Genomic DNA, 72,089 nt, shown 5'->3' on the forward strand with positions numbered 1-72,089 from the left:
AATATTTGAAATAAGTTGAAGAGAACAAGTTCAAAAAAAGAAGCACAATTTTGAATTAGTTATCCGATTAACATTTTTTTTGACAAGAGTTATCCAATGGGCGTGTTCGGCGCTAGCTTTTGAGTAGCTTTTAGAGGTTTGACTTGGTCAAACTACTACTCAACAAAAAATGTGAGTGTTTGACAAAGTAATGGTTCAAGTAGCTTTTAGTGGTGGAGGTACCTTTTATTAAAAGCTAGTATTATTAGCTTTTGAAGTTAGAGGTAGCTTTTGAAGTACCTTTTGAAAATTTAATGTATAGTTTTAAAAATAAAATATTGATTCTTAAATGTAACAGCTAGTCAACCACTACTTTACCGAACAATTATACCTAAATTATCTTTTTTCACAGCTAACAGCTTGTTGACAGCTAACAACTATCTTCACAACTACATTTTGCCGAACATAACCTAACATTAACCCCAATCAATCATACAACTTTATCAAATTTCTCCTGTATTAAACTTTCCGTAATTTCGCTTAAGGCAATAAGCATCATCCACTTCCACTTTCCAGCATAACCGCACCCCACCCCACTCTGGCCCCACCTTTCCTCTTCCCAAAATGCAAGCCTACATCATCCTCTACGCTTCCCCATATTCTTTCTTTCCCACCTTTTTTTTTCCCTTTCTCAAAATCTCCATTTTCCTCACTTCTTTACTCAAAAAAAAAAAAAAAAAAAAACCAAAAATGGAAACCCATCATGAAAATAAACCCAGAGCAAAAAAAGAGCCGCCACCAACCGAACCGGGTCGTCGAATCCGACCCATAAACACCACCACAACCCGACCATCAACCCGAGCCAGACCACCACCACAACCACCACTAGCCCGAGTCCCACTCACGAAACTCCTCAAAGTAACATCCGTAGCAGGCGGAATCCAATTCGGGTGGGCCTTACAACTCTCACTCCTAACACCTTACGTTCAAGAGCTCGGAATTCCCCACGCTTTCGCAAGCATCATTTGGTTGTGCGGTCCTATTTCGGGGTTTTTTGTTCAGCCGTTGGTTGGTCATCTTAGCGACCGCTCCACCAACCGGTTCGGACGTCGTCGCCCTTTTATATTTATCGGGGCGGTGTTGATCATTGTTGCCGTAACAATTGTGGGATTTTCCGCTGATATTGGGTATTTGATGGGTGACATAGTCGATGCTAAACAACGGAAACGGCCGATGGCGATTGTAGCGTTTGTTATCGGGTTTTGGTTGCTTGATGTTGCTAATAATACTACTCAAGGTCCTTGTAGAGCTCTTCTTGCCGATCTTACTGGTAATTATTTTTTTTTTCTAAATTTCATTGAATTTTTCAAAAATCATTTTAAGTTAATTATATTTTTATCTTTTACTGTTGAATTTCTAGGGTTCTTTGTTTGATTTTTAATTTAAATGAATAAGAAGAAAAAACTGGAAAGTATGAGTGAGACGAATGTTGGTTTATGCTGTTTTGAGTGGCAGCATTTCATAGGGGAGAGAGGTGGCGGGGAACGTTGCCTTTTTCCGCCTTTTGCCTAATTATTTTTAAAAAAATATTCTTTTTATTTTGTGAAAAAAATATTTGTAGAAAAAATCTTTATTATCGAATATGTTTTTATTTTATTTTTATTTTAATATTCGAAAATCAGAAAGTATTGTTTTTTTGTTTGAATATTGGAGTTTTATAATAAATTTGGGCCATGCTTAATAATGCAATTATGCTATGGCTTAAAGCTTAATATTTTGTTAATTATCTTTTAATTTTAAGTAAGAGATACTACTAGAGTATTAAGATCACTATCAAAAGGATTTGATTCAGTGGCGGAGCCAGGATTTATAATTCGGGGGGACAAATTTTGGAGGTTAAAGTTTCGGCAAAAATCTCAAGAAAAAAATTGATAACCTAAATTGTTTAATATTTATTTGAAATCACATATGCCAATTATTTCTATATGGAAAAAGAGGGGTAAAAAAGTTTTATTGTATATTAAGAAAATTATCCAACAAAAATGAATAAATTTATATTTGTAAATCATGTTATGTAATCACATAATTGATAAATACGAATTAATTACCTTATCATAAAGTCAAATAATTATCGTTAAAACAAATTGATGGTAGATATGAAGGGCCAGGGTTTGAGTTACATTCGAAAAAATAAACTCAACTTTTTCAAATCAATCATATTATTAATATGTATTTCGTTAAAACACAGTTACAAACAATTAATTAATAGTAATCTATTTATTAGAAATGTAAAAAAAAATTGAGTTTAAGCACACTTAGTTAAAGCGATAATTAAAAACAAGAAGTAGGAAATAAGAAATAACATTAAAAATCCTAAAACAAGAAATAGGAAATAAAAAATCAAATTAAAAAGGTTGTTGAAAATTAGAGTATGTAATAAAAAAAACAAGAAGTAGGGGAAAAAAAACAAAAAAGCTGAAAAACAGTAGAGTAGGGAATCGAACCTAGGACCAAAACACAGCCTTACTAAGGACTCAACCACCAAACCATATTCAATATTGTGATATCTACTGTAAGTATATGTTATTTATAGCCTTTTACTGTATTTTCTTGATTTTTTTTTTTTTAAAAAAAAACTTTTTTTCCGAAAATGGGGGGACAACTGTCCCCCCTTGTTCTAATGTGGCTCCGCCACTGATTTGATTATCTCTAATAGTTGGAAAGACGGTTTTGCCCCTTCAATTTGGATTTGTTAGTCAAATTGATGGTGACATGTGAATTATGTTTAATTTAATACTACGTTAGAATGAAGATAATTCTAAATTGGGATTATCTAGGCTTATGTAGTTTATGTTGTGTTTTAGATTGATAGACTGATAATGACAATTAATGTGACCCTTTACTAATTAGTTAATTAATGTGAGGGTGTCTCACGGGGAAAATATTTATTTGATAGTGTGTTTTAGGAGAGGAAACGCAAGACTTGTTATTAGATTTTTATTTCAACATGATTAGGTAGAACCGTGGGCGCGAAAGTCGATATATGGAATCAGCTTTAGTCATTTTAGCTTATAGAAAAGAATCAGATCGTGTAGAAATTAAGTTAATACAGGTATTATATTTAAGATTTTTAATAGGTGACTAAAAAATATACAGTAGGAGTACTCCGTATATATATATAAATTTCCTTTTGTTTTTCGAGATGTTTTTGTTTTTGATATGTTGATACAAAAAAGGTCTATGTTTTCATGTATAGAAATTGGCACAAGATGGTTTTAATAGATGTCATATTACTTTATATTATGCGAAGCTTACATGCGCCAAGGTAATAGGGAGAAGTAGGGTCAACTTTCGTGTCATCCACCATTGTTGATTAGAAAAAAAAATAAAAAACAGAGAAAAACAGAGAAGATTATAGAAGAAATTAGAACAGATTATTGAAAAATTAGAGAAGATTCGGTGATGAAATTTAGAATTTTAGAATGTAGAAATTAGAATTTTAGGGTTTTTGTGTTGTTTCGGCTCCGATACCATGTCAATAATATTGAGTATAGAGAGAATAGAGTAGTGTAGTTTGTATTAGCATATGCACAAGTATATATACAACCTAGAAAGAGATTAGGGCTCGTAACCTATCATCGGCCCAATAGCATATTATATGGCCTAATATTACAAATTTGTTAGTTGTCTAACAAGCTTGAATTAGTAAAACTGTTTATTTCCATTTGAGTATGTGTAATTGGTTTCGATAGCATTCAACTTTCAAAATTTGTTTTTTCTTGTTAAATAATAAGTTTATTTTTTTTTTTTTTTGGGGGGGGGGGGGAGATGGAGGTTCGATGTGGAAAATGTGGCATTACTTAATCCAATGAAATCGTTCTCTTTCACAAACCAAACAATAGATAATGCTGGAAATGAACTTTTCCCTCAGCCAAACACATCTTTAGTATAATAATATTGCTTATTCATAAGTGATTGGTTGAACTGTTTGATGCTTAATTATGTTTTAGAAAGCTGGGATGTTCTCTTGGAAGAATTTGGTATAATGTTTTCGCTAACTTGCCACCTGCATTCTTGTTTCATGCAAAAGCATTGACAAGCTTGAATGGAATGCCCTATCTTTTGATTTAATATATTGTCCATTCTATCAATTATGGGGCTATCAGTAATACATTAGGTGAACCAGGCTTTGTGGCAGGATCAATCCCTCCTTTGCCACTGCAACTGCCACTCTATGAACCACCGAACTCTATAACCCAGTTAATGTACTCATTATCTAGAACCTCTCCGAACTGATTTGTTGTCTTCAACATCCCTAACAACTTCACATTCCTCTCATAAACCAAACCCATGGCGTTGAAATGATAAGCCAGGTTGTTTTATAACAAGTTGGTTAAAGGAAACTTACATAAATGTATTATGGCAGTCGACTAAATGGCCCAAAAATTACTCCATGCCGGCAAACCTGCAAGGTGATAAAGCCTGCCAACCTTAAAGATTCAAGACGTGTTGGAACAACATTTAATCCAAAAACCCATTCATATTTTGTTTGAATCACAAGTGAAGTTAACAAGATATACAGATGACCTTACTCTGTAATTCCTGGAGAGATGATGTATCACTCACTTAACACAGCTACTATTTACATTCATACCCTTCCTTGAGTTGACCTTGATTTGAAGTGCCTCGTTGATTATTTTCCAAATGAAGTACTTCTTTTTTTGGCAGGATCTCAAAGTCCCTTATCTTTTGAAATCTGCCGCAATCTGGCATTAGGAAAGAGTTTACTTTGTTCAAAGATAACCAGCCATATTATGGCTTTAAATGGATAAGATCCTGTTGTAGAATAAAACCATTTGTAGTCTTCTTCTTTTAGGCTATTAGAATCACAAGTCCTATTAGTAATATTAGTACTGAGGATCTAGTCTCTCACATTTCCTGGAAAGTGGAAACATACACCTATGAGCAGAACTGGGTACTCGGTTGGGTTTGCTGGAACTTATCCCAGGAGGCCAGAATCGATTAGAGCTGATTTCTAAAAGCCAGAACCAGAACTGATCATAACCGGGTTCAGAATACACGGAACCTGTCCCAAAACCGTTGGAAACCGGTTCCAATAAATTAAGAAATTGATCAATCTTAAATAACAAAAACAAAAGCTTCAAACCCCAAAATGTAGGAGAATTTCATACAGTCTACAGAATATGAACCAAGCGAGGCCTCACATAAAAATATAAAAAAATCGAAAAGAAATTAATATGAAGATTGTTAGTGAAGAGTCCAAGAATCCAACTTTGTAGACGGCAGCGGAATATGCGTGAAAATCAGATTTGAGATATTAAGAAACATATTCAATTTGAAGTGTATTGAGGGAAGAAAATCTATTATAGTGGTTGGGAAGCATAGCAAATGGTAATTGCGAACTAGCCTTTTGTGGTGGCTATGTTTGCTAGCTGGTATCTAAGAGAGGGAAAGTGGGTGAGAGATCGTAACCATTTTAGGGTTGATTAATTGCAAACTTACGACTATACATGTACTAGCATGTGAGGAATGGGCTTGGAGTCTTGGACTTCATTTGTTAATGTAAGGAATTGGCTATTGGTTCCTTTTTGCTCAAGTCTAATTACTTTTTATGTACTGTATAAAAGTGGGCTTGACAAGTCTAGTTCACTTGCAAATAGTTCAACCGTACCCGGTGGGTAGAGGTGTCAAACCCAAACCGACCTGAAAAAAACTATCCGTTTCAAACTGTAATCGATCCGATTTAATTAGAGAAATTCAAGACCCAAACCCGATCTGTAACTGAACTGAACTCAACCCAAATACGAACTTGACCCGATCTGAACTTAACCCGACACCGATTTGATCTGAACTCAACCCGAATCCGATTCGACCCGACCTGAACTCAAACCGAACCGATTGGACCCGACCCGAGCTCAACCTGATCCGAAATTGACCCGAAAAATAACCGATCTAATCTGATCTATTTTGACCCGAACTGGTACTAACCCGACCCGATTTTAAGTCGATTTGATTTTTATCCGATCCGAATTTAACCAGACCATAATGAATTATTGACCTTTTTATTCTAGTTCTTATACTATATATTTACTAATTATTAATAAGTTAACTTTTTTACTACAAAGAAATAATCCGGAGTCTTAAGTTTACTTCATGTACCATCAATTATATAAATTTACTTTCTAAGCTTTAATAAATGCCACAAGATCTAATGTCCCTTAAACATTAAGCGGGAATTTATTTGATTTGCTGGTAAAGCTCTAGTTAAATGCCGCCTAAAGCCTATTGTCATTTTTAATCAATTTTCTCCCATTCTGCTATAGTTTATGAACTAATAATTCTTTTCTCAACACCTATAACCAATTATATCAATATAAATCACATTACTACTAGTCTGATGCAACCTATAAGAAACAATTATGAAAGCAAAATAAATAAACTTTTAATGGATAAATCAAGCACTTACATTTTCATTATAATAATTAAATATATTACATATACATAATCCAATGATTCAAACTTAGATATTTTTTTCAGCATTTTCATATACAAAATACGCTGCATATAATATCATTGCAACGTTCCAACTCCAATAATATGTTATGGGGTACGACTTTCTCAAAAATAATAACAAAACCCTTGCACTTCCAAAAAAAATTCTTGACTTCACAAAATATACAAGGTATGAGATTTTAAACAGCTCCATGCTCATTTAGATGCAAAATCATCACTCGAATCCAAATGACATGTAAAAGAAAATGAACAAAGTCTTTCAATTTTCTGGTTCATGCAATCCTAAGTAAAGATTGCAGAGAATGAATTAGATATATAATTGCTTCAATAGTGTGCCTATCGTTTAGTATGTATCAAATTTAAGTTCCCAACACATTTAGGGCCTGTTCACATTTACTGAACTAAGCTGAACCGAACTGATTAGAGTTGAACTGAACTGAACCAGAACTGAATTGAGCTGAAATGAATATTTTATGAGAGAGGAAAATTAAGAGCTGAACTGAACTGAACTGATTGGAGCTGAACTATTAGAGTTGAACTGAACTGAACTGAAATTAAGTAAATATGAACAGGCCCTTAGTTGCATATAAAAAAAAAAAACAGATTGGCTTAACAAAAATAGTGAAATAAAAGGAGTGTTTACTACCTCTCTGTACATGGTAATAATGCCATATTTGTCGAATTTATCAGCACTAAAATAGAAGGCTAAAAGAGAACAAAGAAATCAAATGGAAACACCAAACAACCTTTAGTTAAATGACATTAATCCAATACAGCAATGAAGACATACCAACCCCGAAGAGTAATTGCATAATCACTTCAAATTCCAAAGTTTAATTTGGGTATCCCAAATAAGATCAACCGAAGGAAATATATAACATTTACTTAACTCCTGCTTCTCCTCTACAATTTTTGTTATAACAAGTTTGCTATGATAATTCTAAGATGATTCAAGAGTTGCAATTCAGCTTGAATGAGGAAAGGAGGAAAGACTAAAAAGAGGGTGGATAGTTCAATTTTATAGAGCCACAAAACAGAGCCACAAAAATGACAAGACCAAGATGTTAAATGCTAATTTATAAACACAATGTTAAATGCTAAATTATAAACACAATGCCAAAAAAACCTATCAACTATTAATTAGTAGCATATCTCAAATGACAGCAAATTATAGAATGGCTCAATATTGAAATGATAAAGGGTGTGAATATACCTTGAGAATCTTGCTGCAAGTAACACTCTTAATCTACCAATTGAATACCTTCTTCCGAAACTTAAGTAGTTTTCTCCACCTAACCACAAATTTATTTACAAAAAAAGGTCAAACATACCCACAAAACATGCACAAATGCATCAGGGGTTTTGTGAAATTTAAATAACAGAATAAAGTGATTTAAACTATGCTTAACATTACTACTAAAGTGATTTGAACCATTGAAATTTGATGTTAAGAGGCATACCAAAAAAATTCATTGACACAAGATCCCTTCTTGAAGCAGAGCACCATGAACACCATATGGTAGAAGACGACAATGTTAGCTAATTAGCACTAATAATGTAAAAGAGCATAAATATATAGAATAAACACTTCAAAAAAAAAAGCTTACAATTTCCAAAACAAAACATATATGCTCCTCTTTCCAAAACAAAACATATTTGTAACAACAAGAAACAGAACTCAGTTTCTACCAATGCATCAAACAAAAGAAAAACTAAAGTTTAGAATTTGATGTTGAGATATCAAAGGGGCTTACCAAAAAGAGGGTCATTAATGCAAAAAGCGCTTCTTACTTTCTTAGTCTTCTTCATCAATGGCACAACCTCCCTAACAACATCCAAATTGGAATCATCTATGGGTTCATCATAACTCTTTATCCAACTTTGAGTTGTTATCAAAACCTCGACATTTTTACTCAACATTCTTGACCTAAACTTAGACAAAATTCTGCCTCCCATACTAATCGCAGGCCATACGAGCAAGAATGGGATACACAGAGGATTGACCTTTCCAATAATCAAGAACATCAAATTTTGTCCATCTATGACTGGCACAAGAGGGGAATTGAGATATGAATCAATATCAAATTTGACCCCCCTGCTTGCGCCCATGCTTGCAACATATCCTGTTTTAAAATATTAAAAATACAACAAAACGAACACACACACACAAAGTCACAAACACAAAACAAATGAAGAACCTCCGGAATAATAAACTTTCAAATAACATAAATAGAATCACCTTTCTAGTCTTATAGGGCCGAGAAAGAACACTTGAAGCACTTATAGTAGAAGATAAATTACTTAAATCAGAAAACGTAGAAGTGGTACTAACACCAGAATACGAGGTATAAAGCTCAGTAAAAGCATAATATGCCTCATCCACCTTTTTAGCACTCTCATCATGATGATACAATGTGACATACATATCCTTCCCAATTTGAGCTTTATAACGCGGATCAAGCATAACAGCGATAACAAGTATGGAAGTATAGTTTTCCCAATACTTAGAAAATTTATCCAACATAGGAGCAGCCATTTTTTTTAATGCAATCATCAAGTCAGCATGAGCAGAAACCAACAAGCTTTCAATATAAGCAATGTTTTCAAAATACAAATTAGATGTAAGGTACTCAGATTCAAAAAACAGAATTGTAACATCATAAAATACTTCAAGAAAATCACGCACATTTTATATGGTTTGCCATTCAGCAGCAGTTAGACAATATGGCAAACCAGATTCTAAAACACAAAACCTATCAATACCAACTTTAGCTTCCAAACACTTTCTGAGCATCAAATACGTCGAGTTCCACCGAGTTTTCACATCAAGTTTCAGCCTACCAAGAAACCAGCCTTTGATGACTTACATGCTTCTTCAAATCGAGTAAGTCTTGCATCAGACCAATCAATGTACTTTGTAATCGAGCGCAATTTAACAACACTTTCATCAACTATGTCAACACCATCCCTTACAATTAAATTCAAAATATGAACTGCACATCTAACATGAAGAAACTTGCCATCACATGGCAGAGAATGAGATTTAAAGCAAATCTTTCCTAAGCTCATCAACCATAACATCATTTGCAGATGCATTATCAATAGTAATAGAAAAGACTTTCCCTTTAAGATTCCACTCATCAATCAATTTAACAGTAAGATTATAAATATCCTTGCCATTATGTGGAGGAGGGAAATATCTAAAAGACAAGACTTTGGATCTAAGTGTCCAATTGTCATCAATAAAATGAGAATGGGTGGGCAGTGAGGACAATATATCCACGAGATGTGCAAGCAGACCAAACATCACAAGTAAAGCATATTCGGCCAGGCAAATTAGATAATATAGCTTTGTGCGTGTCATACTCACGAATGCAATACTTAAGAATGGTGTTCCTTTATATATGCTTAACAAGAGGATTTAAATATATATGGAGCTCCCTAAGTTCAGCATGCTCAACAATTTGAAGAGGATACGCATGACAAATTATGGCTTTAGCAAACTTAGCACAATAAACTTTTTGATCAAATTTACTGATAGAGTGAAGTTTTCTAAATTCTTTATATTTTTGGCAAGAATTACGGAGATGTTTTGAATGATTAGAAGTACCCTTTACACTTTCTGATAGAAAAACTGTTTTCAAGCAATGTAAAGGTTGAAATGTTGAAATGTTGCCACACCCATGATTTTCGCTTTGCATATAAATTAGTGATAGAGTCTTTTCCGGTCAAATCTTCCACAACGGGCTCGGACTCGAGCTCAGAATGTCAACGGAAAAAAAAAAAAATCAATGTACAATCAGAGTAAATGAATAACTAAAAAGAATAATATTGGTGAATCATACCTGACTCAAGATAATTACCATTTGGACCCATTGCTGAAAAGAACAATGAATATCATTAAAAATACATACAAAACAAAGGTAAGACAAAATAAGCTAATAGATGGGCCATTGATGCATCTAGTTCATCTTTCATCATTATTTGATTTTAAAAAAAATAAAAAATCATATAGCAACGTCCCAACATAATTATAGTGCAGACCTTATTTATTGATTTTTTTTTTTATTCGAATGAGGAAAATAAATTCCAAAAAACAGAGGAAAAAGCAAAGAACAAACAAAAACAAAGCAACACCTAGAAACAAAAGCAAATAAAATACAAACTAAGCTAAGCTATTCCTGCTACCAAACTTAGGGGGAACCAGATGAGGTAGATCTACCCCTCTAGCATCCTCTTGTAAATCATAAATCAAAAACTTGCAATTAGTGCAGATTTTATTAAATAATAAATCATAAATTAAAAACTTGCAATTAGTATTATATCCTTGTAATTTAGTATAGATGTTGACCTTTTACAAAATTATTTTTATCTAATGAGCATACAATCCCCATATAAATTATAAGTATTTTTCACCATATACCACTGAGTTTAAGCTTAATTCACCATATACCATCGAAAACTTTCTAATACACCATATACCATTCAGTTTAACAATAATGTCACAACATGCCCTTTCCGTTAACTCAGTTAGTCCTTAACATTAATTGTGCCACATGGCTGCTTGTAATTGGTTCTTATTAATATTATTTAGTTAATTAATTAATTTTGGAAAAATTATTAAATTTTTTTTTAAAAAAAAAAACAAAACACGGCCAACTCAGCCACGAATTTTGAGCCAAACCACCTCTCCTTCTCGAATTCCCAGCTACCACCTTAGGTGAATTCCCCTCTCCCTCCCGATTGCAACCACCACCCCACCACTTTATCCTAATTCCCCAGCCACCACCGTAGCAGAATTCTCCAGCCACCACCTTCGCCGGCAGCACAAACCCTCTCTCACATGTCGCCGCCGCCCAACTTGCCCTAAAACCACCACCTCCAAAACCCTTAAACACCAAAATCGAAACCCTAGATTTTGGTTTTGGGGTTTCGGCGTACGTGGTGGTTTAGTGAGGTGAAGATGGCATCGGGAGAGGCAAATTCAGTTAGCCGACACGAGGGAGAAGGGTTTGGGTGTCGGCCGGTGGTTAGGGGAGTGTTTTTGAGAGAGATAGGGGTTTTGGTCGAGGGAGGTAGTGAGACATGGTGGTTCAAGGGAAGAGGAGCAGCACCGTCGAGGGTTCCGGTCGGATTCTGGGCCGGCGTGGGGGGTTTTGGTCAGAGGACGTGGGTTCCTGGGTGTTGGTTTTAAATTTTTTAATAATTAATTAAATAATTATTCTAAAGTTAAATATTTTAAAAGGGGAACCAATTATACGTTGCCACGTGGCATTATTAGCATTAATGACTAACGGTGTTAACGTCCGTTAGTCATTAATGGCATGTTGTGACATTATTGTTAAACTGAATGGTATATGGTGTATTAGAAAGTTTTCGATGGTATATGGTGAATTAAGCTTAAACTCAGTAGTATATGGTGAAAAATCCGTAAATTATAATACTCGTATTAGTCGTATATAATAACAATTTATCCGAATAAAATAATTTGGGTAGCCTAAAAAATCAGATCTATATGTATACTTTACTAATTTAAAAAAACAAAAAACAAAATCTAGCAATAACAAGATGTATTAGTTTTATATAATGGTGGGACTATTAGAAATTAAGATAGGGAGGTAAATTACATACCTAAAAATGGATCTGATTTAGGAAATTCCCATAAGCATATGCATAGTGTAGAAGTTGTATACTTCGTGGGAAGAAGTTGTATAGAAATTCGCTGCTTGCCTTCCAAAAAAAAAAAAAAAATGAAGAGGAGGAAAGAGCGGCTACAGAGAAACTAAGGTTAGGGTGGAGTTTATAATGAGATTTTTATACTACCACTTCCTTTTTTTTTTTTCGTTTTTTTTTTCTTTTTTTTAACTTTTTACCTTTTATTTTTTTAACATAATTCTTTTTATTACTTCATTTTTTAATAGATTTTTTTTTTCACAAGATTATTATTATTATCTTTCAAAAATATTATTATTATTATTATTATAAGTATTATTATTACCAATTAAAAAATCCGTAATTACACTCCCTGTCATCATTGATCCTGTTTGGCAAAAGCAGCGGTAGCGAATAGCTTTCAGCGGTCGAGTAGCCGGTAGCTGTTAAGGTAGCAACTAGCGAGTAGCAGTCAATTAGTAGTGGTAGAGGCTAGTTGTCAAATTAGCAGTTGATAGTATAAGTTTGGTAAAAGTAGCGGTTGCAATACTAAAATATATCAAAATTCATATAAATATTGTTTAAAAAGTAATAAAAGTTTGCTAAACGCTACCCGCTACTTCTAAACGCTACTATTTTTAACGTTTGACAAAAGGTACCTAAATGCTACCTTTAGCTACCTCGCCAAACACTCTCACATTTTTTCTAGGTGTGATAAGTTCAAATAAGTCCAGTTCATGTTTAATAAGTTCTAATAAGGGTTACCCAAGTACAAATTAAGACTAAAATAAGTTTTGATATGATAAGGTCTAGTAAGTTCATATAAGTCAGATGAATAGAACACACCCTTATAGACTTAATTATTGTATATTATAGATTATTTAATGTTTAGTTTGATAAATCATATGATTCATAATATACTAATTAATACTACCTTCGTTTTTTATTAGTCGACACGTTTTGACTTTAGCACTATTCACACACCTCCTTTTGACCATGTTTTGTGATTTATATGTAAGGAAAAATATAGTCAAGTGAGATCTTGTTAGATTTGTCACAATGTATATTTTCATAATATCAACTTTTTATAATGTTTGCATATCAATAATTAAAGATATTAATGATTTAATTTGTGCATTGGCAAACGTGACTAAAGAAACGCGTCAACTAAAAAGAAATGGAGGAAGTATTACTTTATGCTTGTTGGAAATATGTTATATTGATAAAATTGAAGTTATTGGTTAAAAGTGCGGAGTACAACTGTGCATTATCCTAGAATTATAGGCGTTGTACATCGTACGGTTATATACTCACTACATACATGTACAATAATTTATGCTTAAATAAAAAGAATGTACATAGTAACAATTCAATATGTATAATGTCAAGTTTTTAATATACAAATTGAATTAGTAATAAAGTAATTCTAACAACTCTAACAAATATCTTATACAAATCTATACATCTATATATTAATATTAAAACTCATCTATATATTATTATTAAAACTCATGGGATTAACATGCTAACGCCTTGTGTACCCTTATTATTATTTGGTGCCACATGTGCGCCATGTGTCATTCTATGTGTAACACCCATCTCTCACCGCATTGAAATGCAATAACGTGTAATTAATTTAAAAAATCTTCATTAGTATAACTTTAATTCTCTATATTAATGATTTATTTACTTCAAAAACTATTCATATGTATAACCTTCATATTTATATTTGACATTTTTAATATAAATATTAATGAAAAATAATAGTTTAAATTATTATATTTTCACTTACTCAATTATAATTGTTCAACATGAATCTTTTTTATTAATTTTGATAAAATTTATAAATTTACGTTATATCGGGGCATCGCCCGAGCCAATAACTAGTTGAATTAATAATAAACTAAACTAATAGTACAGAACTCATAGCCTCGTAAGATTGTACAATTGATTAAGAGTTGTAAACTTGTAATAACCTTAAAAAAAATGACATTCTTTTTTGTATATATCACCATATGTAACTATTACTCGTCAACATATCACTAGCTCGGTCTCACGTATACAGGTATGATAAGTCTTCGATAATTATTCAATCTCAATTTCCTCAAAGATAAAAATTACACATAACTTGATCAAATGAGAAAACTAAAACTTCGTGTTTCATAATTAATAATCATATTGACCTAATAATATGGTAAAAACTCAATAATATCTCTAGTTTAAAAATAACCTTATTTGGATATGAAACTCGACCAAAATCCAGCCAAACACAAAAATGAATTGAATCGAAATTGACCATTTAATGAATTAACGGATAAACCTTATCTTAATCAAACCGAACTTGACCGAACCGAAATCATCCGAATCGAAATCATTCGACCCGAAGTTATCCGCTTAAACCCGTTTTAAACCCGATCTAAATTTATCCGAACCGAAAGTGAACCGATCTTGAGTTGACCCGACCCATATCCGACCCGGACTTGATAGACCATGACCCGAATTTGACCCGTCCGACTCGATCCGAGTTAAAAGGATAATTTGATCCGAACATATCCGACCCGACCCAAACTCCATCCGGTTGAACAGACCCGACCCAAACTTCATCCGGCTATCCGAATTGACACCTGTACTGATGGGTACTGAATTCTAAAAACCGGAATTGGAACTAGTGATGATCGGGTTCCAGTTTTGAGATTTGAAATTTGTACTACCAGGGCTTGTTCCGATTCTATATCCGGTGGGTCCTCACCGGTTCCTGATATGGAATTGTGTACCCATTATTAATGCGAAAATTGGTAGAGTATAAAATTTAGAGAACTGTTTATTTAAGTTTAATGTTTTTGGTTTTTCTTCTGTTCACTAAATTTATATTGTGGCTGCCTTCTATATAGGATAATTAAGTGGCTGTAGGATTTGTAATTTGTTTATCGAAAGTTTTGATTGTTTACTTTTCTACTGATCTACTAGCTGTAGATGTCATCATAACTATGTATAGACGCTAATATATATCTTGTATTATTGTTTCTTGTATTAGGAAAGGATCATAGAAGAAACAGAGTGGCAAATGCATACTACTCTTTGTTTATGGCTATTGGCAATGTCCTTGGGTTTGCTACAGGCTCATACACTAGTTGGTTCACTATTTTTCCATTCACACTAACTTATGCTTGCAGTGAAAGTTGTGCCAATCTCAAGTCAGCTTTCCTCATTGATATTATTTTTATTGTAATAACGACATATATAAGTATCACAGCTGCCCATGAAGTTCCATTGATAGTCAGGAGTGAAGGTACCAACGTGGCTGAAGGATCTCAGCCGTCTAGCCATGAACAAGAGGCCTTCTTTTGGGAGCTATTTGGAACTTTCAGATATCTTCCTGGATCAGTTTGGTTGATCCTTTCAGTTACCGCGCTGACTTGGGTTGGGTGGTTTCCCTTCCTTCTCTTTGACACTGACTGGATGGGTCGTGAGGTTTATGGTGGTGATCCAGATGAAGGTAAACTTTATCATCAAGGAGTTAGTACAGGTGCTCTTGGCCTAATGTTGCAGTCAGTCATTCTGGGTATAACTTCAGTATTGATGGAAAAGCTCTGCAGGAAGTTGGGTTCTGGAATTTTATGGGGTGTATCAAACATTGTTATGTCCTTGTGCTTTGTTGCGATGCTTGTTATAGCATTTGTAGTGAGCAAAGTAGATTCCATTGGTTCTTCAGGTCCCCCAAATGGTGCTGTTATTGCTGCAGTGATTGTTTTCACGATTCTGGGTATGCCATTGGCGGTAAGTTACTTTACAAGTGTATATTTGAGTTAGTGTGTGCACATTATGTTCAGAAAAAAATCATTATGACAATTTGTCAGCTGAGTAAGCTGGTTTATTCCTAACTATTGTATGAAAAAAATTAGGGTTTAATAGGAAGATTTTGGGAACCAGGAGAAATCAAGGGGTCCTGTTTGGGGGAAAATTATGGGCAGCTTTGCAGATAATTAATTAATTTGTCCTACACAGTTTAAGAACTTGGATTTTCTTGTTGGTGAACATATGCTTCTGTGGCATCAAATTGTAACAATTAGGGGGTGTTTGGTTTGGGGTCTTCAAGAAATGTTTAGGAAACACAGCCTCTGCTTTCCTTTTTTTGTTGTTAGTTAAGCTATTATACTTTTCCCCCTTATATAATGTTCACCCCTCTTCCCATAAACCATGTTTGACCGCTGCTTTGATCGCCTGCATCATACCTTTCTATTGCTTGAACCCACCTTCCCAAAGTACCACCCTATTGCTTACAACCCATCTCTAACCACCCTCTTAAGGCTAAAACCATCATATCCATTGCAAAAATACATCCACCCTAATACAACCCCAACCATCTTGAATACCTCCAATAGCCTTGAAATATATGCTAATCATCCTTGAAAATCATCCCATCCCACCCACTGCAATTACCACTCAACCAATTTAGATACAAATCCAACCACCTCGATTACCAATATTCCTCAAAATCTATCCAAACTAACTTATACACCATCTCACCCACCACAAAACTACAACCCCAACCACTGTAGACATCTACCTAGCCACCGGATCTAAGGCAAGAAAAGAGAGAAATTTTTCTTCGAACAAAGTATTTAAGGAGTTCTGGTGGAAAAGAGAGAAGGGTGACGCTAAGGAAGTGGTAGTGTAGATTGGAATGGTGGTGGTTGTTTATGGAAGGGTAGTAGTGGAAGACTTGGTGATTTGTTACAGTTTCCCTTATTTTATAAGAAACATGTGAAGCTTAGAGATTTTCCACTCCATTGTCCTTTTATTGGCAATTTTTATTATACAACTTGATATACCTTTGCTCATGTGCAAAATTTTCACTCATTTCGCTTAATTCTAAACTTGCTTTATGAGAAAGTTTGTAAGTAATGGGGAATGAAAGCAAAACCGGATTATTCATCTGTGGAAATGAGAAACATTGATTTGCTTATGAGGGCAAATGGGCAAAATCGGTTTGCTCATGTCGGCAAATGAGCAAAAACGATTTGCTTGGTTGGGCAAATTAGCAAAATTGGATTTGCTCATGTGGGTCATCTGGGCAAATGAGCAAATCATCTTGTGCAGAACTGGTGAAGATGATGTATCTCTTTCCTCGTCAAAAACGAAACACCCCCCTTAGGATGTTATACAAAGATTGCAAAAGAACATATAAGACGGAAAGGATCAAAGAATAAGATAAAGTAGGAAGGAAGAAAAGGTAGGTAAAAGGAGAATTGTTGGGGCTGGGCACTTTACCGTTGATATATATTTAGGCAAATTTTTATTTGCAACGACCTGACCGTGACAATGCTGTTGAACTAGTTTAGATTGATCTAAGCCAGTAACTCGATGTTATGTTTTCCTTTAGATTGCAGATCACTTATAGTATGATTGATTTGGCCCCAGAAGGATGTGCATTGATTGATGCAATTTTTACTTTTTGATTGCAGGTGACTTATAGTGTTCCATATGCTCTAATTTCCTCCAGGATTGAGTCTCTGGGGCTTGGCCAGGGTAAATATTGTAGGATATATTTTCTTCTATGAGTGTACATTGTACAATGACTTCATAGACTAATATTTCCCTTTTGCAGGATTATCAATGGGTGTACTAAATCTTGCAATAGTGATCCCTCAGGTCAGTTTCTATGCTTTATTCTTTTAGTAGTTGTATTTATTTGACTTCAGAGGCTATAGAAATCTCATTGTCAATTGTTATAAAAAAAAAAAAAAAAAAGTATATACGACATGATAATTTGAGCATACCATTTACTCTTAAATGTTTCACTTGACTTCCTTTGTGAGCCTCTCTATTGAGCTGGATGGCTTTTAAGTTTGAACTGTAGACATTATTAGTTTGTACTAGGTCCAGCTAGCAAGGGTCGAGGCTTACTCCTAACTTTGATTTAGTAATCTATAACCATCGTTGGACCTAGTGTTTGAATGGATAGTGCAACTGATCCAAGTCTTGGCAGGCTATTGCAATGGGCTTGACTAGATTCGACCTAGCTCAGTTGGCTTTTTATAATGTTTACCTAGCATTCTTTGGAAGAGTGTGGTATTAATAAAACATACGTAACTGTCATAAATTATTGGCAAAATTGATAATTTAAGTTGATCTCTATACCCACCACCATTTTTAGATCACACATTTTAATTTTATGTCCATAACACTCTTTTACTTTTGCATGGAATTCCTTGAAAAAAAGTATGAAGAAGTTATATGGCCTAATGTTTTGTTTAGATCCTTCATTTAAACTCCCTAGTCAACTTGTTGTCAATATATAATGGAAGAGTAATGACGTAACTGTCAATAACTAACTCTAATGTATCCAAGTCTTATGATGAAGGAATCTGATAGGCGGTAGCACACCAATCAAAAATAGAAAAACCTAAACTCATCCTCCTAACTATGTAGTAGGGGGAAAGTAAGGTCGAATGGTCGATCCTACGGAGAAGGTGAGCTGCTATGAATTATGTATTGTGATTAGCTAGTTAATAAAAATAGGATTGAAATTATAAAGTAAGAAAATCAAATAATAAAACCATCTATAATTATCACCACTTGCATAATTAATACAAGACAAGTTTTTATCCCAATAATAAAGTACATGTCTCTTTTTGCCATTGTAGTTGCAATTATTATGAAATGAATATAAAAGGAAAGTGTTGCGATTATTGTTAGAATATGCTTGTAGTAATCTAGAAAAATCTAGAATTATGTTGTATGAAAATATTTTATAGAGAAATATCTTGAAACATAAGAAAATCTAGAAAAATCTAGGTAGAAAGTACTTAAGAAATATTTAGAGACATTATCCTAAAATAATATAGATTAGTGTTACACTAGTTAGATGTAGAGAGTTTTAAGTTAGGCTATAAATAGATGGCAATGTGTGATGTTAGAGCATGTAAGAAAAAGCATTACCAAATCAATAAAAAGTCTACATTTTGTATACTTTGCACTCCTCTTTGCAAACTACTACTCCAAATCACCATAAGCCCACCAACATTTCCATAATTTCTAACATTTGGTATCCGACCCACAAAATCCCAAAGCCTCCAAATATAAATTACAATGGTTAGTAATGACCAAACATTTCCAATTCCAATTTTGAAGGGAGAAAACTATGATTTTTGGAAAATTAAAATGAAGACAATGCTAAGATCTCATGGATTGTGGAGTTTTGTCGATAATGGATATACGGAGTACGAAGATGAAAGTAGCCTATCTCAAGCACAAAGAAAACAACTTGAGGAGGAAAGGAAGTAGGATGCCAAGGCATTATATTTCATACATAATGCGGTGAATGACACAATTTTTCCAAGGATATTGAGGGCTGACACGGCAAAGGAGGCATGGGAGATCTTATAGCAAGAGTTCCAAGGAGATAGCAGGGTGAGAAGTATCAAACTTCAATCTTTAAGAAGAGATTTTAAAAATTTAAGAATGAAAGAAGATGAATTAATTAAGGCCAAATTGGCTGCGACACCCCAAAATATGGCTTAGGTGCACTGAGCACCTAGATATGCGTAGTAACCAAAACACCATCAAATATGGTGATAGGTGCGACGCGTGCCTTAAATGAATAAATCCGGGCACTTATTTCATTGGAGGAGGTGAATCTATGCGTGCAAAGTGGATGGAAGATTACATAACTGTTCTATAGAGTAAAGATTCATCTCTTCCCGCTGAAATAAGTTGCTGAAAATTTTCATTTATGTCATGTGCTGCTCCCAACACCCTAGTTGGTGGTGTTTTGGCTACTACGCAAAGTTGAAGCTATACTTCATAGTGTTACGGCCAATTTTTCCATAAATTAAAGATTATCTTTACAAAATTATAGAAATTGTTAATCAAATGAAATCATATGGAGAAGATATTTCAGGTGAATTTTTTTTTGCCAATAATACATTTTGCTTTTGTTTTTCATGTGCATTAGGACTTCTCCATATTTTCTTTTTGTTGCCACTAACCTTGTGCTCACCATCAAGGTTTTGATGGATTGGATTTTTTTAATTGCTGAGTAGAACTTAACCCTCTTCATTATCCCCGCTTGTTTGTTTATTTAAAGCTTTTTGGCTAGGAAAAATTGTGCCTTATTCCATCCATTAATAGTTGTTATGAGAGGACAAAACTTTGGTCGTACCCTATGTGTAATATTCCTCAAGTCCATGTATTGGTTTTAGGAATATATTTTTCTAAGTTTGTTATTTGTGTTTAGAAGATAGCTCATTGGGGAAAAATTAGGTTATTTGGCTAAATTAGCTTATTGACAACTAAATAAGCTAATTTGGAATGTTTGGTGGAAAGCTGATATAAAGAGCTTATTCCACTGAATAAGCTCTTTTTCATAAAGCTCCTTTTAGAACCTTTTTTATTAGCTTATTCAATATCTGAAGTTGAAATTACACTTACACCTCTATTTAATCTAAAACCCTATCTCAACAGGCCGACAAACACATCAGGTTCGTGTTCGGGTCATTCGGTTCCTAACTTGAACCGAACCTGATTTTTCGGGTTTAGATCAACCCGAATTTAACCAGTATTGACCTTTTTTTTTTTTTTTTCTATTGCAGATTTTGCATTGTTAATTCGTATTAGAATATTTAATATGGTAAATATATAGATGTACATGTGAGAAATTCAAGGAAAGAATATGATGAGAGCAATATAAGGAGGATAATAGGGATGTTTACCTTTGTTTAGTTATTGTTAATTACAGGAAATAATATTCGCGATTGTTAGAGAAACAATGTGAACCACTGTTTAATTAGCTTTGTATTCATTATAAATGTAGAATCATAATGCAGAAATATAATTCAATCATTTTATTTCACGTTAAAAGTTTATTAGCATTAAGAAAGTTTATTTTCTTATATTTATTATTTCCTTGATAGTGGTTATTTTTCTATCCCAAAATATTATTTATCTTTGTGAGGTATCAATTTCATATTATCTAGTAGAAGCAACATTTTCGCTGCTAGAGCTCTAACAATTGTCAATATCTTAAGTGGTAAAATTTTTTATTTTGGAATTAATTGTAATGGCATCTACTAGTGGAACGGTTAAAGTTGGGAAATATGAAACCGAAAAATTCAATGGTAAAAACGATATTTTCCTATTGGAGGATGCAAATGAAAAATTTGCTTGTATCAGAAAAGTTGCATAAGGCATTGGCGGGAAAAGAACACAAACTCGGGGACATGAAGGATGAGGATTGAAAAGAGTTTGATCTTGATGCACGAGCGGTTATAATCTTATACCGTGGGACGTTGCATTCTTCGAAAATGAAGAAGCAATAGCCGCTGGCGTGTGGACAAAGTTAAAGACTAATTTCATGACAAAATCTCTAACAAATAGGATCTACTTAAAATCCAAATTATATACATGCAAGATGGAAGAAGACACCTCAATCCGGGAGTATATCAATAAGTTTGATAGGATAATATCCGAAGGATATTGATGTGAAGGTGGATGAGGAAGACCAAGCACTTATGTTATTGCTTTCATTAGTGAAATCCTATGAAAATCTGGTTTTAACATTGATGCTGGTGGGTGATACTCTAACCAAGGATGAGTCTAGAACATCGCTTTTAGCGGATGACCTTTGAAAGGTTGCTACAAGCGGAATGACGTCTAGTAATGTAAGAGAACACAACGAACAAGCTCAGGGATTGTTTGCAAATAGAGTAAGGACTAATGAAAGAGCGCGAGACAAGGGAGGAAAGTTTAGATATAAAACTAGACTTCTTTCGGAAAGGCCGTGTTTCAAATGCGGTGAGTGATAATTTTAAAGCTAATTGCCCATATAAGAAGGTAATATTCAAGAAGAACAACAACGACAACTCAAGAGGAAAAAAACATGAAATAATCCTATGTGCATGTGTCTTTGGAGTGTAAGATTCTAAATTTGTAATTAGATAGTAGCTTTATCAAAAGCTATGATGCCTAATGATGGTGATGTTGGAATGACTACAAATATTCTAGGTGGTGGAGATAGTGTGAAAATATGTGGACATAATTAGTTCCTAAAATAATTATGTTTAATTTAAGAAGGATTAATTTAAGAGGAGAGAAAATGATGGCATGCAGAATGGTAGGATGAAAGTAAATGTTTAAGCAAATGTTTCGTTGTTTTCTTTAGTAATAAATCTATTTTAAGTATGTAAGACCTTATAAATTGTTTAGGTTGTAATGCAATTAAAAATTCAATCATTTTTATTCACATAAAAGATTATTAGAATTCAGAAAATTTATTTTCTTTTTTCTTATATTTATTATTTCGTTCATAGTGGTTATTTATTTATCCCAAAATATTATTTATCTTTGTGAGGTATCGGTTTCATATTATCTAGTAGAAGCCACATTTCCGCATATTATAATGGCATCTACTAGTGGAACAATTATCACAAAATCTTAAGTGGTAATTTTTTTTTTTTTGAAATTAATTATAATGGCATCTACTAGTGGAACGGTTAAAGTTGGGAAATATGAAATCGTAAAATTCAATGGTAAAAACAATTTTTCATACAATTTTTCCTATTAGAGGATGCAAATTAAACATTTGCTTGTATCACAAAAGCTGCATAAGGCATTGGTGGGAAAAGAACAAAAACTCCAAGACATAAAGGATGAGGATTGGGAAGAGTTAGATCTTGAAGCACGAACGACTATAATCTTATTCCTTGAGAGGGACGTTGCATTCTTGGTAAATGAAGAAGCAACGGCCGATGGCGTGTGGACAAAGTTAGAGGCTAATTTCATGACAAAAACTCTAACAAATAGGATCTATTTAAAATCCAAATTGTATACTTGCAAGATTATATTAATAAGTTTGAAAGGATTATATTAGACTTCAAGGATATTGATGTGAAAGTGGATGAGGAAGACCAAGCACTCATGTTATTGCTTTTTTTTACTGAAATCCTATGAAATCTGGTTCAAACATTGATGCTTGTGGGTGATACTCTAACCATGGATGAGACTAGAACATCGCTTTTAGTGGATGACCTTCGAAAGGTTGCTACAAGGGAAATGATGTCTAGTAATGGAAGAGGACACAACAAACAAGCTCAGGGAGTTTCAGGAAGGACTAATTTAAGAAGGCGAGACTAGGGAGGAAAGTTTAGATCAAAATCTAGACCTCTTGCGAAAAGACCATATTTCAAATGTGGCGAGTTTGGTCATTTTAAAGCTAATTGCCCAAAGAGGGTAATATTCAAGAAGAACAACATTGACGACGAAAACAACATGAAAAATAATAAGCTAGTTTTGTCTCAATGATGAAGAGATTATTGTTACTCAGTTTCAGAACAATGTAATGAGATGTCCGATAAATGGATGCTTGATTCAGGTTCATCACACCATATATGCCCAAACAGGAAGTGGTTTACAACTTACAAGAGTTTGGATGGTGGTACTGTTTTTATGGGAAACGATCATGCTTGTAAGAGTGTCGTACTATCCGAGTCAAAATGTATGGTGGAACAATAGTATCCTTGAAAGATGTGAGGCATATACCAGATTTGTAGAGGAACATTATTTCTCTCGGGTTATTAAAGAAAAAAGGTTAAAAAATAGTCTTGGAGAATGGAATTTTAAAAGTTGTTCGTGGTTCCTTGGTAGTGATGAAAGGAATTCGTCACGACAATCTTTATCCTCTTTTAGGGAATATTAGCAGGTTGAATTGGTGGAAGTAAAGACCAAACATAATGCACGAGGATATGGCACATGCGCCTTGGGCATATGTCGGAAAATGGTCTATCGTTGCTTAGTGGACAAGGTTTGTTGAAGAACATGAAGAAGCCACAAATGGAATTTTGTGAGCATTGTGTGTATGAAAAAGCACACAGGGTGGTTCAAGGTATTTTGTTACATTTGTTGATGATCATTCTATATATGGTTGGATTTATTTTCTTAACCATAAGAATGAGGTATTTAACATTTTTAAGCGGTGGAGAGCAATGGTAAAGAACAGAATAGGTCGAAAGCTAAAAACTATACGGTCTGATAATGGTACCGAATACACAGAAAGAGCTTTCAAAGAGTTTTGTGATCACGAAGGCATTGTGAGACACTGGGTTGCTACAACTTGTTATATAGTAAATCGATCCCCACATTCTTATTTAGATGGTGACATGCCTTATAGGGAACATGCAGATTACATGAGACTTAGAGTCTTTGGGTACACGACTTATTATCATGTTAAGGATAATAAACTTGATGAAAGAGCAAAGAAAGCAATCTTTTTGGGGTATCCAAAAGAGGTTCAAGGCTATCGTCTTTGGAGTGTTGAAGATTCTAAATTTGTAATTAGCCGGGATGTGACCTTTGATGAAAGATCTATAGTTACGGTGCCTGATGATGGTGACGTTGGAGTGACCACAAATACTCAAGTGTTGGAGATAGAAACTAGAAACCAACAAGATTCTAAGGGGGAGAATGATTTGGATCATGAGGAGATTTAGGAGGAAAATGCACATGTACTATAACAACACCAGCAGGATTCTTTGGTATCCATCAAGCCAAAGAGGAATTATAAATTAGTTTAGAAGTTTGGATCACACAAACCTATGAGGCATTACGGGTACAGTCACGCAGGTAAACTTGGTAGAATATAAACTCTCGATGAGCCACTCACAAGCTGTGAAAGACAAGGATAGTGAGACTGTGAGAGTTAGTTGGTTGTTATGGAAGAAGAGATGCAATCTCTTCATAATAACAAGACATGAGAGGTAGTCCTATTGCACGTAGGAAAGACTGTTATAGGTTGTAAGTGGGTGTATAAAGAAAAGAGGATCCTTCCAAGCCGTAGCAATGATTTTGGGGGCTCTGTTCTAAATCGAAAAAGGGGCCCTTAATAATGTGAAAATAATACAATTTTTTTAATCTATAATTTAGGCAATGCACAATTTTCCTATATATACAATGCAAAAAGAAAATGCTTTCATATAACACTGATATGTTCAATTGGGCGGATTGCTCGATATCGTTGATTCTCAATCTTTGTTCAGAAGTATACGGCCAATTTCGACCTTTAAAAAGAAAAAAAAAAATTAGATACAAAGTGTTAAAATCAAATTGTGTTAAAATAAAAAATTAAAAATTACTTCAATTGACATTATCAAAAAAAGAAAAATTAATAAAAAAAAAATGAAAAATTGATTATAACATTATCAAACCAGAAACAATTATATTCTATCAAACAATCATCAACCAACATTCTCCCTCCTATTATTTAAATGATGTGCAAATAATACATTAATACCGATTACCGAACAAGTGATAAGATCAAATAAAAATGAAGATATTACACATTTTAATGTATAGGAAGATTGAATGATTTGATGAGCCAACGTCATATTTTCATACTTAAATAATTAATTGCTTAAAAACCAGAAAAAATAATAATAAAAAAAAAAAATTACCTTAAATCGATTCGATGAACAACCGAACAAAGAACTGAAATTAATTGCTTCAATTATTATTGCTTCAAGCCTTCAATTGCTTTAATTCATTCCCCTCAAAAAGAAAAAAATTTTGATTCAAGCTTTCAATTCGTTTTTCATTTTGTATAATTGTATCAATTGAGAATAGATGAAGATGATTGAATGGAAGATAACCCATATATATATACGGGAAATTGATAACAATAATCATGGAAGATTGAAATTGATTTCTCATTGCCATTTTATGGAACAAAAAAAGTTTGAATTTGACTGATTTTTTATTTTTTATTATTTTTTTTTTCTGTTGAAAATCTTTAAATGGAAAAATATGCAATACAATTTTCCATAGAATTGATTGATGTAATTATGGAGGAGTTTGTAAAATTGGAGAAATATAGAGGAAAAAATTAGCGTGATATATTCGTGATTATATTACTACTGCTTGCTTTCCTGCTTTGGCTTTAAGAACAAGAGAATTTATTTTTATTTTTTTGAAAAAAATTGGGGCCCTAGAAGCACATGCTGTTCTACGGGCCTGCTTCCAAGTTAAATAAAATAAAGTATAAGGCTAGGTTAGTGGCCAAGGGATTTGCACATAAAAAAGGTGTTAATTACAGTGAGATTTACTCTTCGGTGGTAAACATATTTTTATTCGGGTGCTGTTGAGTCTTGAAACTCAAGGAGATCTTGAGCTAGATCAAAACCTTCTTACACAGTAACTTGGATGAGGAAATTTATATGTATCAACCCGAAGGATTAAAGGTTAAGAGAATCAGGTACATCACTTGAGGAAATCACTTCATGGATTAAAGCAACCTCCTCGACAGTGATACAAGTGATTTGATTCTTTTATGGTAAAACAAGGATTTTTCGGAAATAGTTACGATTGTTGTGTTTATATTCGCAAACTTTGTGGAGGTGATTATATTTATCACCTATTGTATGTAGACGACATGCTTATTGCTTCAGAATGAAAGGTTGAAATAGATAGGTGAAAAACTCAACTCGGCGAAAAGTTCGAGACTAAAGACTAGGGTGCTGCAAATAAAATACTAGGTATGGAGATTAGAAGAGAGAGATCAAGTCGAAAATTGTTTGTAAGTCAAAAAGACTATATTGAGCGGGTTATTGAAAGGTTTGGAATGAAAGGTGCTAAGTCAATGGTAACTCTATTGGCTCCATATTTTAGGCTTTGTGGTAAACAATCTCCCACTACAATGGAAGATAAGGTATACATGGATAATGTACCTTATGCTAGTGCAATTGGCAGCATGGTGTGTACACGTCTAGTCATTCAAGTCGTAAGTGTTGTTAGTAGGTTCATGGGGAACCCGGTAATACACACTAGGAAGCAGTGAAATGGATTTTACGGTATCTAAAAGGTATCATTGACACAAGTTTATGCTTTATTGGAGATACATGTCAAATAAGTGGCTTTGTTTACTAGGATTATGCTGGAGATTTAGATAGAAGATGATCTACTACTGGTTATGTGTTTAAAATACATGGTGCTCCAGTTAGGTAGTTAGTTGGCGATCAATGTTACAAGCTACAATGGCTCTATCTACGACAGAAGCCGAGTATATGGCGTAAGGAAGCATTGTGGTTGGGGTTAAAGCGTGGTAGTGTGAATCTAAACTGTGACAGTCAAAGTGCTATCCACTTGGCTAAGAATCAGGTTCATCATGCTCGTACCAAACATATAGATGTAAGGTATCATTTTGTACGGGATGTCATAAAGAAAGGAAGTATTTCTATTGTGAAAGTGCTTACAAATGAGAACCCTGTAGACATGTTAACGAAAGTTGTGTCAAGAAGCAAGTTCCAATATTGTTTGGAATTGCTTAACATTGTCCCATGGTAGGTTACATGGAGAAATAAATGGAACTACGATTGGTTTGATCCCCATCAGTCATTGTGAAAATGGTGCAACCGGATACATATTATGCAATTAGTTCGCCCAAAAATTTGAATGTTTTTCAAATTATGAATGAGGTGGAGAATTGTGGGAATATATGTGGACTTAATTAGTTCCTAAATTAATTATGTCTAATTTAAGCGGGATAAATTTAAGAGGAGAGAAAATGATGGCATGCATAATGGTAGGATGAAAATAAATGTTTAAGCAAATGTTTCGTTGTTTTCTTTAGTAATAGAATCTATTTAGAGCATGTCTTATAAATTGTATAGGTTGTAATGCAGTTAAAATCTCAATCATTTTTATTCACATCAAAGTTTATTAGAATTAAGAAACTTTATTTTTTTGTATTTATTATTTCTTCATAGTGGTTATTTGTTTATCCCAAAATATTATTTATCTTTGTGAGGTATCGGTTTCATATTATCTAGTAGAAGCCATATTTCCGCTGCGAGAGCTTTAAGAAATAGAATCTAGAAATCAACAAGATTCATCTAGATCAACAGGAAAATGCACATGTATTACAACAACAACACTAGGGATTCTTTGGCATCCACTAAGCCAAAGAGGAATTATAAACTATTTGAGAAGTTTGTAAACTTGGTAGAATATGCACTCTCGGTGGAAGATGATGAGATCACCTTCAAACAAACTATCAAAGACAAGGATAGCGAGAGTTGGTTGATTGCTATGGAAGAAGTGATGCAATCTCTTCATAAAAGACTACTATAGGTTGTAAGTGAGTTTATAAAAGAAAAGAGGATCCTTCGAAGTTAGATAAAATAAGGTTTAAGGCTAGTACAAACGTGACTCGGGTCGCTTGTGGTTGCGAACCAGATCGTGAAATTGACGTCCCGATTGCTTTTGTGTTTTTAGGGTTAAAGGTTGTTGACGGCTCAAAGCTCGATGTTGAAGCTTCAAAAATGGTGGAGTAGAGAGAGTAGAGAGAAATCAAAACATTGGATAATACTTTTTTTTTATTAATAAATTAGGTAAAAATTAGGAGAGAAAAGACAGAAAATTAAATGGCTTAAATTAAATATAGGCAATTGGGCCCCACACTCTATTAGTTTTCTTTTTATTTTTATGATACCCACCTAGGGGTGAAAGTTCGGTTTTCGGTTTGGTTTATTGCCCAAACCGAACCACAATATTTCGGTTTTTAGATTTTGCAAACCACACCGCACCACTTTAACTTTGAAACCGAACCAAACCAAACCACCTAAATTTCGGTTTTCTTAGAAAAACCAAACTGCACCGAATTTCCCTAGCAAGCATCATAAACATAAAATATAACCACACCAAACATAAACCGAACCAAACAAAACCATACTGAACCAAAACCCACAACGAACCAACCCACCTTATTTCACCACCCTTTATCCCTTTTACCCAAACCCTAACCCTAGATCAACCCAAAACTCAATCAAAATAAGTAGTGTCCGTGTTTAAGAAATTAAGAGGCGAGACTCGTAAGAGTACTAAACGAGTCTGACATGTGAATTTAGAATTGGAACCAACGAGTCTTGAGTCGTAATGAAGTAACAATAGCAACAATAAAGAACATTCTGTATCATAAAGTAAATCCGCAATAATCTATTTGTTCAATCACACTTACCACCACCGCAATTCCACCAAAAATCTCGAATTTGGGTTTCATAAGTCAAATTCGACCATGAAAACTCTAGATCTAGTGTTTTCATGGTCGAATTTGACATGAAAAATCTTTAGTTGATGCCCTTGATGGAGTTCGAAAAACCTCGAAATCTTCGCCGATGGTGATGCAAGCTGGTGGGGAAAAGAGGAGATGAGAGTGAAAGTGGAGAAGATATCACATGGGAAAGAGAAAGGACCTAAATTACTCTGGTTGGTTTCTTCATTTGAGAAGACAGAAGACTGTTAGACAGGAGAGGTGATAGGCGCAAATAGGTTTTTTTTTCTTTATATACTTAGGTTAAAATCTGTTAGGCTAGGGTATTTTTTGGGTTTGGGCCTAAATTTCGGTTTGGTTCAGTTTTTCACTTTCTCAAACCGAAACCGAACACCGAAATATTTATTTTTTTTTAAAATCGAAACCGAACCACTTTCGAAAAAAAACCAAACCATATTAGTTATTCGGTTTGGTTTTCCATACGGTTTTAAACCGAGTTTCATTCACCCCTATACCCACCCTTTTTACTTACCCTTTATGGTTTTTAAAAGATATCAGATACAATTGACCCAAAGGCAAGGTAGTATTTTTTTATTTTTTTTTTATATATATATATATATATATATATATATATATCACCAAAGGGAAGCATTGCGTGTATTATTTTTCGTACCATGTTTCGAATCGTACCTTGTACCTTGTAACATTGATTTTGGGTTCAAAGATTTCACACACACAACATGCTCCCTTAGGCTTTTTGGTTTTTGTTGTTATGAGCGAAATTTCCTTTGGACTTGTTGTTTCCCTTAGAATTTATTCCTTTTTTTAGACACATTCAAAGAAAATTTAATAAGATTAGCTTTAGACGAATTAAGAGACAAATTTTCAAACTTATCCTTATGGTGTTTACCCTCTCCATTCTCATATGGCTAATGAGCTTTTGAGTTGTCATATCCTTCTTGTGCTTCAAAGGGTTGCGGTAGTCAGTCAAAGATGGAGGAAATTTCTCAAGAGAACATTAGCTTGAAAGGTCTCACACATATTCATGCCTTCACCAAGAATTTCGGTCACCAAGTTTTCATAGTCATGAACTTGACCCATGATTGGCTTATCATCATCCATCTTGAAATTGATTCATTTACCCATCACGTACTTCTTACCCGCATCATCCGAACCATGTTTCTTCTCTAAAGAATCCCAAATGGCCTTGACTTGAAGTTGACAAACAAGTTAAACAAGGTGGTGTTCATATGGTTTGAGAAGATGACCACGAACTAGCTTGTTGTCCTTTTCATTCTTCTTCAAAGCTTTTGTCACGATTGCCGCAATGGCGACCATAGCGGTAGCGGTTTCTTCTTTTGCTTTCTTGAGTAACTTAATGATGTCTTCATATAGCACATAATTTATTTTAATTTGCTTCAAGAAAATTAGTAACTTTTGTGACCACCTCTTATAGTTGTTACCACCAGGAGGCTTCGCGAATATAATTGTGCACACCTGTTCACACCGCACCAAAATTGTTATAATCTAACTTTTACATGAAATATTTAACGGAGGAGGGATGATCAAGAGTTGTGAAATCCAAAAGACAAAGCCTTGATCAGAGATTAAGGTGAGCTAAGAACCTCTTAAAACGTCTCATTACTCGGGAGTTAAGGGGAGGTTACAAAAAAGAAGAGGAAGAGAAAGAGACGGAGCTCCAACTGGACGACGGAACATCGTGAGAAACATTTACACTTGCGTCCGGTTATCAACATATAAGCAATATAAGAGATATTTGAGCCCTGGCTGTAAAAAAAAAAAAAAAAAAAGAGTAACTTAGAGTAACACTTATACGAGGCACTAGAAGCCTATTTTAGGCCGTAAAGAGATTTCTTCAGTACACACACATGATCCGCAGAAACGCAAGGTTTGATGCGTATAAATTCTAACATTAGGATAGCCATGTAAGAAAGCATTCTTGACATCAATAGATAGATTAAGATTTAGAAAGAGCAATGCTAAAAACAGTGCGAATAGTAGCCGGAAATGTCTTGTCACAATCGATACCTCGCTGTTGAGTTTTTCCATCACCTACAAGACGGGCTTAATGCCTTCAAACGAACCATCAAAGTTTCGTTTATGATGAAAAATCCACGCAGACCAATGACGTCAACATGCGGAGGCCTTGGTACCAAATCTCATGTATTATTATCAATGAGAGCATTAAATTCATCTAACATAGCACTTTTCCAATCTAGGTTACGAATAGTACTAATAGGATCCTTGGGTATAGAAGATATGTTAGGGAAAGTCATAGTGTTTAAGCTGTGAAAGTATTTTTAGTTAGGCTTGTATATGCTATTTTAAGCTCGAGTAATCATATGGTGGGATTGGAGTGTGGTATCCATTGCGATTGTAGTGGTCGGGAGTTTATAGATCTTATGGTGGAAGGGGGATAGGGTGGGCAATACTCCTAGTTCGCAAGATAGGGGAAGGGCTACGTGGATCTCGACGGTGTGACAACATCGGTGTTATGGGATTGAGAGGGAGATAGTGGGCCAAAATGATTGGGAGGCCCACCAGACGATCCGAAAGGGGAGATAGGATCAGTGGGATGTTGAAGAAATTGGGTTTGAGTGCTTTTGAATTATTTAAAATGACTAATATTGGATTTTCATCCAAATATTAGTCATTGATTTGAGGTCTGTGAAGTTTAGAAAAAGGAACTTATTTGCAATAAATTTCACATGGCGGCAAATAATAATTTTACCACTTGACATATCGTAGTTCTTAGAACCACGATTGTTAGGGTTTGTGAGTGCATAGTGGAAGCAAATTAATGATGTGGAGATTGATAAATATATATATATAAAAAAAAAGTCACGAACGACGAGCATCCAAAATAATCCACATATGAAAATAGGAGAGTACAATAACCCTTGAATGGATAAGTAGTATAAGAAACGCTCTAGAAGCTCTTAAAGGAGTATTACAAAATAAGAATAGTGGGTTAGGGAGATTGTGTGTAGGTAGAAACTCCGATCATGATATATATCTTAGAGAGAGTCAATTGTCGGTAAATTCTCTCTAAGCATAGAGGGACACTCATAAAGTGTAGTATCGGAGTATTGGAGGATATGTAGGTGGATACATTGCTCCCAAATGATGTCCAACACCTCATATTTATAGGTGATGTATGGAGGTGGAAGAAGTGGGTGGAATTTTCTACACACAAGCTCTTTAAATTCTCCACAGAAGTCTTGAGCCTTCATGAGCATTCATTACTTCTAGATTATTCCACCATTCTCCATCAATTTCTCAATATTTTTTGAGTTTTTTTAGAAACCTTGAGATATAATAAATTGGGTTATGGAATTTAGGCCACACCAATCCAACAACGATGGTTAGAAGCAGGACCAAGATAGACACATGGAGTAGACCTTTCTTGCAATTTGTGGATAGAAGTGGAGGTAAAGTGAGGAAAACATAGACAATCAAAGATGGGTAAATATGAGAATATAGGGTCACGCTTATATAAGAATTTGAGTGGGAGATTTGAATCCTAGTACTTTGGTTAAGATAATATTTAGAAGATATGTGGCCACTAGAGCGTGATGCCAAAATGAGAGTGGCATGGAGGCGTGATATTTCCTGATTATGGTAACGACTGAAGGAAAAGATATGTTTTCTTCAAAATTTAATTTTCTGAAATTGTTTTTCCTTTTCTATACTTATGTTCTTGAAAATGTTTTCATATCATATCAAATAAGTAGTATGATCATAGAACTTGTAGCCCTTACACCTTTCAAGGCGAGGGAGCCCCAATTAATCTCCGAGATTAACACTCCAAGTTAATCTCCTCTCACAATTTTATGCATTTATTTTCGTGCCAACTTACTATTTCACTTTTATTATTTTAAAAATAAAAGTAAAACAATATATTGTGAGAGGAGATTAACTTTTCATGTCAATCTCAGAGATTAACTTGAATTCTCTCATCCATAAAGAAATTGTTGTTTGTTTTTTTTATCCAAGGAAGTAGTAGTAGCGGAGATTTAACAATTATTAAAAAAAATAGTGAAGGTGTAAGGAAGAGAGGGTTAGGAAGAGTGAAAAAAGTTGGTGCGGGTCCCACCTTTCTTTCTTCAGACATGCGTTCACATGCAAACGGGACAGAAAAAGAGTGGGGATCACTACCATTGAGAGTGTATATTGTTCATTTGTACCATTGAATCTCAAAGTGGAATTTTTGCAAGTACTCCCTCCGTTTTTAAATACTTGTTCCATTTTCCTTTTCCGGCCGTTTTTAAATACTTGCTCCATTTCCTTATTTGGAAAGCTTTTACAATATTTAATCAATTTCTTTCACCAAGTGGACCCAACAATATTAATTCCATATTCTCTCTCCTTCAATTCTCTCCACTACTTTTGGGTTTTTACAATTTTTTATTCTTCCACCAACCTCACTACCTTTATATTTTATTACTTTATCCAATTTCTCCTAAAACTCCGCGCATGAAAAAATGGAGCAAGTATTTAAAAACGGAGGGAGTACCATTGAGCGTGTATTTTGTATCACTGAAACTCTAGTGGTATTATTTGACAGCTCAATGAGACATCTCTAAAATTGTAGTGAAATGACCTTTAAATTCTATGAGTCGTACCAAAAGCAGCTCACGACGAGCCGTTTGAAATGCCTCCTTTTTTTAGTCCTTGGGCTTTGCTTGAGTTGAACAACTTCAAATGTGTAATGCCCTTACAGTGTGTGCTCCATATTCATACAGGATTTTAGAACTATCCTTGTTTACTCTATTGTCAATAGAGGTTGTAGTTTTGATTGCCTTGTTGGTTGATGCAGTAAAAAAAAATACAAAACATACTTTGTATATGAAATGCTGTGTTGATGCATGTGTATAATTTTTTGGACCATTTTTTTATTTTAGTTTATTTTTTTTATCTTTTTTTTTAACTCTTAGAGATTCTTATTGCTGCTGCTGACATTTTAGATTTTGTTTACTCCATTGGCTAATTACAACAGGAGATATTGCTCTATTACAAAATAGAAATCATGTAGCTCTTGTAAAAAAATCATGAGAATTTTGTTATTTATTTATTTATTTATTTATTTCCTTGAGAATCCATGATAAACAAAGAATGCACAAACTGTCTTAATAAACGCTCTGGTGAATATGCAGGTGATTGTATCCTTGGGAAGTGGGCCATGGGATCAACTATTCGGTGGTGGAAACTCACCATCCATAGCTGTAGCAGGAGTTGCTGCCTTTGCAAGTGGACTCATGGCAATTTTGATTCTGCCTCGATCTAGAACCGAGAAAACCAGAGTTCGAGTGATGCATGTATGAGGTATTTCTGTGGTTTGATTTTGTATAGCTATTCATGCATAAAGCATAGATGGCAACCTGTGAATCATGAGATTTGTACATAGTGATACCTCCATTTATTTAATAAAATGAGTTTGTTCCACTCAAAACTGGTTCATCTCTTACCAGTTACCACTACAATTTCTGGTTGGGTTTACATTATTTAATGTGTTTTGTGTCTATAAAGAATCAAAAACAATTCTTTCTTATATGCAAGTATGATTAAATAGAGATATACAGAAATTTTGTTTTTCATACAGAAATTTACTGAAAGATTGCATATTATACTTTCACCTTGAGCACACACAAGTTCAAATTGGAATTATTAAAGTGTTTTAGCTAATAACTCAAAGAATTCATCATAAAATTCTGAAAACTATATAACTCATGTTAACAATACAGTTGTTGGTTGGATGAATATGATACACGAACTGATCTTATGCATGGAGCATCATACAAAAAAGTTTGGTGATGTTCTATTGCTTTTGTTTTAGGTAGTGTTAGGCTGTTAGCTACATGTATGAACTAGAAATTAGGATTCAGTACTCTGGATGTCATTGTTCAGAGCAAATCGATAGTCTTTTATGGCTTTCCTATGTTACAGTCAGTCGCAAAACAACTTTTGCAAGTAATGCGAAGGTGTTTTGCTGATTGTTGTATCTGACCATGATAAGCTAAAATCCTATACAATGTGGTGGTGATGCCGAGATTTAACCCCATGTTTCCAAATTAAATCAGTAATTTATAAGGTTTTGTTTGATTTTGTGGACACTTTCTTTTCCCCTTTTACTATTTTGAAAATATATACATTAAGATATATCTAACAATATATTAATGATTCTACTCGGAAGTTTTTTTGTGTGTTGGACTGGTTGGAAATTAGGAATTTAGGATTACTAAGATGTGGCTAAAAATCAGAGTCTCCTCTGTTATTTTGGTCAATGTTCTCCCCATTTGAGGGTATGGGAAAATTCTACTGGATAAGATTTTTGGAGATAGTTAATATCATCCAATCAAACACGTCCTAGATATTAATGAGTAAATTGCAGGAGTTGAAGGAAAGCCCTCATTTCGAATCATTAAAATAATTCTAAAACAAGCCGAAAAATGTACTTATTGGAAAGTAGAATCAGTTCTTCCCATGGTTCAAGAATGTTGTTTTGGTTGTGAATTTGTGATCAGAGAAATGGTTATGGTGTTATAGGAACGGATGTAATATGTTGATTACTTGATTAAGACCGAGTCACGATTGTCGCTATGCAAGTTTAATTTCAAAGTTATTTTAGGATTCTATAAAAGTTGTACGATATTAGAATAGTTGGAGTAGAATAGTAGAAGATTATAGCCATTAGTAGGGAGGCATGGAAGAAATCTTTCAATGTAATAATAAGAAGTAACTTTTGAGTAAAACACGAGAAGTTATGCTCAATGCAGGGTGATTTGGGACAGGAATAATTTGTTCGAATGAGATCACGGATATTTAATACACCCCTTGTTGATACAGACGATATTGGTTTGGTCATTGAAAATCCTTGTCAATACGTACAAAACCAAAATGACGAGGCCTTGTTTTTACACCATGATTCCGCCTCATGCGCTGATGCGAGCTGTGCTGGTAGGAGCCATTTATATATGTAAGACATTAATACACGATCTTTCTTTCTGTTTCGGTATGTGTAAGGATAAATGCATGAGCCAGAGAGTTTTTGGTGAGGGCATACTACAGTAGTATGCAGTGACGGAAAAAAGAAAAGACTAGGCCATCCACTGAAGTTGTGTGCCCATAAGCCCTACAAAACTTTATCAGTAGTCAGTAGTTTATGGATAAAAGATGCTACAATCGTCAGCCACTCTTTACTTGGAGCCATAGTGCTCAGAATAAAGACAGCATTGGATATAGAAAACATGCTTAAGACCAAGAATTGTGTTGCGGAATACTAGAACAGTTGAAATTTTGAAAAAATAAGCTGTAATGGAACGATTTGAATACTTGTGATATACAAACCGTAAGTTTAAACGATGGACTACATGGAATTGATAAAACAGGAGGTAATAGTGGCACGATATAACGTAGCACTATTAGAGGCGAGACAAGGAGTAGGTTCTAACACAGAATCGAAGGTTCTCACTGATACAGTCCAGACAAACAATTCATCTTCACTAGGTATGATGGCAGTTGCTAGTGAGCATTACTCATGTCAAGTTATCCAGCATCTATTGTCTTTTAGATGTGTCTCTTGATGACTTATCGCCGCAAGAAAAGCAGCAGCAGCAGCTGCATATGCTGTTAAACACGGGAAAGGATTGCTCCCCATTTCGATAACTTTGCCAACGAAGATGTGCTGTTGGTAGTTTAGGATTTATTCCTCTATGAAAAATGTCACATTATTTTATGTCCTTTTCATGATTTCCTCTTGGTGCTGGAATCTTAAGCAGTGTTATGTTATGTGCTCAAAACTGATACATGCATGTAAGTTGAAATATATATATGCTCAAGTGGTGGGGAATCCTTCAATCTTTTAATTCTACATATTTTGAAACTTTGATAGAGACACGTCTTTATGCTCTATGATTTCGCCGTTGAAAAGCCTATTTGATATTTTATTAAGGAATGTTCTCTACTATCATTTTTTTTTTTCTACCTGTTTCTGAAATATGGAATCTATTCCTCAGTTATATCCGGTTATCTGTATACTCTTAATTCTGTTTTGTGATGGCTTCAGTGTCACTTCCTGCAGAATCATGTCATGTGACTTTTTGTTAACATGTGATTAGACTAAACATTAATCAATGATCTTTTCACCAACTAGACTAGTATTCGAAGAAGGAAACAAGCAAACAAGAATAGGTGTAGAACAAGGGACGAACATTGTGCTGTAACACATGACGGAATCATCCGTTTAAACCGTCAATTTGCTTCAGAGGTTCCCTTAGGATCAGGGTGTCAGTAGGTTTAGCAGCGCAAGAGGTCACGTGTTGATCATCTTACAGAGGAGATCATTTGTCTTAAGTATAATTATATACACTAATTATGTACGCGTTGTAATATTATATTTCGACACACTCAACTAGCAGCATATAATATCAAACTCAATCTTTGCTAATCTTCCCAATTAGGAAATGAAAATTATACTGCATAGACTTTTGTTCCCAAAATTTTCTTCCCTGCATCAGAAAAATAATTTCTCTTCTGCCTGCTGCACTACATGTGAGTTGAAATCACCCCAACTTGATCCCAGAGCTTGTCAGTTTCTATCACTTGTATATTATTGTAATATCTATCCCCACTTTCTTAGCTAAAAAAATTCAGAAAATTATTTCAGAGTTAATCTCCACCTCACAAATATTTTTTTGATGTTTATGCTCAGCAGAATCCCTGTCTACTGTAGCATACATATATTGCAACTTAATGGAGAGAGCTAATGATTAAAAAAAAAACCAATAATAGTAAATAAATAAATTATTAAAAAAAAAAAAATTACTGTATCCGTCCACAAATAATCTTCTTGTATTCCTTTTTAGAATGTCCACAAATGTCACAATTAATCCGTGTGATGTGGACTCCTACACTTTCATTCTCTAACATGTTCACTTAACCATACTAAATTTTTTTACTATGTGCTCATTAATGTGGAGTTCTCTATTAACTTTGTTTCTGTCACCTTTTCAACTTATTCGACCCAAATTTCTTAGTATGTGTATTTAAATAAAGTAGAAAAATTATATATGGAGGAAGAGAGTAAATTAGATGGGTGGGGGACTGTTATCTAGGGAAATTATTGTCAATGACAGAAGAATACAAAAGGGGGGGGGGGGGGGTAAAAAATTGCAGACTGCCAAAAACAAGAGAAAGAAAAGAAAAAAAAAAGAAATGGAAGGATGTGCACAGATAACTGGTAGTAAGAAAGAGGTGGCAGGCATAAGCAGAGGAGGGCAGAAAGGGGGGTTGGAATTTGGGAGGGGGGGTCCTTTATAATTAAGGGGTGGTGCCTCAAAAACAGAGGGCATTTGCACTTGGTGCACCCATTCTTGAGACACTCCAACCCTTTGCTCTATTACGAGGGATACAATTTCTATGGTTATTATTGGAACACGTTTTTTGTTGCCTTTTTCTTTCAATGTTTCTCTGTTTTTGTTCCATCTGCCTTCTTCTTTATATGCCCAATCTTCTGTCATTTTTTTTATTTACCACCACCCTCTCCACCACCACCCCCCTTTTTTTTTTTTATTATTTTTATTACATTAAGGGCCCTCCACTGCACCATGCAAATTTAAATTTAATCTTTGATTGTTGTAATTACTCTGTTTTTAAGTCAATGACTCCTACCAACCCACAAACTTCTACCATCACGTACACGTTTCTCCTCGATTATAGTACTCCATCCGTGTGTCATGATATTACGATATTACTGAATATTTACAACAGTTTAACTATAGTCGTCTATGAACAAGTTATTAAAAATACAACTATTTATTAGTGAAATTTTAATGTCAATATTTGTAAAATGTACCTTATTTTTCTTCATTGAAAAACTGTAAAAAGTATTTTGATACCGGTCCAAAATATATATTACACAATAAAGTATGTTTTTGTAAAAAAATTGTACTACCTCCGTTAATTGTTATCTGCAACTTTGGGGTATTATTTGAGAGATATAAAATATTTCAAAGTAGCAGATAACAATTAACAGAGGTAGTAAATAAGATGGGTGCATTTGATTGGAGATTTACATTGTAACTTTCAACTAGAATCTTCACAACTGTAGCCTGTAGGTACTTATGAGAGAGAATCCCCTAAAAATATACGGTGTACCTCGTATATAATAACTTTTTTTTTTAAGGCAAGTATATAATAACTTATACTATATCGATTTCTATTTATTTCAACATTTATAATAATTAGATACTTCAAATTATATGCAACATATATTTTTTTTTTCTTTACTTACTTTTGATTTCTTTCTACGTCTCTCCTCGTCACATGTAACTCTATTTTTTTCTCTCTCCATTTACCTACCACTCATAATCAAATTAAATTTTACCAATGTCACATCGTTGCACATAAACTGAAACAAAGGTAGTATAAATAAAAATAATGTGAATAGTGTAAATTCAAACATCTATAAGTAATTTGAAATAAAAAGATTGGAATAGTTACATCATCCCAACATTTATAGTTAAGCAAGTTATGGAGTATAAAAATTATATTTGATATCAATATTTTCTTTTATTTTGAGATTTGCTACCTCTAGACGGCTCAATCCCAATAAGGTGGGATCATGAAGGAATAAACCCATAAATAACTATGGCAAGAAACTTTACAAGATAAGAAAACAACCGCCACAATACCTACCATGAATTTGGAGGTAATGTGAATCAAACTTGACATTTATTTTTTACTCTCTTCATCTTGCAATTTAAAAAAAGAGCTAAAATTTTCTATACCTTTATTCTTTTTTATTTATCATGAAATACTCTTAACATACACTTAAAACAACATCATTTGTCAAAGTTAAGTTTTATACTTCTTCCCATTCAATCTTTAAAGTTATGAACCTTATGATAAACAAAGTATATACTATCTCCGTTACACATTATTTGCAACGATTTGACATAAGTAAAGAAGAAAAAGTTTAATCGTTGTAAATAATATGTAACAGAGGTAATATATTCTAAGTCATCTATTATTTGATAAGTATCAATTTAAATTTGGGTTGAATGATATTGTAGTTTTAAAAATATAACACTTCATCGCACATTCTAAGCTAGTTAGTAAGTTATGTAAAGGTCTCATTAAACTTGGAATGGGACTTAAAAACAATTTATCAATATTTTTTTTTTAATTATTTTTTGGCAGTACAGAAACAACTAAAAACGTAACAACCCTAATTAATTTTATCATTAATAGTCTAATAGATTGGTTGTCAACTAGGCCACGTTGACTCTCTTGGTTAAAGGACTCAACCAAACACGTTTACGTACACTTATCTGATATATGAAAGAGGCAAAACGTGAGAGTTTAGGCATAGGAGTATAATTATCCTTGTTTTTCTACTTTTAATTTTGCATGAAATACTTTAATATCGTCAAGTTTACATCGAATATTAAAAGGTCTACTTAGTCTACAGTAGTTTAACTATTTTAAGTTGTTACTTCATGATCATTGGGAAACCTCTTTTGACTAATAGTACTTGAGTTGTTACTTCAAAAACAGCTAATAAAAATGAAATATACCTAATTTCTTGTTTTTATCTTTTTAGAGTGATGCTGTATAATCTTGTAATTATGCTAAATTATATAATGTATACAAATATAAAAGGTTAAACTACATTATTCAGGAGGTGTGTTTACTGGTGTTAAATTTGGTTTCATTCTAAATTTAAGTATGACAATGTCTTGTGGAGTATATTTGTGCAAGTGCAACATCTTAGTTGACTTAATTTATTCCTTTTTGTATTGCTTTGAGTATGTAATTTAAATCATTTGTCTGAGTCGTTTTTATTTATTAAGATTAATTAGTATCCACGTCTATACTAAACACTAACATCTCTCAATGTTACTCTTTAAATACCGAATTTCTAAGAGGCGTAATGACTGTAATTTTCCATAATTATTGTTACAAGGGAAAGCTTTCATGTTTCATAACATTTTGACTAAATTTCCCTTTTACATATTTATTACTTCCTTATATTTTATCCACTTTACATTTTAGCAATTTATGAAAATTCAACCAAATGATTTTCAATGCTTTTGTAATTGTGGTATTTTTTATGCATCAACCAAATTTAGTATGCATATATCACTCGCAATTCTAGACGTAGTGAGTACTAACATTTATCAAAACACAAACATTACACTTTATTTTGGACATATAGTAGACTAGTAGTGAGTATTCGTATAAACCAAAACATCAAACATTACACTTAATTGTTAGAGCCACATTTTCAACTTCATCGACCATGCCATTGGCTAACACTTGCTAGCTCCAGCCTAAGGGCCAAATAACTTGTTGTCGATGTTTTTATTCTTGGAATCTAGTAACAAGCATTACAATACACCCTTACATACATTGATAAATATACTTTGTATAACCAAAAAAAAGTAAACGACAAATAAGATGGGGCAGTAGCCCGGAAAATTTTTATAGAAAAACTTGTCACTACCTCAAATATGGGATCACAACTTCACAAGTATACCTAAATTGAGGGTTTTTTTTTTTTTTTTTTTTTTTTTTTTTTTCATTGTTGACAAAATTATCCGTTTATGATGTATGACCTTAATCACATGGTTAGTGGGAGCAAACACCATGCATGTTTTTCCCCCCCACAAATAATCCAACTTGAAATAATAGTCAAATAAATAATTTATTTGCTATGTCCACTAATAAACTTCTTGTATTTTTATTCATTTTTAGTCTGTCCACAAAAAAAATTTCATGTTTTTAAAATTGGATTTTACCCCTCAGCTAACTTTATACTTGTATTTTAGATTATGTAGATTATTTTATCAGTCCACTAGCTAGCTATCCTATAAAATAAATTTACCCCACCTTACTAATTTCCTTATTATTTTGCGTCAATGCTTAATAGAAGACTATTTGAGGATGGGAAAGGAGGATATATATTAGAAGCAAAAAAAATGTCTTATGATCAATTGTTGATGTAGAGTAATTAATTCATACTTGTATTAATTTAAACAGTTTAAAATAGGTTCAAATTAGTTCATATAATCTTAAATAAAGTGAAAATTAGGTAAATAAATTCTATTTATAGTAAAATGAAGAGCTTCACAATAAATTTGATAAAGATATTGTATCATCAAACCTGTATCATCAAACCTATTTGTTGCATATGTGCTCACAAGATACAAGCATATGATAGCTCTTAAGTGGTTAGAGCTTTTCTCTCGTTTTTAAGAAATCCTGGGATCGATTCTCACTCCACCCTTATGACTCTCTATACACCAAAAAAAAAATATAAGCAAAGAATAACCATAATTAAAACATTAAAAAGTTGTAGTTGGTTTTGTGCACAAAATGACAAAAACATATATAGTTATCATACACACCAACAAACATATTCAATAGAAAATGAAGAGGGAAAAGAGCGTAGGCTCAAGAAATCAATGACTAATTAAGAGGCTTACTACAAATATACTAACGGAGTACTTAAATTACAAATAAAATTTTAGAATCGTTGACTATTGAGCTATAAAAATACCATTTAATAGCTTTAAGACAATTTAACTAACAAAAAGATGCAATAGCAAAATACAAGTCTCATTTATTATGGTGCAATGGAGAATTTATAAAATTTGAGGCTCTTGTCAAAATATTCCAATATGCTTACTTGTCATTTCAATCCTTATTTTGTTCATTCCCACTTACAATAAAAGTGTACTTTTGCCAAATAAATACAAACATGATAAATTTATAAAGTTTAGATTAAATTATCCAAACTTCTTGTCAATGACAACTTAATATATAAGCTATAGAATTTGAGCCCACCCATTTTCAATATTTCATGTATACTATAATGAATTGGGTATAATCCGATAGCATTATCCTGTTAAATTATGTTACCTCTCACTCTTGGCGGTTTAAAACTATTATATATACCAATTACCGACCATTCTTTAGCTGGTAATTGTAACCGTCATGGATCGGATTCATCGTCACTACAAAATCAAAGTATATAAATAAAATAACTACTGCTAGCCGTATCCTGAGTTTGGAACGCCCTAGTAGGCCGATGGATGATTTTGTGTACTGGAAATTTTCAAAGGATGGGAATTTTACTACTAAGTCTGCTTATGCAATGCTGTGTCGCCATGTTGATCATTCGGGGGGTATTTTTTCTTTCCCATCTACGTGGTAGAAGAGGTTTTGGGGTTTACCTCTCTTGCCAAAGTTGCAGTGTTTTTGTTGGAAAATTCTTCACAATGCTTTGCCTCTTAATGGTGTTTTGCAGTCCCGGGGAGTCCCTGTAGATCCGACCTGTGTTCTCTGTATCAGTGAGTAGGAAACTATTGATCATTTGTTTCGCGATTGTCCCTTTGTTTCTACCCTCTGGGCTACTGCTCCTTGTATCTCGCAGGTGGTTCCTTGCAGAGATATGTCTTTCGCGTCTTGTTTTGTGGATTTGATGTTAAATTTGAGACGTTCTAAGTCCTGCAGGAGTCCATAATCATAAAATTTTCCAACAGGCTATTTATTCCCCTTCATTTGTTATCCACTTAATGCAGGAGTGGGTTTCTAGAACTTTTGCAGCACAGGATTTTAAGGCTTTAATTCGGACAATCGCAGTTGGTTCTCGGTCCAGTCCTGGGCCTTCCATTTTGTCCTGTAATCTTCGCTGTTTTACTGGGTCTTCTCCTGATATTTATCTCATATTGGACGGAGCTTTCTCTTGTCGGGATCATTCAGCGGGCGCTGGTTGTATTTTTCGATTTTTAAACTCGAATTTTGTTATAGGGGGTGGCTCCAGAGCTTTTCTGTCTTCTTCGGCCCTTCATTCTAAGTTGCAGGCTTGTTTTGGGGCTTTTAAGGTTATTGTTTGTTGAGGGTTTAGGTTTTTGTTGATCTACACAGACTGTTCCACATTGTTTACTCTACTTCAGGACAAGGGCAGCAGTGATATCTCATGTTTTTGGTTGCTTCAAGATATTAGGGATGTCATTAACAGTTTTTTGGTTTGTGAGATTCGAAAAGTTCCTCGTCATTGGGTGGTTCCGGTTCATTGGTTGGCGGTTCAGGCTCGGCGTCGTCGCTTGTTATTTTGGTCTTTTTAGTTTTTTTCTCTTTGTCTGTTTTTTTCTTAGTCCGTCTTGTCAAAAAAAAAAAAACATAAGAAAAAACAATACACCATGGTCACCATTTTCTAGTTATATTATTCTGACCAACACTAAATTAAAAGAGTATAAATTGATCCTAGGTTTAAAAAAAAAAGTTAAACTTTTTGGTTGACTTGGTCTTATAACATGGTATGAGGAGTTGACGTGATATAAATTTCATCCACCATACACTTAGACGTGGTAGAATACATAAATCGATCATGGGTTTCAAACTTTCAACCATAAACTCGCTTTAACTTTTGTTAAGTTGGTTCTTTTCTTCTTCTTTTTTTTTTTTTTTTTTTTTTTTTTTTTTTTTTTTTTTTAGTTGGTCCTTTGACACAAACAATCCCTGTTCTGTGAAAATTTTAAGCTACAGGCGGTGGTACCATGCTTGGTACATACAACAAACGCGGAAAAGTACATGTAGCTAATTTGTAAAGAACGTACATCTATTTTGTAAAGAACATAAATCTGTTTTGTAAAGAACAACTAAATGTTATTATATTACTTTTTATTTATCTAAAGAACATCTGTAATATTAACAAAGAACATCTTGTCAAAAAAAATATTAATAAAGAACACGATAATATTATGTAATAAACATTATTTATATATACCCACCATAATTTACAACAAAATTCAAAGAACATTTCGCAATAAGCAACGGACTTTTTTTTCAAATTAAATTATATTATACTTACAATAAAAGAACATGTAAAAATGTTCTTTTCACTCTTTTTTGGTAAAAATATGTTTCTTTTACTTTAGGTATGTGTTCATTACAATTTAATAATATGTTCTTTTCACTATAAATGTATGTTATTTACATTTGTATAATATGTTCTTTCCGTGAAAAACGTATGTACAATGCATGATACAGATGCTTGTAGGAACCATGCATCATATGTAATATGCTACATTTAAATGAAATGAATTCAGTAAAGGTTCATTGCGAAAGAACTTGGATGAATCTGTCCGGTTAGTAAATTTCGCATATGGTCTAACTTCGTAAAATCCGAATTCAATGTAGGATATTTGGATCGACCATCACTGACCGTCATGTTATTCAATCGAAAATAGTGACCTAGGATTTCCCAAATTACCAATTTGATCTTGTTGGACCGTGTTTTGTTGTATATTGTTAATGTAAATTATTTTCACTTCGTCATTGTGCCCAAATTTATTCTCTTTGTTTCAATGCAAGGGAATCTTCACTAACACCACCAAATTAAAAAGTTTTCTAATGTTGTTAAATGTCAAATCTCAAGATTGTAAGGCATAAAAAAAAAAAGGATGATTTTAATCTCAAAATTATTTTTTAATATTTTCAAAATTCTGGAAATAAAAAAAATATATAAAGTAATTAAAAATGAGTTTTTAATTACAATTACTCCCTCTGTTTTTAAATACTTGTTCTATTTCTCCATGCACGGAGTTTTAGGAAAAATGGAATAAAATAATAAAATATCGAGGTAGTGGAGTAGGAGGAAGAATAAAAAAATTTTAAAAAGCAAAAGTACTTTGGATAATTGGAAAAGAGAATATGAAATTATTAAAATATGATTTATGTTGGCTTCACTACGTAAGAGAAATGAATTAAATAATGTAAAATATTTTCAAATAAGGAAATGAAGCAAGTATTTAAAAACAGCCTGAAAAGAAACGTAGAGCAAGTATTTAAAGACGGAGGGAGTACTAGTTAAAATTAAATTAAAAAATAAATAATCTGTCCATTATTAAAAAAAAAAAACACCTTGGTAGTCAAAATTTATAATTTAAAAAATTTTTTTTTTGAAAATTTATAATTTAAAAAGAAATTACTTGTTTAATAATTATAATTGAGTACTTGGCCTATATGAATTTCCGAAAAAATATAATTTGTTTAAGAGAAAAATTATTTTAATAAGTTTAATCAACAGAGAAATAAATTAAATCTCCTAATAAAAGTTAAGTATAGTAGTATTCAATATAAAGATGACTACTGTAAAAAAAAATTAAAAAAAGTATGAGAAGGGGACTAAAGAATTAAAAGCAAAAGGTGTAAGAAAAAAATAATGGGATGCTTGCCTACTTACTAGCCAACAAAGATGCTACTCTGAAACTATGATTCCTATTTCCCCTTTATCGTTACAATATATTTAAACCTTTACACATTACACTATATATTTACAAAATACTAAAAACAAGAGAACGAAGGAAATACGAAATATGTTTTAGCATTCAACAATTAGAAGTATAACTAGACATTTTTATTAACAATGATGATATATTGGTAATGTGGTGTTATTGTAAATTTATTTGTAATAGATCAAGTCAACTAGGTAATATAGATCTAATTACTTTACCTTCTTATTTTAAGTTTATTAAGAAACTACTTGTTTGTTTTTTATTTAACTCGAGTTACATATGTAGTCATGTAATCCATGTTCATGTATGATATATAAAATAATATATATATATATATATATATATATATAATATGGGTTTATTTTTTTCGTGAAATAACCTTAACTTCATAATTAATCGATGAAAAACCATCGACGCTTTTAATTTAAAATTAGTGAGTAGCCCGGGCGTTGCCCCGGGTTACTACTTTTGTAATTGTACAATGAGAGTATTTTTTTTAATGGATTTTGTATTTTGCAATTGTCTTTTTGTAAGCAAACTTTTTTTTTTTTTTTTTAATAAAGTATAAGATAGTTTGGCACATCAATTTAACAATAATGAAAACAAAGAGTAAAATGAAGTTTCTTTTTTCTTAAACAATGGGGAATAAAGAGTCTAACTGTCAAGGTAATTCAGTACCTGCCTTAAATTAATAATACTGTCTTTTTATTTTTTTTTTATTTGAATGAATGTTTGTGTTTTTTTTAATAACTAAACTATGTGGTTTATATATATTCCTTTTTCATATTTGTAACATGCTTGATAATTGGCTTAGATGGTTGAAGAGTTAATTTTGTTATAAGTGGTTCGCGGTTCGAATCTCCTTATATTCAAATTTTTAATATGAGGTGATGATGTGACATGATGATATGTTGGGTAGGTGACATGGCGCCATGAATGTGTTGTGAAATGATAGGCGCCATGAAATGCTTATGAAGTGACATGGCGTAATTAAGAGGGGTCCAAGTTAGTATAGATTCATCAATGACTTCTTAGTTATGCATAAATTCATCAAATGCCCTTTATGACTTAAGGTCGTATCACATATGTTAGTAATTAATACCTAAATAACTTATTAAATCTAAATTAATTATAGTTAACCCACTAATTAGTATTTTTTTTGGGTGGTAGGTTGGGTTTTCCGGTAGGAAGTGAGGTTTTTAGGGGGAAGGTTTTCATACCAACCCAAAAACTTTGCCAAACACCCAAAACCCTCTTTATTACATACCCACCCAAAACCAAAACTTAAATGTATATATTAACTACTTAGGTGTGTTGAGTTGCTGACGCCTACATTATCAGCCCTAAACTATAGCAGATTAGCAGGCCAATTGGATAGAATTGACATGATTGACATCCACACTGATATTTGGTGTTATTGTAAAGGAAAATTCTCCCCCAATCATATTGATGTGATATACACATAATTAGATAATGTACACCCTCTTTATTTTTATTATTTTATTTTACTAATATCACATTTTTTAAGTACTGTACTATATTACTTGATTAAGTGATTAAACTAAATGAACGAGTTAGGCTATAATTTTAAACTGCAATAACTCAACACAAACTATTGGGCCAGTCAACGCTGACCAAATAGTTCGTGCAGCGGAGGAGATGACAATGACGTTAAAGACGACGATGACGATGATGACAACAATAGCAGATCTCTTCTCCCTGTAGGTGACGGTGACAATGACGACGATGACATCAATGGCGATAGAGAAAAGTGAGGTCATTCACGACGGAAGAGAGAGAAAGTTTAATTCTCGGATTTTATCAAAAAATGCCCAAAAAATCTAATTGGCCCTTTCTTAAGTGATGTATAATTGTTGAAATTGTTTGTCCCATATGATTGTATGTTGAATTGTAAGCATTTTGATGACAAATGCATTTATTTTACTTGAGAAATGAGCAAGTTATGTTATACCCATTACCTTTAATATGAGCTCTTCAATGGAGGTTCCGCCATTGTTATACATATCACCAAACAAATTATACATATCCTTGTATGATATTATTTATTGGCTGGATGATATCCTCCATTAGCTATATGATATCATGGCTGGATGATACCTCTATTGGCTATATGATATCATGATTGAATGATATCATCTATTGGCTATATGATTTCATTTATGTTGTATCTATGACATCCTTTATTGGGTGGATGATATCCTCTATTGGCTATATATATGATATCATGGTTGAATGAATGATATCCTCTATTGACTATATGATATCATTTATGGTTGTGTCTATGATCACTACTGAAATTCGGCCGATTTGCGACCGTTTTTTTTACGACAGTCATGGAAACGATCGCAAAATATGATATTTGCGACCGATTTTTACACGGTCGCAAATTTGCGACCATTTTTAAAGCGGTCTCAAATTTGCGACCGTTTTTGGGGTTATAAAACGGTTGCAAAGGTATTTAAATATATTTTAAAAAATTAAATGCATGTGAAAAATTATTCAAAATTAAATTTATCATGTTACGACCATTAGTAGCAGTCGCATAATTGCAACAATTACGATTGTTTGAGAAACGGTTGCAAAATTACGACCGCTAATACCGGTTGGAAAAGTGCTTTTTTAATTTTTTTTAAAAAGGTATAAAAAGAGATCCACTCTAACCCTAATTTATTGGAAGCAACCGTCTACTCTTTCTTTCCTCTCTCTCTCCTCACGCATCTATCCTCTTCTCCTCTCCTTTCTCTCTTTCCTCTTCTCTTCTTTTTCTTTTTCCTCTTCTCCTTCTCCTTTTAAAAAGTTCGGTGGTGGCGGCGAGTTCGAATCTCGCGTTGGCGAGTTCGAGTCTCACATTGGCGAGTTCAATGATGGTGTAAACAATTTAATGATTTTCAAGGTCGAATTCGACCATGAAAACTCTAGTTCTAGACTTTTCATGGTCGAATTTGGCCTTATTAAACCAAAATTTTGAGGTAAAATTCGAAGTTTGAGGTATGTTTTCGTGTTTTTGGTTTTTTTTTTTGTTTCGTTTTTGGTTGATTTCCGTTTCTTTTTGGGTTTGATTTTGTTTTTTTTATTTGTTGATTTTTGGTTTGATTTTCGGGTACTTTTTGGATAATTTTGTGGCTCAATTTTCATTAATTTTAGGGTTTGATATTCGAAGTGAAATTGTTTGTTTTTTACTATTTTTGTTTTAACTTTCGCTAATTTTTTGGATTTTCGTGTTATTTTGTTTGATTTTCATGTTCGATTTTTGGTTAATTTGGTTTTCGGGTGGCTTTTGTGGTGGTTGAATTGGGTTTTCGTGGGAAAGGGGTGTGAATCCGGGGTGGGCTGGAGTTTTCGTGGTGGCTGGAGATGTTTTCGAGGTGATTCGGGGTGGTTGGAGGTGTTTTCGTAGTGGATAAAGGTGTTTTCGTGGTGGTTGAAGGTGTTTTAAGGGTGGCTGAAGGTGATTTGAGGTGGCTGGTGGTATTTTAGGGTGGGCGGTGGTGGTGGGTAAAGGTGGGTAGGGTTGGCAGTGGTGGTGGGTAAAGGTGGTTTCGAGGTAGGTTGGTGAGGCTGGATACGGGGTGGGTGTGATTTTTTTTTTGCGACCGCTAATTAAACCGGTTGCAATTATATATAGTCGTTGAAATAATAAAAACGGCCGCAAAAAACCTACTACCGTCAAACGGTCGTAATTTTGTTTTTCTGCGACCACGTAAATAGTGACCACCATGTTACGACCGTTGACGACGATTGCAATTAATTTCAGTGACCTTTTGCTATTTTCAACGACCGTCAAAGGCGGTCGCAATTTGGCCGGATTTAATTGGTGGATATCCTCTATTGGCTATATGATATCATTTATCATCCAGCCATGATATCATATAGCCAATAGAGGATATAATCCAGTCAGTAGAAATATCATCCATCCAATAAAGGATATAACATAGCCAATAAAGGAAATCTTATAGCTAATAGAGGATATTAGTCATCCAATAGAGGATATCATCCAGTCAGTAGAAATATCATCCAATAAAGGATACCACATAGCCAATAAACGATATCATATAGCCAGTAGAGGATATCATCCAGGCAATAGAGGATACCATCTCGCCAAATGATGATATCAAAAATCCGCATTTTGTCAGTCCGAACTAACGCAATACCTTCTCATAACTTAATTATCACTTTCTTCAATCGATGGAGGAATTTTCTCAATTAATTTATCTATTCACCTAATCTAATAAATTTCTTAAATTGTGTGCCAAAGTGGTGTTTTATAAGTACTCAGGCCTTGTTTAGTTCATCTTATTATTACTTATTAAAAAAAATAAGTTCAGATCAGAAAAAAATAAGTTCAGATTAGATCATCGTTTTATGTGCAGTTTTTTTTATCGCTAAATATCTTTAATTTCGTAATGAAAAAAATTATGAAAATCATATGTTAATAAAATACACATTATTACGAATTTAACAAGACCCCACTTGACATTTAGTTAGGACCGGACCGGATCAGAGCAGACCAAATCAGATTAGATCAGCAAAAATAAGGTAAATCAAACAAGCCGTTAATGTAGATAATTACTTATTCCAAAAAGAATCATTCATGATTATAATATTTGAAAGCCATGTACACATTGTGGATCAAAAAAGATTTCTCACTCTGATTTTATAAATACTACAATCTTTATTGTGCATCAAATATGATTTCTTCCTATTGTATAAATATTACAATAATTTTGGTTCAAATAAGATTTTGCCCTATAATTTGATATGTACTACTCCCTCAATTTGTTTTTATTCATTTCACTTTGAATTTTAATTTAAGATCTCCAATATGCATATTCCAAGCCAAATCTAATCGGATCCCATATGATATGGTTATGATGTATATAATAACAATGAAATTTAAAAGTCAAAGTTTTAAAAAGTTGACCATAAAGTGAAAATATAAAGAATAGAAATGAACAAAGGGAGTACAAAATGATAATTGTAGATCAAATAATATAATTCCCACTTATGATTTCATAAATATCACAATGACCATTATACAAAATCTATGAATCATAAAAGATTTCTCCCTATGATTTTACAAATACTACAATAATAAGTGCGAATCAATTAAGATATCTCCCTATGATAATTTAAGTACTACATACAATGAAAATCATGGATCAAAAAATTTCTCGCTATAATTATATCAAAACTATTATGGTAGGATAAGTGCGGATCAAATATGATTTCTCCCTAAAATTATTTATGTACTACATACAATGAAATTAGGAGTCAAATAAAATTTTTCGCTGTAATTATGTAAAAATTACCATGATAAGATAATTGCACATCAAATAAGATATCTCCCTATAATTTTTTGTCCAAAACAAACTCACAATCTTAAAACTATATCAAACATGATATTATTGATTTCCATTTTCCAAACACATACATACAATGCATGAATCAAATAAAGATAAAAAAAAAAAGAGGGGATTAAGGAAGCTATAGAAATGGTAACAAAATAGGCCGGCCGATCTTGTAAGACGGTCCTTTCCTCCATTTTACTGCGGATTCGACACGTAAAATAAGAGGACCCCACAAATGTGTTAGTGTATGTAAGAGTATATATATATACCCCTTCTCTCATTTTTTTTTGTTAATCTCATTTCTATTTAGTTGCTTCCTTAGAGAAAGACATACACAAACGTCTATTTTGTTTGTACAAGTTTTGTTTTTCTTAATTATTCAATCAAAAGCTTCTCTTTATTCTCATATTATTATTATGTCCAACATTCCTAAGCCTATAATCTCTTCACCTTCTCCTACCAAAACTCATTCGAATTCACCATCGTGTGATAATATTAAGTTAATGGATAATCGTCCTCCTACAACTACTACTAATGATGATGATAACGATCTTCATAGATGGCCAACCATTTCTGAGGTACGAAAAAAAAAAAAAACCAAAATTCAAAAGTCAAAATAAATAAATATTTTTTTATTATTTTTTTTGTTACCTAATCTATTTGATTTGCTTTGTTTTGCTTTTATTGCATGTAATTAAATTATTTTTTCTACTTTGAAATTTCAGGCAGTACAAGAGATGAAAGCAATAGGAAAGATATCAGGGCCAACAACAGTAACAGGATTGCTGTTATATTCAAGAGCAATGATCTCCATGCTGTTCCTAGGCTACCTCGGCGAGCTCGAATTAGCCGGTGGTTCGCTAGCCATTGGGTTCGCGAACATCACCGGCTATTCGGTGATATCCGGGTTAGCCATGGGAATGGAACCTATTTGTGGACAAGCATATGGTGCGAAACAAATGAAGCTTCTTGGGTTATCTTTACAAAGAACAGTGCTTCTACTTTTCTCAACTTCAGTGCCCATCACTTTCATGTGGATTAACATGAAGAGAATCCTACTTTGGTGTGGTCAAGATGATGAAATTTCATCCGTTGCTCAAATCTTTCTTCTTTTTTCTATTCCTGATCTTTTTTTCCTTTCTTTACTCCATCCTCTTAGAATCTATCTAAGGACACAAAATATCACATTGCCCTTAACTTATTGTACCGCGATTTCGGTACTTATCCACTTGCCTCTCAATTTCCTCCTTGTAGTCCACCTTAAGCTAGGCATCGCCGGTGTTGCCATTGGCATGATATGGACTAATTTAAACTTATGTCTATTAGTCTCTTCTTTTATCTACTTCTCGCGAGTCTATAAAGACTCGTGGATTGCCCCGAGTATGGATTGCCTTAGAGGTTGGTCATCCTTACTAGCCCTCGCTATTCCTACTTGTGCTTCGGTTTGTCTTGAGTGGTGGTGGTACGAGTTCATGATTATGCTTTGCGGTCTGCTAGCCAACCCGAGAGCGACAATCGCCTCGATGGGAATACTCATACAAACCACATCGTTGGTTTATGTGTTCCCCTCATCTTTATCCCTTGGTGTGTCTACTCGAGTTGGGAATGAGCTTGGAGCACACCGCCCCGGGAAGGCTCGTATCTCCATGATCGTGTCATTGTCATGCGCCGTTGTATTGGGACTCACTGCTACACTCTTTACCATCCTTATGAGGAATCAATGGGGTAGGTTTTTCACCAATGATGAAGAAATTCTACATCTTACTGCTGTTGCATTGCCGATTGTAGGGCTCTGCGAGCTTGGGAACTGTCCACAGACAACAGGCTGTGGAGTCCTTCGCGGTAGTGCAAGACCTACGATCGGAGCAAACATTAACCTCGGGTCATTCTACTTGGTAGGAATGCCCGTTGCTATCTTCTTCGGGTTCATTCTCAAAAAGGGGTTCGCAGGGCTATGGGTCGGGCTACTCGCCGCCCAAGCCTCCTGCGCGCTCCTGATGCTGTATGTTCTGTACAAAACAGATTGGAGCGTGCAAGCAGACAGAGCAATTGAATTGACAAATTCTTCAGTATCACAAACTCCGGGATTATTACCAATTTCAACTGCATTGGATTTCAGTAACATTGACAAGAAGATTAATCCAAAATTCGAACAACTTGTGTGCATTGAAAACAAAGATAGAACGACATTGAAATTATCTTTGCCATCAGCAAACGAAGGTTTTCATGAAACAAATCCTCTGTTAACCCCTCATTTCTCAATAATATAAATAGATTATCAAAATTAATCAATGTATAATGTCATGCAGTTTAGGTAGTGTGACAGTACAAACTTTAACCAACATTTTTTCTTATCTTAATTATAAAGAGGCTAAGCTAGTTAGTCCACAACTGAGCCAAATTTGTTAGATAGCCGACCTCATCGATCACTTTTCATAGTGATTGTAATGTAGAATAGTTCCTTTTTTTTATTTTATTTTATTTTTAATGTCTTTTGTACTTGTGAAGGTTGTACTGTTATTAATAAAAATTAATAATAATGTAAAGGAGCATATAATCATACAAAATATCAATTATAAACTTTTTTTTTCTTTCTATTTTTGTTAGAGTAACTAAAAAGGTGATGTGGAGGAGCATCAATTCCTAATACTGTATCTTAAATATTTTATCGTCATGATTGTGTATAAATAAAATGAAAAACTATGAGTCTATAACCACACTTCAATCTCTACAGTTATTTTGGTTTACTATTTGTGGATTATGTACTTATAAATACATGAATTTCCATTTCAAATACGTAGGTATGTTTTAATCCTAGATCACTAAGATACTTTGTATAAATTAAGACTTTTACAAATTGAGTCAAAATTTACTTAGTACAACTTAAGTTTACCAATTAAGTCCGTAGCACTTGGCGCACACCAATTACGTATACAGATCAAGAATCACTCCGTATTACTTTAATCTATAGTTGGTCCTGAAATTGTTGGGCAGAAAAAGACATCTTTTTGTTGTTCCCTACCATAAAAAGGTTACAACATTGACTGCCTAAAAATAGAAAAGAATTAGGAGTATATTATACCCCATCGAACTGCCTATACCCCCCTTTAAAAAAAAAATAAAAAAAAACAAATAAATAAATAAATAAATTCAGTTTTCACGTTCTACTTGTCATTTTTTTACTCCGTGTCAAATCACAATTATCTTCGTTGTTCGTCCACCTCTTCCCATGGACAATTTAGTGATTTTTTTTTTTAACAAATCAATTTATTAATAAAAAGTCATCCGGCATGTATAAATAAAATCTAAATTCACAAATACATAAAATTAAATCAAATTAGGTTTTTGTTCATCAGAGCTACGATCGTTGAAAAGATCTTGCATTGTGGTACATCTCTCGCACACATCGCTGGAATATACAGTCTTTTCGGAGAGACAGTCTAACGATTTGTTGTAGCCGTAAGGATGATTCTCATCTGATTCGCCTGAACGCATTTGAAATTTGACAACCATTGCGATCCCGAACAAATCTTTACCAAAGAACTGACAATAGGGCAAAATATGATTACTTTTTATGAACCCTAACTCACAAACAAACCCTAAACAAAAACAAACAACTAAACTAACGAAAACTAACGAATCCACTATAGGGAGACGAACGATTATCTACCCTACTTGTGTAGATTTATTGAAATTCAAATTGCAAAACTAAATAAAATTAAAGGAAAAGGGTCGGAAATAGTCTAATTTCCGAAGAAATTAGATTATTTCCGGCCTAAACAACAAGATTTTGGAGAAGCCCTAGAAGAGAGGAGGAGAGGAGAGGAGATAAGAAGAGAGAGAATTTTTTTTTTTCACTTAAAAGATCATCAACTAGTCAAAGGTTTAGACAATTTAGTGACTTTGCCTTATTAAAACAAAACAAAATAAAACAAAACATAGTTCAGTAAAAATAAGTTTAGTTCAGTAAAATTAATTTCAGTTCAGTAAAATTCAGTTTTCTTAAAGAAGAATTATAATAGAAAATCAGTAAAAATAATTTCAGTTCAACAAAAATAATTTCAGTTCAGTAAAATTAATTTAAATTCAGTAAAAATAATTTAAGTTCAGCAAAAATAATTTCAGTTTAGTAAAAATAATTTAAGTTCAGCAAAATTACGGTGAAGAGAACATGACCTTATAATAAACAAATGTAGTGACTTTGATTTGAAAATAAATAAATAAATAAATAAAGTGAAGTATAAATAAATAAATAAATAAAATAAAAGTATTTTAGTTTGTTCTTTTAATTGTGCAATATGGGGTCAAACTTAAATATTTTTTTTTTTGAAGGGGGGAGATTAAATTTCATTAATAATAAGCCATACGACACTTACATAAGAAATCGTAATCGAACAATGCAAAGACAAAAGAACCAATTACAAGTTCGAAATAAAGGAAACTACAATTGCACACGCAAAATGACTTTATGAAATACTCTTGCCTCATATAACGCTGTCCTATGCAGCCTCTTGCAAGGGGGTCTGGCAATATGTTGTAGTTTCTGACGAGAACCTTCATTGGCTCAGAATCCTGTACTCCACGACCTGAAATCAAAATTGGTGTCGTACACTTCACCATTGACAAGACAATCTCCGATTTAAACACGGATATCGGCATGGAAGCATAACCCTTTAGCCCAAACCAACAGAAGATCAAACCAAAGCCCCATAACCAACAAACCCGGCTCAAATCCTGCACCAGAAGATCGGTACACCGATCTACACACCCCATAGCACACCAACACACCACACAAAAAGAAAAAATAACAAACCCAAATAACACACAAAGACGGAAACAGGAAACCCAAACACTACACACACCACTAATAGAAAAAACAGGAAGAAACTTAAAAACAAGAACTACGAACGGAACCCTAACAACCTACCCCGCCGCCACTCCGACAACCACCAAATGCTCCGAGGTTCACCAACCCAACCCACATGTCGTCTGAAAGTAAAACCCGGACCGCCAATACCCGCCCGAGAAACCCAAACCCCACACACCCCTTAACCACGGCAACGACGACTGAAGACACCAGACTAAGAACGACCCTACGCGAGGGACTTAGAGGGAGATAACTCACCCTCCCCGTTCTCGAACACAACGTCGCGACGACGGACAAAACGGAGGGGCCTAGACACGGCGGGGGAACGAAGATGAAAACTGGCGGCAAGCCGGCACCAAGGCCGGTGAGGAACTGACGCGGCCGAAGAGGGGAGGCGGTGCACGTTGCAAGGCCGAAAATACAAAAAACCAAAACGAAAACGAAAACAAAAACGAGAGAGGAAAAAAACAACCTAAGGGACTAGATCGGAGGCTCGCCGACGTCGTGGCATGGGCGGTGAGCCGCACGCCCGCCGGCGAGCCTCATGGCCAGAGCAGTTTTTGGGAAAGCGGTAGGGTTTGGGAGAGAGAGAGAGCAGCTTAAATATTTTATTTAACTATACAATGGTAAAAAAAAAATTAATTGTGGATAGTGTAAAAGTGTATATTAAGAGAAATATAGTAGGACTGTTAATGACTATATTTACATAAATTATAAATCACAATAAGTGGCTTATAAAATGGTAAATGCTTATAAAATACGGAGTATTATTACTTCATTCGTCCCTGTTTGATGTGCTTGTATTTTTTTACGGTGTCTTAAAATAAATGTCCTATTTACGGTATAAAATAACATATAATCATTATTTACTTTTCAGCTATTCAATATACAAAATACACATATATCAAAAAAAAACATTACTTTACTTTTTATGTTTTTCATACAATATTTTCTACTTTTTATTATTGTCATACAATACTTTCTAGTTGTTAAGTTTCTCACACTACTCACTCTGTGTTTTAATAAGTGTTATAGTTTGACCGTCACATAGTTTTAGACAATTAAATTATTGTAACTTAGATATAATAAAAGGTAAGTGGGGTAATTGGAGTATTAAAAAATTAGAAAAGCAAGATAGTAGGGTTAATAGTTTATTAAAAAGTAATAAATATGAGAGGTATATATAAAAATAATGTAGTATTGGGTTTAGATGGGGACGAAATATAAGAGGAGAGAGATAGACTTCGTAATATTAAAATATAGTTTTTTGCAAAAAAAAAAAAAGTATATTTATTCAAACATGGCCACATTTGATTAGTGTAACACTTATTGTTATTTTTTTTGAATAACAAATATATTTCATTAATTAAAAGTCATACGACATCTACAATATAGATTCGACGTTAACAAACACATAAGATATTGAATCAAATAAAATTTTCCTTCATAAAAACTACGATCGTCGAGTAGATTTTGCAGTGTGGAACATCTTTCGCTTATATCGCTGAAAAAAATAGCCTTGTTGGAGAGACAATCTAACGATCCTTTATATCCGTGAGGATGTTTTGCTTCTGATTTGTCTGTTTGCATTCGAAAACTTGATGACTTTTTCACCAACGAAATAATTTCATGACAATCCATTAGATCTAATATCATGGATTCAAAACTAAGAAATTTCTTCCCAGAAAAGAGGAGATAAACGTTTTCTTTGGAAGGAGGTTGAAAAACCCTTGTCTTTCGAAGGAGATCGGAAACCTTTTCTTTTGAGCGAGAAAAGTCTTTCAACAATGGAGGCTAGGGTTTTGGATCATTATTTATTTCGAGGGAGAAAAGTCTCTCAACACATCATTATTTCTCAAGTCTCTCAACACATTATTATTATAAAACCTACAAAAAAAACTTTAAAGAAACTAGAATTAGGGCTTTCCACCAGTTAAAACCGATGGAAGCCCCTTTAAAGTTCAACAATGGAGGCTAGAGTTTTGGAGAGGAAGAAGGAGAGAGGAGATGTTTTCCAAAGGTCTTGTTCTTTTATTATTATCTGTTTTTTATGATTATGATTAATTAATTGTTGTGTAACACTTATTAAAACACAGATGGAGTATATTTCTCTACTCCTTCCATTCTCCTTATTTACCATTTTTTTTTTTGAAAAATAGACAGATCAAAAGAAGACAGAGGAAATGAATAGTCTTTATAAATATTAAAAGAATAAATAAAACATTGATTATCTTCAAGTGAGTCCATATAAAAGAAAGAATTACTTATTGAAATTTTCTTCGGTAATATGGACTTTAATAATTGTTACTCCCTCCGTCCCCGAAAGAACGACCCATTTGGGTTGATTTTGCGGGTATTAAGAAAGTTAAATAAAAAGAAGTAAAAGTATATTGAAAAGATAAATTTACATGAGGTTTGTATAAAAGTAGAGAGAGAAAGTAATAAAAGTACATAGAGAAACAAAATTTTATATGGGGAAGCTAATTTTGCACAAATATTATTGCAAATTGGTGGGAATTTTAATGCAAATGGATCATTCTTTTTGGGACTAAAATTAGGCCAAATGGGTCGTTCTTTCGGGGATGGAGGTAGTACTATATATGAGAGATTAACTAAGGATTTGTGTATATTGCTCAGTTGTGGACTAGCATAATTGTTAAATATTTTCTGCCTATTAATATTGTTTGTTCTTTACTCAAATCTTTCCATGAGCAACCAAATATCAAATTGAACAAATATTACCATTGGATGTACAATGTACCAATCTCTGGGTGCACTCAGATACATGTACCTACCTCTAAATGCATTCAGGTATATGTAAAAAAATATATCTCCTGCATTGTTGGTATTATCTCATAAAAACTAACATATTTATATGGATTTCCTATTAAAATAACATGATATCTCATTTCACGATCATCAATGTATTATTTCAGTCACAAATAATATATATTTTAATATCAATATGTAAAAATAATACAATTGTGATATATATCATATGAAAGTATGTTAGGAATATATTTAGGAAATCTTATCATATATTTGTGATTATTATCATATACTTAGTTTCCTAGTTTATAGGCTTAAGATATATCTTGAAGATATTAATTTGTTATGCTTTAGGAAACTATGTACTATATATATTTGAGGATCAATCAATGAACAAGGGTAAGCTTCAAGCCCTACTTTGACATGGTATCAGTCGCCAGAGACTTTTAATAAATAAAAAAAAAATCCTTGAATCACCATGGCTGGTGATGATATTCCACCACCACCGCCACCCAAAATTGATATCACTTCTCCATATTACCTTGGACCTCATGACAGACCAGGGGATTTTATAACTCCGACCAGACTTCGTGGGGAGAATTACGATGAATGGGATGGGGATGTTCAAACGGTGTTGGAAGCGCGTCGTAAATTTGTTTTTCTTGACGGAACAATCACAATTCCGTCTTCTCCGTGTACTCCAACGGATTGGAACACCATACATGCTATGTTGATTTCGTGGCTCATGAATACTATTGATCCCGAGGTAAAGAGTACTCTTTCTAATTACAAAGATGCGAAGAGGCTACGGGATACACTCAAGCTGCGGTTTGCCACCGTTAATGGCCCTCGAATTCAGTAGTTGAAAGCTTCGATTGCAAAGTCCGAACAGTCGAAGGATATGACAGTTGCTTCTTATTTTGGCAAATTAACCTCCTTGTGGGAGGAGTTGAATAACCATGAGCCTATAATCACTTGTTCTTGCTGTGCAAATTGCAAGGCAGGTTTCGAACATGAACAACGGCGGCAGGAAACTCGTCTACATGAGTTTTTGATGGGATTATATACGGACTTCTATGCTTAGACTCGAACAAACATCTTGTCTCAAGACCCTCTACCATCTCTGATCGAGCATATCTATTGGTCTCCCAAGATGAGTGAGTTCGGACTGCTAAACAGGTCCCTGCCAAGAAGCCCCCTGAAGCAGTTGGTTTTGCGCTTCGAACGAGCACTGGGAATCCCAAGTCCGCAACCACGGAGGACAAACCCAACAAATCAGGTCTCCTATGTACCTATTACAAGAAACAAGGTCACTTAGCTTCGAGCTGTTTTAAATTGAAAGGCTATCCGGAGTGGTGGCCAAATCCCTCTAAGCGTGGAAAGTCATAGTCCAGCGCTAAAGGGAGACCTCAAGCTCGGGCAAATGCAACAGCAACAGGGGCGTCTAATTCAAGCAACATGGACTCTTCGAGTGGTTCATCACAAACATTTACCGCGGAACAATGGAAAGCAATTGCCGGTTTCCTTGGTAATACAAAAATTCCCGATGATCGCTTGAATGGTGAGTTTGACAACGATTTATGGATTGTTGATACAGGTGCATCTAGACATGTTACAAGCAATGACAAATGGTTATTTGATACTCGAACCATCTCTCATTGTCCTGTGGGACTTCCGAACGGCAAAACAGTAAATGCCACAAAAGAAGGCTTGGTTCGATTATCGTCGAAAATTGTTCTTCATCATGTGCTATATGTTCCTGATTTGTGTTGCAATTTAATTTTTGTATCTCAATTAATCGACGATACAAATTACACTGTCCAATTTAACTCTAATATGTGTGCTATACAGGACCAGTCGAGGGAGCTGATTGGAACGAGTGTTAGGCGAGATGGACTATTTTATTTCGAAGGACTTGCTTTGGTGAAACATGTGCTGTTTTTGAGTCTTCAGCATTGTTAGAGTTATGGCACAAGCGTATGGGGCATCCGTCGGAAAAAGTTGTAAAACTTCTCCCTCCTCATAATTGTAAGGGTAGTTTAAATAAAGCATGTGACGTCTGTTTTCGTGCTAAACACCCTAGGTCTAGTTTTTCTTTAAGTGAGAATAAAGCCTCTAGAATATTTGAAAAAATTCATTGTGATCTATGGGGTCCTTATAAACATGCATCGTCTTGTGGTGCTCGTTATTTTTTTACTATAGTTGATGATTTCTCTCGTGCTGTTTGGATTTATATATTTGCTAGTTGATAAAACGGAGGTTTTTCGTACGTTTATGTCTTTTGTGGAAATGGTGGATAGACAATTTTCTCAAACAATTAAAATAGTTCAAAGTGACAATGGCACCAAATTTAATTGTTTGCGTGATTTTTTTAATGTAATTGGCATCCTATTTCAAACATCATGTGTTGAAACCCCGCAACAAAATGGTCGAGTTGAGAGGAAACACAAACACATTTTAAATGTAGGTAGAGCTTTGAGATTTCAAGCTAGCTTGCCTTTGTATTTTTGGGGTGAAAGTGTCCTTGCAGCAACTCATCTCATAAACCGAACTCCTTCCCCTCTCTTGCAAAATAAATCCCCCTATGAAATTTTATTTGGCACAAACCCATCTTACTCTACAATACGTACCTTTGGGTGTCTTTGTTTTGCACACAACAAAAAAGCTAAGGGTGATAAATTTGCAAATAGGAGTCGTAAATGTGTTTTTATCGGTTATCCATTTGGGAAGAAAGGTTGGAGGTTATTTGATCTTGATTCAAAGGAATTTTTTTGTGTCTCGTGATGTTAAATTCTTTGAATATGTCTTCCCGTTTCTTGATCCTATTTCCACCAATATCATTTCGAATTTTTTTTTTCGATATATATGGATGTGTCGTATGATTTTTATGAAGTGAGTATGGGGTTACAAGACCTTAGTTAGGTTCAAAGACATGTGTCGCACCACGAGCTTGAGCAGCCCACAACACAGCAGTCAGCTGCGGGAAGCCACGGCCAGGTAGAGCAGACTGTAGGCAAGCCGCGGTTGGACTCTGCTGGCCTTGGGGGAGGGCGCGACATCCCCTGCCTTGTTGTGACAGCAGGCAGACCAGGCAGTCCACACCGCAAGAAGCCCACGGCTGGAGCCTGCTGATCGCAGGGGGGTGTAAACCCTTCGGTTGAGCCACGCCATCAAATAGATGCAACCTAGCTTCCTTCGAACATCGAGCAACAAGGTGAATTAGGCTGGGGCATGCGACCGAAAATTCCCTCCATCAAATTGAGAGATTATGTTACCTATACAATTATCGCAAACAGTTCATCCCCAACTTTCTCTCCTAACACTTCGTCTCCAGAGCATCCCTCAGGTACTCCCTATCCTATAGCGCATTATATTAATTGTGACAGTTTTTCTCCACATTACAGAAATTATATTGCAACTATTACCTCTGGCAAAGAGCCAAGGTCTTTTAAGGAGGCCATGAAAGATGCAGATTGGAGACGATCAATGCAAAATGAAATTCAAGCTCTTTAAAAAAAATGGCACATGGACAATGGAAGATCTTCCTCCCGGCAAACTTCCTCTAGGCAGTCAGTGGGTGTATAAAATCAAATATAACTCCGATGGCAGCATTGAACGGCTAAAATCCAGATTAGTCGTCTTTGGTAATCATCAAAAGGAGGGTAGACTATACCGAAACTTTTGCTCTGGTGGCTAAAATGGTCACAGTTAGAGCTTTTCTTGCTATTGCAGCCTTGAAAAATTTGGAGCTACATCAAATGGATGTTCATAATGCCTTTCTTCATGGTTATCTTGCAGAAGAAGTCTATATGAAGCTCCCCCCAGGCTTTGAATCATCTCATCCGAATAAGGTATGTCGCCTTCGGAAATCTTTGTATGGTCTAAAACAGGCTCCTAAATGTTGGTTTGCCAAACTAACAAAGTCGTTAAAGGCGTATGGCTTTCGACAATCATATTCTGATTATTCATTGTTTATGTATACAAAGGGTGTCGTGCAAATAATGTTCTTGTATATGTGGATGATCTCATTATTTCTGGTAATAATTCCGCTGTGTTAAGGGCTTTCAAGGCATATCTTAGTGATTGTTTTCATATGAAAGATCTTGGTACTCTGAAATATTTTTTGGGAATTGAAGTGGCTCGTAGTTCATCGGGCTTGTTCCTATGCCAGAGAAAATATACTCTTGATATCATTTCAGAAGAAGGATTATTGGGATCAAAGCCAACCGGCTTTCCCATGGAGCAGAATCACAAGCTCGGCTTAGCTAGTGGTCCTCTTCTTAATGATCCGGAACCGTATCGAAGACTTGTTGGAAGGTTGATTTATCTTGCTATCACTAGGCCCGATTTATCATATTCCGTTCATATTTTGTCTCAGTTCATGCATGCTCCGAGAACTGAACATTGGGAGGCAGCTCTGAGAGTTGTCAGATATTTAAAAGGTACTTCGGGTCAAGGTATTTTGCTACGCTCGGACAGTGAATTAACCTTGCAGGGTTGGTGCGATTCGGATTGGGCATCGTGTCCCTTGACATGTAGATCTTTGACTGGGTGGCTAATAATTCTGGGAAAGTTACCTATTTCTTGGAAAACCAAAAAGCAGAAGACGGTTTCTACAAGCTCTTCGGAAGCCGAGTATCGTTGTATGTGTGCTACCACAATGGAGTTAAAGTGGTTGAAACGGCTACTTTTGAGCTTAGGGGTACAACATCCGAAGGCTATCAAGCTATTTTGTGATAGTCTATCTGCTTTGCACATTGCAAAGAATCCGGTTTTCCATGAACGAACGAAGCACATTGAAGTTGATTGTCACTTCGTCTGTGATGCTAATTTTGAAGGTTTGATTGATCCATCCTATTTTCCTACACGTGAACAACTAGCCGGCATCTTTACCAAGGCTCTCGGCAAGGCTCAATTCGATATATTGCTCGGCAAGTTGGGCATCTTCCCTCCACCTGCTCCAACTTGAGGGAGGGAGGTGTTAGGAATATATTTAGGAAATCTTATCATATATTTGTGATTATTATCATATACTTAGTTTCCTAGTTTATAGGTTTAAGATATATGTTGAAGATATTAAATTGTTATGCTTTAGGAAACTATGTACTCTATATATTTGAGGATCAATCAATGAATAGGGGTAAGCTTGAAGCCCTACTTTGACAAAGTATAAATTGAGGCAAATCTAAAATAATGTGTTGAGAAACTCGAGAAATAGGCTTCCCAAACAACACAAGTAAGTGTTTTATATGGATAAAAAGTTTGTCGGAGAAACACTTTATAATAAGGTTAAGGGGCCATTCCTCCTACTATCATATGATTTTGGAATAATGGAACCTGTTTTAGACTTGTAAAGTAGACTACCTCTCTTGGTAATGGGTGTGGCCTAGGCCTATATGTAACATGATGGTACATGATTAAGTTTATCAAAGCACCGTTGACCTATAAAACAATAACCTCTTCTTACTAATAGATAAATTTGATAATAAACACACCCCGGCATTATTTAGCAATATGTGCAAAAAAATTTGGCTCAATTGTTAGGTGCATAAGTTTTACTTAATGCGCAAACTTGAAATTTTTTTCTATTTTTTGCTTAATATGCACATTTATTATAATCTATATCTATACTTAGTCTATATTTAGTATTTAAAAACTAAAACCACGACTTTTTCAAATGGCACGTGGCATCATAAGTCACTCATTACCCCCATATGCCACATGTCACCTCCCTTAATATTTATATTTAAGTCTTTATGCATTCTACAACTTGCAAATTCAATTAAGAAAGTGAAGGGTTTCATTTCCAACATAATAAAATAAAGTTCAATTAATTAGTACACAACTATACATTACATCTATTTTTTTTTTAAAAAAAAACAAAACAAAACAAAAAACAAAACAAAAAACTACGCATTACATAAATATATGAATTATAATAAACATTGTCTTTTCATCTCATAGACTTTAATATAAGCTTAATTAATATGTCATTTCATATCCCACAATATTTATGTATATATATCTAACTAAATTCCTTTATCTTCTTTCACAGTTCTATCCTCACTCTTTTTTTGTTTTCCTTTTAATTTATAGAAATAAAGCATACCTGGTTTTTTTTAAAAAAATAAAAATAAAAATAAAGCATACCTACATATGAAAATAATTCACCCAAGTAACAACCCGTGCATTGAACGTGTCAAAAAGCTAGTTTATTATAAAATAAATATATGCACAATTAGTCAAAAATAGTTGTACATCCATCTATCCTTCTCACTGGAATGAGGAACCTCTCAAACTATAAATGAAGAATTGAGGAGAAATCATTTAAAAAATAAAAATAAAAAATAGGACGAAATGTTCTATACATAGAACTTTCTTTATCTAGACTGAATAACTAATTTTACTAGTTCTATTAATTTTAGCATATATATTAAGCTATAAGTCTTATAATATGTACTGTACATTTTTTCTATATTGTTTCGGTCATTATGATTTTTATTTTAACTTATTAATTAATTTGTAGCAATATAGCAACGGTGCAACGATTAATTCCAAGCTAGAATCACTATTACTTTTCTCATTCTTGAACTAGGCGTGATTTAGTAGTATATTCTTGATTATTTGATCCCCATGTGCATATGTGAGTATCCCTACATTCGCATTATTGTCAATTAATTGGTTATTGATTGAACATATATGTTGTATGTTGCTTAGTTTGTATGTAGGCTAAACTCTCTCTTACTCAGTTAGTTTGTACATACATTTCATACTTAATTGTATTATCTGTGAAATAACACAAAAATAAACTTGTTGGATCATACTATAGATGGGTTTAAAGAAGCATGTTTGAGTTGGAGGTAGCAAAGAAAGATTTTAGGGGAGATGTATGCATAAATGAGTAAGAACAAAAGAAATGCAAACAATGCAATAATTGGAAATCAGATGACAGATGAAAAATTGAAGAGTGAAGGGCCTTGAAGAGAGTAAAAGGGGGGGGGGGGGGGGGGGGCTGCTTCAATTTGAAGAAACAAATAATTAGGTGTGTCTACTTCTCCCATGACAAAATATTGTAACAGTAGTATTTACTTATATTATGCATGCATTAATAACACCACCTTATCCCTTAGCTTCTACCCAACCTACCCTCATCTCTAGCCCGCCACTCCAATTCTTCAACAAAATTCCCACAAAACAACAAAATTCTTACTTATAATGCATGTGGACAAAATCCATCAATCATGAGGAATACCCATATACGTACGTACGTATGTATGGTTTACTATTTGGTACTCCGTATTCAATACATCATATACATAGGGATGTTAGTGGGGCGGGTCAAGTAGGAGACCCGCCCCATCTCCGCCCCAATGGGGCAGGGATGGGTCTCGGTTTCGCGGGTGGTGGGGCGGGGATGGGGATAAAAATCATACCCGCCATGGGTGATGGGGCGGGTACCCCCGCCCCGCCCCACTTCGTACCCGCCCCATCCCCACCTCATACCCACATCTATATATCTTTTAAAGCAAAATTACATAATTTTATTCTATTTATAAAATAATTACATGAAATACAATATTAATTATAATACTTTGTACGACATTTATATTATAACACAAAAATGTGTATATAATGTTTTATTTTATAATTCGTATTAATTATGTAAGATTGTGTATTTGATATACGGATATTAGGTGGATCTTGGGTGGGGATTAGGCGGGTTTTTGGTGGGGATTAGGTGGGGATGGATATCTAAGTGGGGGTGGGGCGGGGATGGTTTTGGAGTTGTACCCGGTGGGGCGGGGATGGGGATGAAAATTGGACCCGCCGCGGGGATGGGGATGGGAATGGGGATGGGGATGAAAATATTAGGTGGGGATGGGGATGGGAAGACCAACATCCGCCCCGGCCTGCCCCATTAACATCCCTACATATACATGTACACGTTTTAATAAGTTCCTTATCTTAATAAGATGTATGCACGCTAGATTAGTGGTGTCAAAGACTAATATAACCTTAAAAATTTACTTGAAACTGATCAAATTGGCTTGACATTCAAATCTTAGACCCATACTCGAACTAAACTTGTTTTTAATATGATACACAGAGTATTTTGTTTTGAACTTAGTTTTAATTTAAATCTAAGTATTTATTTCTCAAAATAATAAATTGAATTATTTTTTTTGGTACAACTTATAATAAGTAGTCTCTTTCTTTTTTTTTTTTTTTTTTTTTTTTTTTTTGTGACAAATATAATAAGTAATCTTATCAATTTCTTGTAAATATTTGTTGTTATGTTATGACATAAACTACAATGATATATGGTGGTTGTTTGTAATATTTGTTTACCTTATTGTCTCTATAATTTAATGTTATTATCCTTTGGGTAAATTTATATTTAAGAAGTTAATATAGGTTTCTTTTGACTACTTAAGACATTTTTTCATATAAATTAATAGTTGAACTTAATTATGGGAATCAAAATGAATAACTAGTAGGAGCCAATATTTAATCCAAAGTGAGAATGATTGATCCCAAATCGTAATAACTCGACCTATGTCTAATTCGTGTATGTAAAAAACGATGTATCCCAGATTCTACCTAAAACCATTTTGACCTAAATAAATCTAGTTAGAGCCTGACCTATTTTGCTTGAACTTGATAAGGGTCGACCAAATATTATCCTACCACAAAACGATTTGCATTGACAAGAAGTTGTACATTCTCATTGAACTTTAACTTGTTGAGTGAATACCACTTGACCTAATTTGGTTCAACAAGCAAGGTAAGATGACGCATATCAACTTGAATTGAACAAATTCAATCCGATGTGGCTCAATCAACATCCATTTGAGTGCTCTCTAGTTAATGCACTCTAGTTAGTAAGACTTTCAGCTTTTAACCTTGAAATTACATTTCCATGAATTACAGATGAATTGTGCAACGCTGAATCAAGTTTAATTTTAAAAAGATTTAAGTTGCACACTCCACACAAATTTTACTTAAATGAATTTATCATAACATATATCTGATAGTAAGTTATGATATGCCCAATTAAAACTTATTAGATCACTACTAGATGATCAAAATAACAATAAGGTTATGATAAGGCTATGCACAATAGATAGATTATGAATTTGCATTGACTAAAAATGTCTTGATCGATTTCCATTAATAAAGCATCCTAACAAACACCGAATCTAAGTCTACTTGAGCATGAATCAGCCCTAAGTAAATCACAGAATTATATCATCAACCAAAATAGTTAAACAATATAAACATAAATATAGGGTGGTCCATAGAAAATAGCAATATAGAAAACCATGATATAGGGCGGCTAGGACCAGCAAAGTATTTCAAGCTCCAATTGAAACACGATAGACATGCAAAATAGTCGACGTTTGAAAAAAGGAATTCAAAAACTTGAAATTGTATTCTTGCTTCACAAATTCACATGGGTTGATGATGTGAAATGGGGCCTCGATGAGAAACAGACACCTCCAATTAAGCTGAGCCCTAATCCAAACTAGCTTTAATCGTTCACCACTGCACTGCACCATCATCTGATCTGTAGGGATAAATAATGGCAGGGGTGCATGTATTGTGAGGTGGTTTTCATTTGCCCTAGTTGGCCTGGGGTAGCCTAGCTGAGTACGATTGCGTGGTAGACGGTTCTTATGTTAAAAGTCATACTCGATATGGATATTTATTTATATAAGGACATGTACGTGTGTAATATACCGCTATGTGATGTTTTGTTGGGACTTTGATTTATACTGCAGTTCAGTGAAATTTCACATGTGAGTGACTTACATTAGTTAAAAATATAATCTCTTTAATGGCTACTGGATTATTAGTTACATACTTTAAGTGTCCTATTGTTATACACTTTTGAAGTGCAATCTTCTTCGGACTTATGAAGTGAAATCTGATGAATGCAACTCAAATACATCATATAATAGTTGATTTAGATTTATGGACAGATTTATTTTAATAGATCGATAAATATATATTGATAGAAAATTTCATTTCAGGCGTTTGATTTATGACATTTTTCCACTTTGATTATCCCAAAACATTATTATTTCATTTAGGCACTTAAACTTTGACATAATTTCCAATACCTCAAGTTTTGTTAATTTCATTCTTCATTCCTATTCTTTACATAGCAGTTGTTCTATTTTATTTAGATATTTCACCCTAAACTTGATGTATCCAACTATCCATCGACCAATCTTCCTCCCCTTCCTCCTTAAAAATCTCCAATAAAATACTCCCTTAATATCCAAATAAAATTCTCATTTCACCTACAACTATTATATTATTGTCCCAAAGTATAAATCTCATATCACCTTTATCTGTATTTTTATGACATTATTTATTAATCAAACCTCACTATCTTCTTATTTTATGTAATCAGTTCTAATCTACCAAACCTTACAATCTCGTCTTCTATATTCTCTTTTAATCAACTAAACGCTAGTATCTTATTAGTTTGTTAATGTTCCTAGCTAAAACCTAAAGGCTAGGCAAATGACGACATTTTTATTATGAATAGAGAGTAATTTTTATTGTGTGTCTTATCTTAAACCTCTCTTTCGGCATTTATGAGGGCATCATTTGTGGCTACATTATGCATACATCTATAGTGCGTAGTCCCCCATGGTGCAATGTGTATGTTAGAGTACAACCGTACATATACTTAAACACATGATGGCATGATTTATACTAAAAATATGCAGTAATTGTAAAAGTAATTTAGAATTTCGTTAGTAAAGATTTCATCATCATGATTGTGAGAGTTTTGATATTAACTTATCTAATCTACATAAATACATGCTTCCAGTATATCCCCTGTAATTTAATTAGTCTCTATTCGTTATGCATGCCCAAAAAATTGGTATTTCCTGGAAGAATTGTACTTTTTTTTTATTTTTTTTTATTTTTATATCTCTATAGAATTTATTGACAATAAGAAATTCAGTTATAATAATAAAACTTAATCACTAAATAAAAAATAAAATGTATTGCAAGAGAAATTAATGGATAGAATGAAAGAAGGTAAGTAGATTTATATATACATTGTCCCTAGGAGTTTAAGAAAACTGGTCAGCACTTATGGCATGATTGATGATAATTTTGCCTTTTATATTAGTTATTACATACATATATATGTACTTGAGTCCAATCCCTCTTTCATTTAAAGTTATAGATAGAGTATATAATGTTAGGCTTCAACTATTAGATAAAGCTTATTGGTCGAGTTGATCCTTTAAAACAATATCAGAGCTAGCGTGACACAAAAGTCACACATTTAAATCTCATCAACCCTCTACTTTCAAGTGAAATATTTCGCGTTAGGTATGAAGGGGGTTCATGCCGCATCCACACTTCAAAACCAAAGGGCTATCACTATTATATGAGAGGGCATGCATGAGAAAGTTATTAAATCAATCATGAATTTCAACTATTAGTTTAATTTAAATTTTGGTGAGCAAGTCCTTTAACAGCTATAATATATATGAATCAATGGTAGACACTCCAGATTAAAGAGTTTCATATTATCTAGCACTTATTTTAAGTGAAGAAAAAAAAAAGTTTGGTGTGTATAAAATTATTGCTTCACGTGGACACTAATTTTGAAAGCTTAGTTTATCATTTCCCCTTTAATTTGAAAGTAAAAGTACATTAAGACTTTTGAGACTATAAACGATTTAAAGAAGTAAACTTGTCATTATAGACCAAAGAAAAGTAAAATTGTCATTAAAGGAATCTTGCTTACCAACAATAGCATTTATTTTTGTGCAAATATAACGACCTTCTCATCTAGTCATTTTTTTTGTTGTTCAAAAAGTCAATTATAATTTTATCAAATCGCTTAACTCACTTTTTTACTTCACTAACAATAATTTATTCTCTAAAATGTATGATCTAATTGCCGGCGTAACTTAGGACACGTGGTTTGCATCTCATGTGATATTCCTCCACCATGTATACTAACAATATCCTAGTTTATATAGCATCATTTAGTGCCCACGAGAATCACTAAAAGGTGTATTTTTTAAACACTCAATTTAATTATAATAAAATAAGGAACTTACAAACCGTCCATTACTAGAAAGTGGAAAAGTTTGTTAGAAAATTTCAACAAATTGAGAAATCCGTTTTTTATTAAATATTTTACGAGGCATATCAACTTATCAAGCAACCATTAGAGTTGATATGCCATATGCACCAATGCATGAATCTCCTATCAATTTGTTTATAATATTCACTCATTTGCCTTTTCACATTTATCTATTTAATTAATTATATATTATGAACTCTATAATCAAGTGTTAAAATTTATCAGAAGTAAATGTTTTGAAACTATTTACTGAGGCATTTTTAACAAAACCCTACATTGCAACAAAAGTATAGTTTTCTTACATTTGTAAATAAATTATATTAATTATATTTAAATTATTGGCTCACTAAATAAGACATATAAAATGGGAACATATACAATAGTAGAGGGATTTTTAAAAATAAATAAATTATATTGCACTTTTTTTTAACAA

The 72,089-nt window shown here is 33.8% G+C and overlaps 2 protein-coding genes across 2 annotated transcripts; both read left to right on the top strand.

Moving 5' to 3' along the window:
• The first annotated feature begins 243 nt into the window (after nt 1-243).
• On the top strand, nt 244-34,794 carry LOC110688736 (sucrose transport protein SUC4-like). The gene is made up of 5 exons (XM_021865497.1): nt 244-1,309; nt 15,200-15,942; nt 17,631-17,694; nt 17,774-17,817; nt 34,378-34,794. Exons 1-5 carry the CDS (start codon nt 604-606, stop codon nt 34,543-34,545), a joined length of 1,725 nt encoding a protein of 574 aa, XP_021721189.1. The 5' UTR covers nt 244-603; the 3' UTR covers nt 34,546-34,794.
• Nucleotides 34,795-51,932: 17,138 nt separating this feature from the next.
• LOC110688737 (protein DETOXIFICATION 48-like) lies at nt 51,933-54,171 on the top strand. Its single transcript, XM_021865498.1, has 2 exons — nt 51,933-52,471; nt 52,619-54,171. The coding sequence occupies exons 1-2, from the start codon at nt 52,310-52,312 to the stop codon at nt 54,161-54,163; spliced, it is 1,707 nt and encodes a 568-aa protein (XP_021721190.1). The 5' UTR covers nt 51,933-52,309; the 3' UTR covers nt 54,164-54,171.
• Nucleotides 54,172-72,089: the final 17,918 nt, after the last annotated feature.

This window comes from Chenopodium quinoa, unplaced genomic scaffold (genome assembly GCF_001683475.1).
Source record: "Chenopodium quinoa cultivar QQ74 unplaced genomic scaffold, ASM168347v1, whole genome shotgun sequence".
Taxonomy (NCBI): domain Eukaryota; kingdom Viridiplantae; phylum Streptophyta; class Magnoliopsida; order Caryophyllales; family Amaranthaceae; genus Chenopodium; species Chenopodium quinoa.

What these genes read in the sequence shown, in the direction of transcription:
- LOC110688737 (XM_021865498.1), top strand. Translation starts at nt 52,310, where the DNA reads ATGTCCAACATTCCTAAGCCTATAATCTCTTCACCTTCTCCTACCAAA. An exon ending in GATGGCCAACCATTTCTGAG is followed by an intron (nt 52,472 to 52,618) that starts GTACGAAAAAAA and finishes TTGAAATTTCAG; the next exon opens with GCAGTACAAGAGATGAAAGC.
- LOC110688736 (XM_021865497.1), top strand. Translation starts at nt 604, where the DNA reads ATGCAAGCCTACATCATCCTCTACGCTTCCCCATATTCTTTCTTTCCC. An exon ending in TCTTCTTGCCGATCTTACTG is followed by an intron (nt 1,310 to 15,199) that starts GTAATTATTTTT and finishes TTCTTGTATTAG; the next exon opens with GAAAGGATCATAGAAGAAAC. An exon ending in TTGCAATAGTGATCCCTCAG is followed by an intron (nt 17,818 to 34,377) that starts GTCAGTTTCTAT and finishes GTGAATATGCAG; the next exon opens with GTGATTGTATCCTTGGGAAG.